General features: G+C 44.1%; 1 protein-coding gene across 1 annotated transcript; it reads right to left on the bottom strand.

Annotated features, from left to right (window-relative positions):
* Positions 1–28,929: 28,929 nt before the first annotated feature.
* On the bottom strand, positions 28,930–55,492 carry FGF5 (fibroblast growth factor 5). Its single transcript, XM_012789380.3, has 3 exons — positions 55,087–55,492; positions 46,618–46,721; positions 28,930–29,769 (listed from the first exon to the last, which is right to left on the bottom strand). The coding sequence occupies exons 1-3, from the start codon at positions 55,451–55,453 to the stop codon at positions 29,422–29,424; spliced, it is 819 nt and encodes a 272-aa protein (XP_012644834.2). The 5' UTR covers positions 55,454–55,492; the 3' UTR covers positions 28,930–29,421.
* Positions 55,493–72,089: the final 16,597 nt, after the last annotated feature.

The raw sequence follows: 72,089 nt of genomic DNA on the forward strand, positions 1-72,089 counted from the left end.
CCTAACCGCCCGGGGGCCTCGGCAAACTTTATTTCGCGGCACTGATTTTATATCGCGGCATCGAATGTTTTATCCAGACACAGTGGCCAGTTGAAGGAGAAAGAACTGGACTCGGTGAGTCGGTTTATTAACAGCTCATTGTTTTGCTTTTTTTAGATAATACATGTGCAGCATCTGCTGAAGAGCACGGAGTGGCTCCCTCTCCCGGCCGGTGCTCCAAGTGCAATCCCATCTGCCCGACGATGCTTTGACATTTGGGGTCCGGGAGAAGCAAAGCTCAGGCCGGAAGACGGCCAAGAGCGGGGACGTTTCAGTCTGGGAGCCTCGGCAGCTCGCTCAGAATGGAGCTTTATTGAGGGAGGCAGAATGCAAGACCACTGTGACTAATACATTTTTTTTTGTTTTTCAGATTTATTAAGTAGCAAGGCTCAGAGGCCAAAAAAAAAAAAAAAAAAAAAAAAAAAAAAGAAAGAGAGAGAGATAAGAGAGGAGAAGAGAGAACCAAGTCTCGAGCCAGCTCTTTGGGGTTCCCGTGAGCTGCCCTGCCGTGATCTTCGTGGCTGGGCAAGAACGATGGCTTGCACACTGCAGTTATTCGAACACCATAGTTTTGGGCCGTCAGCACCAATTTGATGGCGAGTAGAAAATAAATTAATAAATAAAAGCATCAGTGCAGCAAAGTGGTGCAATTTTAAGATTTTTTAAATTAAAATTTATAGCAATGCTTATTTCATTTAAATTTTATTCCTTTATTTCTTTTTTTTTTTCCATTTTCAGTTGGCCAATTAACTTTTTTTTTTTTTTATTTTTAGTAGAGACGGGGTCTCGCTCTTGCTCAGGCTGGTCTTGAACTCCTGAGCTCAATCGATCCACCCGCCTCGGCCTCCCAGAGAGCTAGGATTACAGGCGTGAGCCACCGAGCCCGGCCTAATTTATTTAAAATTAAAAAAAAAAAAGAATTTAAATTTAAATTTAAAAAAAAAAAGAATTTTCTATCCCTGGGGGGGAAAAGAAAAAAGAATGATGGGTTGGAAATGTACAACGCCTCGGCAAAATGACACTCTCTGAAAATAGTGTTTTCTACTGAGATATCAGCAACCACAAAAAAAAAAAAAAAATTGGGTATAAAGGTCACACCAACTGTTTCTCCTAAGGGTGCATGTGTCTGAAAATGAAAAAAAAAAAAAAAGAGTCTGAAGAATTATTCCTTCTCCTATTTCGCATCTCTTGACCTTTCAGCCCTTCACAAGGCTGATGCAAAGCAAACCAACTTTAAATGAATCTGGATTTTTGTGCAAGTGTTGATTGGACATCTCTTCATTCATCCAGACCTTCAGAAAAAAAAGAAAAAAGAAAAAGAAAAAAAAACAGTCAAAAATTTTACTTACTTTTTGCAGAGGTGTAACAAGAAGACATGTGAAAAGGGCTGGGTATACTGAAATACCTAAAAATGCGTAGCTGTTGTTTCAGAAATAACACTTTTTTTGGTAGCAGCTTTATGGAAATATAATTCACATGCCACGTAACTCAGAGATTCAGAGCGAAAGGATTCGATGGTTTTGAGTACATTCACAGAGCTGTGCAAACAACCCACATAATCGGTTTGAGAACATTTTTTCATCCTCCCCCAAATAAATTGTTTTCTCTTTAGATATCACTTCCCCCAATGCACCCAGACTCCAGTCGCCGGCCCGGGGCAACTGCAAATCTATCATACTTTCCGTCCCTTGCAGGTTTGCTTATTCTGGGCGTTTCCTATAAACAGAATTGCATGTGATTCTTGCGACTGAATTCTTTCCCTTAGCATAATATTTTTAAGATTCATCACGTTGCAGCCTGTGTCAGTACTTCGTACCTGCTTTTGGTTGAATGATGATATTCCTTGTTGTCTAGATATGCCACCTTTTGTGAATCCACTCATCCGTTTGTTGATGGTTATTTGGGTTGTTTTCACCCATTGGTTTTATGAATGATGCTGCTATGAACATCGGTGTACAAGTTTTTTTTTTTGTTTTTTTTTTGTCTTGTTTTGTTTTGTGGACATATCTTTCGTTTCTCCAGGAGCGGAAATGCTTGGCCAAATAGTAGCTTCGTGTTTAACTTTTGGAGAAACCACCACGCTGCTTTGCAAAGTAGCTGCACTATTTTGCATTCCTGCCAACAGGATGTCAGGGTTTCAGTTTAAGTCACATCTTGTCAAATGCTTGTCGCCATCTGACCTTCCGATTACAGCCAAGCTACTGAATGTCAAGTGACGTCTCCTTGTGGTTTGATTTGTCTTTTCCCGATGACTAAAAATATTAAAATCTTTTCACATGCCCCGTTGGCCATTTACGGTATCCCCTTTGAAGAAATGTCTTTTTCATATCCTTTGCCCATTTTTTCCACTGGGTTATTTGTCTTTCTTATGACTGAATTGTAGAAGTTCTTTCTATATTCTACTTTTCCTTTTCTTTTCTTTTCTTTTTTTTTTTTTGCACACTCTTCTTTCTATATTCTAGATATGGTCTCCTTAGCAGACCTGGTTTGCAAATAATTTCTCCCATTCTGAGGATTGTTTCTTCGCTCTTTTGATAGTACTTAATTTTTTTTTAATTTTTTGTTTTATTCCTTTTTTTTTTTTTTCCATTTTCAGTTGGCCAATTAACTTTTTTTTTTTTTTTTTTTTTTTAGTAGAGACGGGGTCTCGCTCTTGCTCAGGCTGGTCTTGAACTTCTGAGCTGCAACGACCACCCGCCTCGGCCTCCCAGAGAGCTAGGATTACAGGCGTGAGCCACCGCGCCCGGCCAATAGTACTTAATTTTGAGTACAAAAGTTTTCCATCTCTTGATAAAATCCAATTGATCTCTCTTTTTATCATTTGATGCTCATGCTTTCGGTAAGATATATAAGAAACCATTGCCAAATCCAAAGTCGTAAGGATTTATCCTGAGAGTTTAATAGTCTTTAGCTTTGACATTTAATTCTTTGATACATTTCAAGTTAATTTTCATATGGGATCTGCAGCATCCAACATTATTCTTTTTCAGATATCTTTCTGGTTGTCCTAGCACTATTTATTGAAAAGATTCTTTTCTCCTCATTGAATGGTCTTAGCACCTTTATTAAAAATCAGTTGAACCACAGACCTATGGATTTATTTCTGGATTCTCAGAGGCGCTCTATATGGGTCTATATGTCTATCCTTATACCAGTATTATACTGTCTTGATTACCATTGCTTTGCAGTAAGTTTTGAAATTGGGAAGTGCCCGTCCTACAATTTTTTTTTTTTTTAAATTGCTTTAGCTATCCTGGAACCTTTGAGTTTCTATATGCATTTTAGGATGAGTTTCTACAAAAAAGCCAGCTGGGCTGATAGGGGTTGTGTTAAATCTACAAATGAATTTGGAGAATATTGCCGTCTAAAAAATGTTAAGTCTTCCAATCCATCAAAACAGGATGTATTTCCAAGTATTTATTTATTTTATTTTACTTTTATTTATTTATTTATTTTTTGAGACGGAGTCTCACTCTGTCGCCCAGGCTAGAGTGCCATGGCGTCAGCCTCGCTCACAGCAACCTCCAACTCCTGGGCTCAAGCGGTCCTCCTGCCTCAGCCTCCTCCTGAGTAGCTGGGACGACAGGCATGCCCCACCACGCCCGGCTAATTTTTATATATATATATATATATATATATATATATATATATATATTATTAGTTGGCCAATTAATTTCTTTCTTATTTTTTATAGTAGAGACGGGGGTGGGGGGGGTCTTGCTCTTGCTCTTAGGCTGGTTTCGAACTCCTGAATTCAAACGATCCTCCCGCCTCGGCCTCCCAGAGTGCTGGGATGACAGGCGTGAGCCACCTCGCCCGGCCCAGTTAAATTCTTAACGTAGCTGTCCCCTACATCATAAAACGGAAACGCTTGCCACCTGTGGCTACTTTTTCTCTCTACGTGGAAAACAGCTCAATACATTGGATTGAAAAAAACCCAAAAATACTGCCTGCATCTGGCACCAGTCTAATACCAAAGTAATAAAAATTAATCAAGAATTATATAACTACTCATTCTGGGAACACTGTGAAGCTCGCAACATGTCGCTCTGTTTCTGTCCAAGATCCCTGTGTCCTTCACATATGGTTGCTTAAGTTAGAGTCACGTTTCGGAGATAGTCACTCAGGAGCTCAGCCGACGGGTGAATTTGCCTTGCCACGGAGGTGACTCAGTTTGGGGGCAACCTCTTGCCCCCCAGGCCAGGCCCCCTGGAATGCTATAGGAGTATGGCCGTGAAGTTTCACCACAAATACATTGTCTCATTTAAGGGATTTACGAAGTTTAGGAGGCATCATCCCAGCACTCTGGGAGGCCGAGGCGGGAGGATCGTTCGAGGTCAGGAGTTCGAGACCAGCCTGAGCAAGATCGTGTGACTTAAACACTTTGTGGAGGCTACTAAAACATGTGCTCAAAAATGCTTTTAGGGCCGGGCACGGTGGCTCACGCCTGTCATCCCAGCACTCTGGGAGGCCGAGGCGGGAGGATCGTTCGAGCTGGGGAGTTCGAAACCAGCCTGAGCGAGAGCGAGACCCCGTCTCTACTATAAAAAATAGAAAGAAATTAATTGGCCAACTAAAAATACATAGAAAAAAAAATTAGCCGGGCGTGGTGGTGCATGCCTGTAGTCCCAGCTACTTGGGAGGGAGGCTGAGGCAGGAGGATCGCTTGAGGCCAGGAGTTGGAGGTTGCTGTGAGGGAGGCTGATGCCACGGCACTCTAGCCCGGGCAACAGGGTGTGACTCTGTCTCAAAATAAAATAAAATAAAAATAATAGCTGACTATTGCAAGGAAAATGCCCCATTGGCTAATGCTATAAGCCAATACAAAATATTCTGTGTTGCTCTAATATGTACTGCAGATAATTATATATTGGTACAATGGCACTTATATGTAACTGAAAAATAAATATACAACATTGGGGTTGTGTGATCAAATATCTTTTTATTGATAGGGTTGATTTAAAAAGGTATGGAGACTCAGGGTGGAGGTAGGTGTGCTAAAATAGTCCTTACCGGCCAGGCGTGGTGGCTCACACCTGTCATCCCGGCACTCTGGGAGGCCGAGGTGGGCGGATTGCTCAAGGTCAGGAGTTCAAAACCAGCCTGAGCAAGAGCGAGACCCCATCTCTACTATAAATAGAAAGAAATTAATTGGCCAACTAACATATATAGAAAAAAATTAGCCGGGCGTGGTGGTGCATGCCTGTAGTCCCAGCTACTTGGGAGGCTGAGGCAGGAGGATCGCCTGAGCCCAGGAGTTGGAGGTTGCTGTGAGCGAGGCTGACGCCACGGCACTCACTCTAGCCTGGGCAACAAAGCGAGACTCTGTCTCAAAAAATAAAAATAAAAATAAAATAAAAATAAAAAAAATAAAATAGTCCTCACCCATCTAGTTATCCATCTATCTACCTATTCATCCATCCATCTTTTTTTTTTTTAGCTTGAATTTCCCTCACCCCAAATTTTTGTTGTCTGCATCCAGATATGGATGGAAGAAAGTCACACAGGAAGTGGGACTGAATATCAGGGAACATAAAATAGATTTCTAGAAGTCTCTTAAGCAATCCAATTTCCCAAGCCTCTTAGATACCCCATAAATTATATCAGCAAAGTAACTCTACTTATCAAACTTTCACTATATATTTGAAATGCTTCACAACTCACAGCTGGAGAACTTGTCTGGATTTGGATCTCTCTTGCTGAATTTAAAAAAAAAAAAATCACTTTCTCATGAAGCCCTCGTCCAGATTTGTGGGGATTTTTGCTTGTTAGTTTTTGGCTTGGTTGGTTAGTTTCCAGAAAGGACTATAATTGCCTTTGCTTGTGAATGGCCTCACTACCTTCATTCATCCACTTAGGGTCTTTCTTTGTTACTAATTTCCTATCATAGATTATTCCCTAGAAGGTGGTCCCCCTTTATAAACATGAAATGTCGATACATTATATATGTAATATGTATTATATATAACACACGTTTTATAAGTATGCATGAGATAAAAATTGACAGAGATGAGATACAATGTAATTTGCAATGTTTTAAATAATTACCAATAGAAATAAACTTTTATCAATTCCATTTTATCAATTTATCAAATAACTTTGCTTTCTAATGTTAATAATATTTTTATTGAGAGCACTACGATTGAATGCTTTAATATTTAAAAACAAAACAGAAAAACTTTGGGTTAGCCACTTGCGGTACAACAATTGAAAGCTACTTCTCTAAATTCAGTGTATTTCGGTATGTGGTTTTAAATGATTGTTTTAACCAAAAAACATTCTTCACAAGTTACATGATCCAGCTGAGAGAGGATACTGTAGGCTCTACTAAATCACAATTCCAATTTTTCTGTCCCATCTACCAATTACATAAAGGATTTCTGTTGAAACCTGGCAAATAAATTTCTATCTTCCCCGATAACAAGCAGTGATTCTCTCACTCATTAGAAGGTACTGCAGGCCGGGCGCGGTGGCTTACGCCTGTGATCCTAAGCACTCTGGGAGGCCGAGGCGGGAGGATCGCTCAAGGTCAGGAGTTCGAAACCAGCCTGAGCAAGAGCAAAACCCCGTCTCTACTAAAAAAAAAAAAAAAAAAAAAAAATAGAAAGAAATTAATTGGCCAACTAAAAATATATATATAGAAAAAATTGGCCGGGCATGGTGGCGCATGCCTGTAGTCCCAGCTACTCGGGAGGGAGGCTGAGGCAGGAGGATCGCTTGAACCCAGGAGTTGGAGGTTGCTCTGAGCGAGGCTGACGCCACGGCACTCACTCTAGCCCGGGTGACAGAGCAAGACTCTGTCTCAAAAAATAATAATAATAATAAATAAATAAACAAATAAAAAATATACAAATGAAAGTAAACAAATGAAAAAAAAATTGCTTAATACTGAGAATTTTGATATTATATGTTAATTTTCACTAAAAAGAAAAAAATCAGGTGAATGAAAATTGCCATTGATTGATTGATTGATGTGTGCTTCGACAAAAGTAAAAGTTAGCAGGAAAACCCTGAAATGATCTCTTCTGGGGTAACAGTTGGAAATACATTAGAGGGAGAGAGAAGGAGGAAAGAAAGGAGGGAGGGAGAGAGAGAGATGGGAAAGAGACATTTTTTATGTTACGGCAGAAGGAATGTTTACAACATCCAATGGAAGAGGGATGAAGTATAAGGGTCATAAAGGCAGACACCATATATGTGTCCTTCCTAAGTGCTCCTTTTAGAATCTGATCTTTGCCTGGTTCCCAAACCCAGCAGGTGCGACCAACCATGATGAATGGGGCATAATAATCGTGTGACACGCTTAGTATGGTACCTTTCAGAATCGCACGCTGTCCGGAGCATCATTCATGGGAGGAAAGGAATGTGCCCCAGTCTTAGCTTATAAATTGGCTTTATAATAATAATAATAATAATAATAATAATAAAAAGAATCATGAAATCAAACGCAAGCCCATGTAACAGCACTCTAAAAAAGAACAAAAGTCAAGCCGGGCGCGGTGGCTCACGCCTGTCATCCTAGCAACCTGGGAGGCCGAGGGGGGAGGATAGCTCGAGGTCAGGAGTTCGAGACCAGCCTGAGCAAGAGCGAGACCCCGTCTTTCTACTATAAATAGAAAGAAATTAATTGGCCAACTAAAAATATATAGTAAAAAAAAAAAAAATGAGCCGGGCGTGGTGGCGCATGCCTGTAGTCCCAGCTACTCCGGAGGGAGGCTGAGGCAGGAGGATCGCTTGAACCCAGGAGTTGGGGGTTGCTGTGAGCGAGGCTGACGCCACGGCACTCACTCTAGCCCGGGTGACAGAGTGAGACTCTGTCTCAAAAAAAAAAAGAAGTGAGGTTGGGGGCAGGGGAAGGAGAGGGAATGAATGCTCCGTGAGTCAGGCACATTCAGGGTTCATCTCGTGATAGTCACTTCCTAGTTGGTGATCTCAGGCAAATTACTTAATCTAACTCGGGGTTTTGTGCCTTATCTACCAAAAGGGGGTAATCATACCTACCTCAGAGAATTGTTGTGAGGATTAAAAGAGATAATGACATGCTTGGCACGCCAGCTCTCCCTGGGGCTAATGGAAGTCTTCCCGCAGTACCTTTTTGTTTTTTTTTTTTTTCCTAAGTGGAAGCTTTTTCTCCCTGGGTTTTTGCTTTTCATTATCTGCCTTGCCTTGTGTGCATAGAAATGACCAGAGAGGAAGAAGCGTGTTGCTCTTCTTGGACCGGTTACACGGCAGCCCTGTTTTCTCTCCTCCTGCTCCCCCCCCCCCCCAATAAAAAAAAAAAAAACTTGCAGCATCTTCCCTGGAGCTGGTGTGGGCGCTGGGGCGGGGGCGTGGGGGCCGCCCCGGGCGTGTTTACCTGGCTCCTCCAAAACCCCTTCCAGAACCAGCCTTAATTAGTCACTTGCCTAGCATAACTCAGCAAATCTCTGTTTGCAAAGCAGAATGATCCCAGTCGTGCAGAATTTAATTTCCCTGCTTTCCGTTTCACCTAAGCAAGGCCAAGATAGAGGCCGGCCTCTGCTTCAGATCTCATTTTTCTTGCATGTCTGGGGGGTCTCGTTTTTGTTTTTTTTTTCTCTTCTTCAAGCTGCACGTTGCCGCAGTTTGGAAAGCAAATACCTCTTGGACACAGATGGATTCTCCTTGTGCACGCCCGGCTACCTCTCCAGGTGCAGCTGAGGGCTCAAAGCCGGCTACTCCTGCATTAGGTTTTGGTTTGAAAGCCACTCTCAACGAGTTGGTGTTCTTAAATTGTTTGCACGGCATTCTTCCTCCCTTGCAAAAAACGCAGAAGCAATGTCAGGAACAGCAAGGTTGTGAATGGCACTGCAAATACATCAGGGTAATTAGACGCTGCAAGTTGCAACTACTGACAAATTCTCCACCAGCCCCGGCCCCCCAGTGCACCCCCGATGATAATAAAATTTGCATGATCTCCTGACATTATATTCGGCTGCATACTTTCGCTGCACGCCCACTGTGATGACTGCGGGCATAGTCTCGCGCTGAGAGCGAGCAGGACTCTCACTGAACCCAGCCTCGACTTTTACAGATGCTTAGCAAAGAAGAGGAGGGAATTAAGGGGAGAGCTCCTTCCCGACATAGCTTTAGGGATCTGTGATGCATCAAGTGCATCTGGACAGCGAAGATAAAAAGGGAAATATTCTCAAGCGCTCCTAAACGACAGGTCAGATTATATAGAGACGCGAAGGTATCCCAAAGACAGGATCTGGGGCCTCAGTTTGGAGGCAACTGGTTCCTGCCATTTGTTTTCTAGTTCTTTTTCTGAGACAGAGTCTCGAGCTCTGTCGCCCGGGCTAGAGTGAGTGCCGTGGCGTCAGCCTCGCTCACAGCAACCTCCAACTCCTGGGCTCAAGCGATCCTCCTGCCTCAGCCTCCCCCCGAGTAGCTGGGACTACAGGCATGCGCCGCCATGCCCGGCTCATTTTTTTCTATATGTTTTTAGCTGTCCAATTAATTTCTTTCTATTTTTTAGTAGCGACTGGGTCTTGCTCTTGCTCTGGCTGGTCTCTTAACTCCTGGGCTCAAGAGATCCTCCTGCCTCAGCCTCCTCCCGAGTAACTGGGACTATAGGCATGCGCCACCATGCCCAGCTAATTATATATATATATATATAATATATAATATATATATTATATATATAAAATAAATATATAAAAATATATATAAATATATAAAAATTATATAAATATATATAATATATGTAAATATATATATTTTCTTTTTTAGTTGGCCAATTAATTTCTTTGTATTTATAGTAGAGATGGGCTCTCGCTCTTGCTCAGGCTGGTCTCGAACTCCTGACCTTGAGCGATCCTCCCGCCTCGGCCTCCCAGAGTGCTGGGATGACAGTCGTGAGCCACCTCGCCCGGCCTTGTTTTCTAGTTATTTGATATTAAAAATACACACACACACATATATATATATAAGGTATTTGAGTCCCTAATAGGGAAGTACAGTTAGGCATAACTCTAGAAAAAAAAAAAAAGAAAAATCCTGTTGTTACTTTTGTGACGATCAGAATGGACAAAGCGAATTTAATATAGCAAAAGATCAGTGGGCACCTCTAGCACTGTGGGGTGACTAAAGCGGGTCACCCTCAATGTCTGTCATCTTCGACCTCTCGTTGGCTCAAGTTATTCGTTAGTGCTTGGAGCGCCTCTCTTGTTTATCAGCACGTGAATCCATGCACTCCCCACGTTCTGGCGTCCAGATAAACCAAACCTGCATCTGACCCATTTGTTCTCCTTTTCTAAACCTAGAGCCCCTCCTTAGCCTGTCTCCCTAGGGGAGGGAAAACTTGGGTTTTGGACTACGCAAGTAATATATTAGGAACATATATCAAAGATAAACACACCGTATAAACTAAAACTTACTTACAGATGAATAACCTTTCTTCTGGCATTGAGCTGGAAGGCAGGCAAGGGGGGAAAAAAATGACAACTGGATTCTCGGCTCTGCCTCGTGATGCCGGGAGATTTATAGAATTCACTCAGCCTGAGTTTCTTCCCTAAAAAGGAGGGAATTACTCATACGCGGGCCATTGTTGGGAGGATTGAAGAGGCAAAGGCATTCAGCACAGGGTACCTACTGTGTAAGAAGTACTGGTTACGGCCAGGCGCGGTGGCTCTCCCCTGTCATCCTAGCACTCTGGGAGGCCGAGGCGGGAGGATCGCTCTGGAGGTCAGGAGTTCGAGACCAGCCTGAGCAAGAGTGAGACCCCCATCTCCTCTAAAAATAGAAAAAAAATTAATTGGCCAACTAAAAGTACATAGAAAAAAAATTAGCTGGGCGCGGTGGCTCACACCTGTCATCCTAGCACTCTGGGAGGCCGAGGCGGGAGGATCACTCAAGGTCAGGAGTTGGAATTTAGCCTGAGCAAGAGTGAGACCCCATCTCCTCTAAAAATAGAAAAAAATTAATTGGCCAACTAAAAGTATATAGAAAAAAATTAGCTGGGCACGGTGGCTCACGCCTGTGATCCTAGCACGCTGGGAGGCCAAGGCGGGAGGATCGCTCTCAAGGTCAGGAGTTCGAGACCAGCCTGAGCAAGAGCGAGATCCCCCATCTCCTCTAAAAATGGAAAAAAATTAATTGGCCAACTAAAATATATATATATATATATATATATATATATATATATATATATATATAGAAAAAAATCAGCCGGGCGTGGTGGTGCATGCCTGTAGTCCCAGCTACTCGGGAGGAGGCTGAGGCAGGAGGTTCGCTTGAGCCCAGGAGTTGGAGGTTGCTGTGAGGGAGGCTGACGCCACGGCACTCCAACCCGGGTGAAAGAGCAAGACTCTGTCTCAAAGAAAAAAAAAACAAAACATAGATTTGTATAACTGGTTATAAGGATATATTTAAATCCTAAGAAAATTCCTTCACTGTCTCAAAACCAAACAAGACTTGCTGGTGTTGCAATTTGTGTTCATTAGTCTGTTAAAGGCCAGGGCTGGAGATAAGTTAGTAATGTCTACTTTATAATTTTGGTCTTGACTATGCCAATCTAATTATTAAATAGAATTCCCTGTATCTAAAATGCCTAAAAGGCATTTTATTGTGGTTTCTCTGTAATATCAAATAAAGAATATCGGACACTTTTCACTTTTTACGGATGATCTATATAAATGGAGATGCTTTTGAAAAGTCAGTGCAACGAGAAAGAATAACAAGCTAAACTTTGGAATCAGTGACTGAGTCAGCCTGTGATTCATATTAACATAACTTAGGATTGTCCTTAAACGGCTATTCAAAATCTCATAGAACTGTGGAACGACCGTGTATGTGTGATTGGTGATGGTTCTTTGCCTATCTCATTGGAAGGGTTAAAGTAGAGGAGATATACTCGAATTTAAAAATTACGTGTGGGCCGGGCGCGGTGGCTCACGCCTGTCATCCTAGCACTCTGGGAGGCCGAGGCGACGGATTGCTCAAGGTCAGGAGTTCAAAACCAGCCTGAGCGAGACCCCGTCTCTACCATAAAAATAGAAAGAAATTAATTGGCCAACTAATATATATATATATAAATCAGCCGAGCATGGTGGCTTGTGCCTGTAGTCCCAGCTACTCAGGAGGAGGCTGAGGCAGGAGGATCGCTTGAGCCCAGGAGTTTGAGGTTGCTGTGAGCTAGGCTGATGCCACGGCACTCACTCTAGCCTAGGCAAGAAAGCGAGACTCTGTCTCAAAAAAAAAAAAATTACATGTGATCCTAAGGCTTAAGATAATTATAAACGAAATTGCAGGTCATTAAAAAAAAAAAAAAAAAGAAAGCCTCAGTATAGAAAGTTCGTTTCTGAGTTTTAAGCCAGGTAGGAGACAGCAAGAAAAGGAGCCTCATTTTCTAGCACTTAATAACTAACACTCTATCAGAACCTGAAATAAAAAAAAAAAAGGATTTTAGGAGTGAACCACCTCTCCAACCACCGTGAAAAACAGCTGGGAACATAGCAATGAAAACAGCCGGGTTGAGGCGATCAGACCTTAGACACTGGAAGTCATTGCTCCGAAACACAGTGCTCCTAAGGCTGGAGGTATCTACCGGTGAATCCTTAAAATAATGGAATCCACCAAATGATTCCTAGATTTTAGGTTGGCTCTGGTCAAAGTCAACAGCCGCAATGACTGAATCCACCTTCTTTCCCTAGACCTGTTGTCACAATGCAGACATCTCCTGTCTTTTTCTGAGTATGTCGGGGTCGCTTTTGAGATAGAAAAGTCTGCGAACTTGTAGTAACATATTTGCAATCTTCAGAAAAGCAGGAGAGGTCAAAAAAAAAAAAAAAGAAAAAAAAAGAAAAGAAAAGAAAGTCTGCCGTAAATAGTTTGTGTTAATTAGCCCACAGATTACATCAAGCTCTGCGGTAGGTTCGCTCATCTTTAATTATATCCATTTTTAGACCAGCAGTAACTCAACTGAGGTTTCTGGAATGTGTTTAGTAATCCGCGGAGGAGACTGACTCAGAGTGACAGAAGAAAGATAGGCAGTGTGCACGGTTGGCCGCGGATGCCTGTCACTTGCTAGCCACGGCTTCAACATGAATAGGGAACGCGTGCGTCAGAGACCCATAGGTCACTTAAGCACAAATAGGACACATGTTATGTTGAATCATAGCAGTGGTCATAACTTCTGCTAAAAACAAGCGTGCCTTTTTTTTTTTTTTTTTTTTTTTTTTGCAAAGTGCCCTTTCCAACTGTGTTTTGAAGACAAAACAAATCGTCCTTTGTAGCACCGGCGGTTGGCTCGTTCCTTTGCGGGCAGTAACAGTGTTCTCATTTCTGAGATTCGTGGAAAATTCGTCTCATCAACCCTCTTACAGACAAGGTGACAAGCTTTTTCCGGATGGCCGCCTTACTCTCGAACGTGTGGCTTTTCGCTGAAATGAGGAACCCCGTCCTAAAGTCAGTTCTTCTAAGGGATGTTACCACGGCTGTCCAATTTAGTGAGATTTCCATCAAATGATTCCAAAGATCCTGAATGCAGCAGGCTGGTCGATCGACACGTTTAGGACCAGTTGTAAGTTTTGTGGATTTTACAAAAACTTTACATTTGGGAGAGGACCTTAGCCTTAGCAGCAATTTAGTTCAATGTCCCGTGCCTTTTTTTTTTTTTTTTTTTTTTTGCAGAATGAGCTATACTGCACTTTTATTTTATTTTATTTTATTTTTTTGAGACAGAGTCTCGCTTGTTGCCCAGGCTAGAGTGAGTGCCGTGGCGTCAGCCTAGCTCACAGCAACCTCAGACTCCTGGGCTCAAGCGATCCTCCTGCCTCAGCCTCCCGAGTAGCTGGGACTACAGGCACGCACCACCACACCCGGCTCATTTTATATATATATACATTAGTTGGCCAATTAATTTCTTTCTATTTATAGTAGAGACGGGGTCTTGCTCTTGCTCAGGCTGGTTTCGAACTCCTGACCTCGAGCAATCCTCCCGCCTCAGCCTCCCAGAGTGCTAGGATTACAGGCATGAGCCACCGCGCCCGGCTTGCACTTTTATTTTTATTTTTATCTTTTTTATTTTTTTTTTGCACAATGAGCTATATTGCATCTTATGTCTTTGTGTATCCATGTATATCTTAACTTTGATTATTTTTTTTGCCATGTTTGCGTTCATAACCGCTGGATTTTTTTTTAATCCTCTCTCTCTTTTCACGTGCAAAGAATTCACTCCGAGAAACGATACGAGAGTCTTAAAAGAGGAATGCGCTTCTGCATCCGAGATTAATGGCAGCCGTGTCCGGAAAGGTGTCCTGTCTTGGGAGAGTCAAGTTGAAGACAAGAGTCACATCTACCAGGAGAGTTTAGTGTGTTTTGTTGCGTCTAAGGCGGGAATCAGCTAGCTGCAGCCTAACCCAGGGTGGAATGATGTCAAAAGACCTTTTGAGAGTTCAACTCCACCAGTAAAGGAGGTGAAGAAATGTTTGTTAAATTTTTTTTATCCATTTAATTAACTGTACTAATTAAACTAACCATGTTCTTATTGGCATCCTCCCCTCTCTCTCTCTTTTTTTTAAATTTTTTTTTTTTTTTTTTTTTTTGAGACAGAGTCTCACTTTGTTGCCCAGGCTAGAGTGAGTGCCGTGGCGTCAGCCTCGCTCACAGCAACCTCCAACTCCTGGGCTCAAGGGATCCTCCTGCCTCAGCCTCCTCCTGAGTTGCTGTGAGCGAGGCTGACGCCACGGCATTCACTCTAGCCCGGGCCACAGAGTGAGACTCTTGTCTCAAAAACAATATATATATATATATATATATATATATATATATATATATATAAAACAGTGGATTAATAAAACGTGGTCTGTGTACACCACGGAGCACTACTCAGCTCTGAGAAACACGGTGACCCGGCACCTCTTGTGTTTTCCTGGCTGGAGCTGGAGCCCATCCTACTAAGGGAAGCGTCCCAAGAATGGAAACACAAGCACCACGTGCGCTCACCAGCAAACTGGTGTTGACGGATCAGCACCTAAGTGGACACACAGGAGTGACATCTGTCGGGTGTCGGGCAGGTGGGAGGGGAGGAGGGGACGGGTGTAGACAGACACGACGAGTGAGACGTGCACCGTCTGGGGGATGGGCACGCTTGAGGCTCTGACTCGAAGGGGGGAGGGGGGCAAGGGCATTATTCAAAACCTTAAAATGTGTGCCCCAATAATATGCCGAAATAAAAAATAAATTAATTAAATAAAAATAAGGCCGGGCGCCGTGGCTCACGCCTGTAATCCTAGCTCTCTGGGAGGCCGAGGCGGGCGGATTGCTCAAGGTCAGGAGTTCGAAACCAGCCTGAGCAAGAGCGAGACCTCGTCTCTACTATAAATAGAAATAAATTAATTGGCCAACTAATATATATAGAAAAAATTAGCCGGGCATGGTGGCGCATGCCTGTAGTCCCAGCTACTCGGGAGGCTGAGGCAGGAGGATCGCTTGAGCCCAGGAGTCTGAGGTTGCTGTGAGCCAGGCTGACGCCACGGCACTCACTCTAGCCTGGGCAACAAAGTGAGACTCTGTCTCAAAAAAAAAATAAAATAAAATAAAATAAAAAATAAAAACAAGAAGTGCAAAAAATGCTCTGACTAAATTCGAAACCTTAAAATGTGTACTCCCATAATATGCTGAAATAAAATAAATAAATTAATTAATTAAATAAAATAAATAAATAAAAACAAGAAGTGCAAAAAAATGCTCTAACTAAACTAAGAAGAGGCTGAGCAGGAGTAAGCAGGCGAAGACAGACAGACCGAGCTAAAAATGAGGTGTGGTGTAGAAGACAGAGGTAAGTGCTGAGAGTCAGGATTCATTCTGAAGGTTTAGCCAACAAAGGAAGTTTGCTGGCAGATTGCGCGAGGGTTTTGGGAGAAAGAAGAGGCGCAGGAGCGAGTCCTGGATTTTTGGCTCCGGTTGCTGGATACATCATCACGCTGTTTATGAAACAGCATGGAAGCCTGGAAGCTTACCCGGTTTGGGAGCAGGAGTCGGAATTTGGACGGGCTTAGGTTCCAGATCTCTGTTCCATCTCCACGTGGCAACACGGAGCAGGCAGCTGATGACCCGAACCTGGGGTTCTGGGAGAGGTTGAGGCAGGAGATTGAAACCTGGCGGCCATTAGCACACGGGTGGTATAGTAAAAGCGAGAGGCGGCCGGGCGCGGCGGCTCACGCCTGTGATCCCAGCACTCTGGGAGGCCGAGGCAGGAGGATCGCTCTCGAGGTCAAGAGTTCGAGACCAGCCTGAGCAAGAGCGAGACCCCATCTCTACTATAAATAGAAAGAAATTAATTGACCAACTAAAAATATATAGAAAAAATCAGCCGGGCGTGGTGGCGCGTGCCTGTAGTCCCAGCTACTCGGAAGGCTGAGGCAGGAGGATCGCTTGAGCCCGGGAGTTGGAGGTTGCTGTGAGCGAGGCTGATGCCACGGCACTCACTCTAGCCTGGGTAACAGAGTGAGACTCTGTCTCAAAAAAAAAAAAAAAATTCAGGATTGCTCATGCAATATTTGGAATATAGTTTTGCTAAAAAAAAAAAAAAATCATTAGTTGTCTCTCTGGAATTCAAATTTAACTGGGAGTGCTGTGTCTTATCTGTGTCACTACTTATAAAGAAGTGAAAAGGCAGGGTAGAGGCAGGTGATTTTCTTTCTTTTTTTTTTTTTTGAGGCAGAGTCTCACTCTGTTCCCCAGGCTAGAGTGAGTGCCGTGGCGTCAGCCTCACTCACAGCAACCTCAGACTCCTGGGCTCAAGCGATCCTCCTGCCTCAGCTTCCTGAGTAGCTGGGACTACAGGCATGCGCCACTACGCCTGGCTACATTTTTTCTACATATGTTAGTTGGCCAATTAATTTCTTTCTATTTTTAATAGAGACGGGGTCTCGCTCTTGCTCAGGCTGAGTTTTGAACTCCTGACCTCGAGCGATCCTCCCGCCTGGGCCTCCCAGAGTGCTGGGATGACAGGCGTGAGAGAAGGCGATTTTCTATATGGTTGTAGCTGAGGCCTCAGCTGATCCTGAGTGGTGCTTGGGGGCCTTCGGATTTATTGAAAATTGAGGCAAAGAGGCAGGCCATTAGCCAGTCATTGGCCCCAGGTACCCCAAGAATGGGGCTAATCTTGGCAGTTCTTTAGGGTGACGGAGAACAGCCTTGAGCAGCTACATTTCCAACAGCTGGGGAAGGAATGTCCCAGGACTGAAGAGGGAACCCAGAAAGCACCCAAGGTTTAAATTGTCAACACCTTGGAAGCCATTCATTTCCTTGTGGGTGGTTAACCTCTATATCTATCAGATACGGTAGCTACATATACCCTGGAATTTAAAAGTGATAAACTAAAAAGTGTGCTAGCCCTAAAATTATAGCTGTTCAAAGGTGAGGGAGTAGCAATAATTATCGTAGTCAAGTTGCTAATACCGCATTTCCCCCAAAATAAGACGGGGCCTTCTATTTATTTTTTCCTCCAGAAGACACCCCAGGGCTTATTTTCAGGGGATGTGTTATTTTTTTTTAAGTGTGGTACAACCATCTGCATCGATTCAAATAGAGTGAAGGCGTCTTCTTCTGGAACATCATCCTCACTCTCCAGACCCCGAATCCCATCCTGAATGTCTTGCGACTCTGTTTCCTTTAGAGCCACGGGCCCCGATCTCTCCTGTCGAGCACTAGAGCTCTCACGGGGCGGATGAGAAGGGCTGCTCCTGTTCTTTCCCGCTCCTCGACGACACGCTTGGGTTGTGCAGATGCGCTGCACAGCCACGCCTGTCAGTAGGGCTGATTTTCATAGCCACGCCCAACACCAGGGTTGATTTTCATAGCCACGCCCATCACTAGGGCTGATTTTCATAGCCACGCCCATCACTAGGGCTGATTTTCATAGCCACGCCCACCACTAGGGCTGATTGTCATAGCCACGCCCATCACCAGGGCTGATTTTCATAGCCACGCCCACCACTGGGGCTGATTTTCACAACCACGCCCACCAACAGGGCTGAATTTCATAGCCACGCCCACCACTAGGGCTGAATTTCATAGCCACGCCCACCACCAGGGCTGATTTTCACAACCACGCCCACCACCAGGGCTGATTTTCATAGCCACGCCCATCACTAGGGCTGATTTTCATAGCCACGCCCACCACTAGGGCTGATTTTCACAGCCACGCCCACCACTGGGGCTGATTTTCATAGCCACGCCCACCACTAGGGCTGATTTTCATAGCCACGCCCATCACCAGGGCTGATTTTCATATCCACGCCCATCACCAGGGCTGATTTTCGGGGTAGGGCTTCTATTGTGCACGTGCTTAGACATCCTGCTGGGGCTTATTTTATGAGTAGGGCTTATTTTCGGGGAAATAAGATTGCCTATAGAGAGCCCAGCCCTCCTTTATGACCCATAGCACCTTTGTTTAATTGTTCATATTCCCATCTAGACTATAAGCTTTTCGAGGGAAGAAACCATATCTTATTTATCTCTGTGTACTCAACACTTAGCACTATATTTGTTCTCTAGCAGGGACTCAACCAATGTCTATGGAAAACAAAGTGGGAGTCATTAAGAAAGCCATGCAAACTATAATGTACAAAAGCTAGAGTCCCCCCCCATCTATTGGGTGGAGGAAAACTGATATGAAGCCCCACAAAGTCAATATCACATAATCATTTTCATTTTTCCTCTCATTTTCTTTTGTTTTCTTTCTTTTTTTTTTTCTTTTTCTTTTTTTTTTTTTGAGACAGAGTCTCACTCCATTGCCCAGGCTAGAGTGAGTGCCGTGGCGTCAGCCTCGCTCACAGCAACCTCCAACTCCTGGGCTCAAGTGATCCTCCTGCCTCAGCCTCCTCTCGAGTAGCTGGGACTACAGGCATTCGCCACCACGCCTGGCTCATTTTTTTTCTATATATATTTTTAGTTGGGCAATTCATTTCTTTCTAATTTTTTAGTGGAGATGGGGGGGTCTCCCTCTTCCTCAGGCTGTTCTCAAACTCCTGACCTTGAGCCATCCTCTCGTCTTGGCCTCCCAGAGTGCCAGGATGACAGGCATGAGCTACCGCGCCTCAGCCATCTGGCTCATTTTCTTAAGCAATACCAAATAGGTGCTATTCTTCCTGGCCTTTGAGTCTCTTTAGTAAGCCATCAATAAATCTCGACTAATCACTGAATCATTCAGTCCACTAAACAGTCACTGAGTGCATTATTGTTTCGATGTATGATTCGTGACATGTTGCAAAGAGTTTTGTGAAAAGAAAGAAAGAAAGAAAGAAAGAAAGAAAGAAAGAAGAGAAAGAAAGGAAAGAAAGAAGGAAGGAAGGAGGAAGGAAGGAAGGAAAGAAAGGAAAGAAAGAAAGAAAAGAAAAAAAGAAAGAAAAGAAAGAAGGAAGGAAGGAAGTAGGAAGGAAGGAAGGAAAGAAAGGAAAGAGAAAGAAAGAAAGAAAGAAAGAAAGAAAGAAAGAAAGAAAGAAAGAAAGAAAGAAAGAAAGAAAGAAAGAAAGAAAAGAAAGAAAAGAAGGAAGGAAGGAAGGAAGGAGAAAGGAAGGAAGGAAGGAAGAAGGAAGGAAGGAGGGAAGGAAGAAGGAAGGAAGAAAGAGAAAGAAAGAAAGAAAGAAAAGAAAGAGGAAGGAAGGAAGGAAGGAAGGAAGGAAGGAAGGAAGGGAAAGAAAGAAAGAAAGAAAAGAAAAAAAGAAAGAAAAGAAAGAAGGAAGGAAGGAAGGAAGAGAAAGAAAGAAAGAAAGAAAGAAAGAAAGAAAGAAAGAAAGAAAGAAAGAAAAGAAAGAAGAAAAGAAAGAGAAGAAGGAAGGAAGGAAGAGAAAGAAAGAAAGAAAGAAAGAAAGAAAGAAAGAAAAGAAAGAAGGAAGGAAGGAAAGAAGGAAGAAGGAAGGAAGGAAGGAAGGAAGGAAGGAAAGAAGGAAGAAGGAAGGAAGGAAGGAAGGAAAAAAGAAAGAAAGAAAGAAAGAAAGAAAGAAAGAAAGAAAGAAAGAAAGAAAGAAAGAAAGAAAGAAAGAAAAGAAAGCAAGCCAGCCCTTTCCCATTGGGGTCCCTCTTGGAACCTTCTGGAAACGTCAGACCTAGTCTTTGTCTTAATAGGAAAGAAGGGGGGAGGGGGGAGGGGGGCGGGTATATACATACACAATGAGTGAGATGTGCACCATCTGGGGGATGGTCATGATGGAGACTCAGACTTTTGGGGGGAGGGGGGGAAATGGGCATTTATTGAAACCTTAAAATCTGTACCCCCATAATATGCCAAAATAAAAAAAAAAAAAAAAAAAAAAGAAGGCATCTGACATTGCCCGGTGAGAAGGTACAGGAAGCTTCTCTCCTTCTCTCTCTCTGGCAACCTGCAACCTCTCCTCTTGCGCACGCTTTCCTCCGCGCACCCCTGGCGTGAGCCACCCCTGATGCCGGTGGATAACCCTCTCTGTGGACAGGGCCTCTCCTCCCAGAATGAGTGTTGTCGACCCGAAAAGCCGTCTCCCGAGCCCCCAGAGCCGGGCCAGCGATCCCAAGTTCTGACCGCACCTGTGGGTCCTGCCTGTCTCTGGCTCGCAACCCACCTGTCCGCCCACGGGGTGTGGACCTGTGGCCACGGCCAGGCAGACAGCTTCAGGGTGGTCCTCCGAGTCAGCACGCCCTCGGGGTGCAAAGAGACAGGAACTCTGCGCTGTCGGCAGGCCAAGCTCGCAGCAACGCCGGCTCCGGGTGCGTGTCTTACACCCGAGGTAGAAAATACCAGCCCCCTCAAATGCCCTGGGGGCTGCTTTCTTTGCACCCGTCCCAGGCAGTATGAAAAGCAAAAAGCAAAAAAAAAAAAAAACTATTCTCCCAGGAAGAGTCTCGCTCCATAATCCCTTTATTCCAGACCAGCGGTGGGGAGGTGTTATGTTTTGCTAAAGACATGCTCAAGTCGCTAACCATTTTCTTGCTCCCCGCAAACAGGTAGAAAAAAAAAAAAAAAAAATTCAGTCCAGAGGTCACATTTAAAAAAAAAAAAAAAAAAAAACAGCAGAAAAGTTAAGCAACATTTGGGATGGCCACGTTCGTATCTTGATTTTTTTTTTTCTTTTTTCTTTTTTCTTTTTTTTTTTTTTGAGACACAGTCTCGCTTTGTTGCCCAGGCTAGAGTGAGTGCCGTGGCGTCAGCCTCGCTCACAGCAACCTCCAACTCCTGGGCTCAAGCGATCCTCCTGCCTCAGCCTCCTCCCGAGTAGCTGGGACTACAGGCATGCGCCACCATGCCCGGCTAATTTTTTCTCTGTATATATATTAGTTGGCCAATTAATTTCTTTCTATTTATAGTAGAGGCGGGGTCTCGCTCTTGCTCAGGCTGGTCTCGAACTGCTGACCTTAAGCGATCCTCCCGCCTCGGCCTCCCAGAGTGCTGGGATGACAGGCGTGAGCCACGGCGCCCGGCCTCTTTTTTTTTCTTTTTTTAATGTGCGCTATGGTCTCTGTGCTTATGGTCACATCCTTGTCCTGGGAAATGAGTCAGACTCTGGGAAGACAGGATGCTTTTTTCTCACTTCTGGGCAATCCTGCAATCAGATGGTGCCGGTTTTTGCAATCCCAACTATCAAGTCGATTGGTTGGTTATAACACATGGAAGTTGAGGTCTCTCTGGAAAAGCCCACATAGCATTTTCCTATGTTCTACCAGAGACCTTTATTTTTTATTTTTATTTTTATTTTTTTGAGACAGAGTCTCACTCTGTCGCCCAGGCTAGAGTGAGTGCCGTGGTGTCAGCCTCGCTCACAGCAACCTCAGACTCCTGGGCTCAAGCGATCCTCCTGCCTCAGCCTCCTCCCGAGTAGCTGGGACTACAGGCATGCGCCACCACGCCCGGCTAATTTTTTCTATATATTTTTAGTTGGCCGATTAATTTCTTTCTATTTTTAGTAGAGACGGGGGTCTCGCTCTTGCTCAGGCTGGTCTCGAACTGCTGACCTTGAGCGATCCTCCCGCCTCGGCCTCCCAGAGTGCTAGGATGACAGGCGTGAGCCACCGCGCCCGGCCTCAGTGCCCTTTTTAAGCATAGAAAAATCTTGCACCTTTGACAACATCAGTAGATCAACCACCAGTGAAAACATCCTATAAATTCCCAAAAGGAGCCTCAAGGGAACTTGTGAATTACCCCCGAAATATATAACGTAACCTACAGCTTAAGTTTCTGGGTCCTTTGTGAGAAACAGTATCCCAACATATTAAATTCCCCTGGCAAGAATAAATATCATTTCTGGCCGGGCGCGGTGGCTCACGCCTGTCATCCCAGCTCTCTGGGAGGCCGAGGCGGGAGGATCGCTCGAGGTCAGGAGTTCCAAACCAGCCTGAGCAAGAGCAAGACCTCGTCTCTACTATAAATAGAAAGAAATTAATTGGCCAACTAATATATATATATACAAAAAATTAGCCGGGCGTGGTGGTGCATGCCTGTAGTCCCAGCTACTCAGGAGGAGGCTGAGGCAGGAGGATCGCTTGAGCCCAGGAGTTGGAGGTTGCTGTGAGCGAGGCTGACGCCACGGCACTCATTCTAGCCCGGGCAACAGAGTGAGACTCTGTCTCAAAAAAAAAAAAAAAAGAATAAATATGTATAAAGAATAAATAAATATTTATAAATAAATATTTATAAAGAATAAATTTGAAAAAGAAGGAATAAAAATTTTAAACCACTGAGAACTAGATATAATATTCAAAAGATATGATTCACTGCCCCGATACTATAAGCAAGAAAATGTCAGTTTCCCTCAAAACAGATATATTTAATTCTATCCTCAAAACCCCAGCATAACGCCATTAGGTCTCTTATAAGGAGCTAAATGAATATTGGATGCTGCTTTTATTTATTTAGAATATTGGATGCTATTATTTATTTAGAAATGGATGCATGGTTTCTGTCATACATTATCAGCGACTAAGAAATCATCATTCTTTTCGTTTAACTTGGCTCCTTGGGTCCTGGGAGTTTTGTTAGAGGGAGTTGATTTTGCACCGTTAAACATTAAACTCCCTTGATCGGCAGAGAGATCTTGGGGTCTGTTCCCTGCACCCACACGCTGGGAACAGGTGTACGTTTCTCACATTTGCTCGCTAGCTCTCTAGTCGCTAAAGGCTGAGAATCTTAGGCGACAGGATTTCTAACTCGAAAACAAAACTGTCTCTCAGAGCCTACCTACTTTTTAAAAGGGGGGATACAACTTCCTAGCCTTCCGGGAGGCCGAGGCGGGAGGATGGCTCAAGATCAGGAGTTCAAAACTCCAGCCTGAGCAAGATCGAGACCCTGTCTATACTAAAAATAGAAAGAAATGAACTGGCCAACTAAAAAGATATATAGAAAAAAATTAGCAGGGTGTGGTGGTGCATGCCTGTAGTCCCAGCTACTCGGGAGGCTGAGGCAGGAGGATCGCTTGAGGTCAGGAGTCGGAGGTTGCTGTGAGCAAGGCTGATGCCATGGCACTCTAACTCGGGCAAAGAGCGAGCCTCTGTCTCAAAATAAAATAAAATAAAATAAAAAGTGATACGACTAATGTGGCAACACAAATGGGCATAACTTTGCCTCCTAATCACAATTGACAGAAAGTCCAGGCTTCAGTTGTAAACTACAGTAGTTATTGTGATGTGTGTTATTCTCTCATTTCTTTCTTTCTTTTCTTTTTTTTTTGAGACAGAGTCTCACTCTGTTGCCCAGGCTAGAGTGAGTGCTGTGGCGTCAGCCTCGCTCACAGCAACCTCAGACTCCTGGGCTCAAGCGATCCTCCTGCCTCAGCCTCCCGAGTAGCTGGGACTACAGGCATGTGCCACCATGCCCGGCTAATTTTTTTCTATATATATTAGTTGGCCAATTAATGGCCAACTATTTGGCCATTAATTTCTTTCTATTTATAGTAGAGACGGGGGTCTCGCTCTTGCTCTGGCTGGTTTCGAACTCCTGACCTCGAGCGATCCTCCCGCCTCGGCCTCCCAGAGTGCTGGGATTACAGGCGTGAGCCACCGCAACCGGCCTATTCTCTCATTTCTTAAACAGAAAACATGTTTTCACTCCTTGGCAATGCAGCTTTTATGCAAACACACACAAAAGAATTGACTGAGAACGTGCAACTCTTTAGGCCACTTTTTGGTGTGTTTTTTTATCAGCAACAACAACAACAAAAATAAACCGATGGGATCTGATCAAATGAAAAAGCTTCTGCTCAGCCCGAGAAACTATCATCAGTGCGAAGAGACAGCCTACAGGTTGGGAGACGATATTTGCTCTCTCTACACTTCCGATAAAGGTCTGATAACGAGAATCTACCTAGCACACGAAAGAATTAACAAGGTAAAATGTAAACGCATTCTGTCGCTCGCCCCACTATTTTTGATGGCGGACGGTTCTAAAAGTCCTTGCAGATTCTCCTTGTGCATTCAATATTCCGATCTACAGGTGTGCTTGCTCTGAGGGGCTCCTTAAGGAGGCTACTTTGTAGGACAATGTAGCAAAGTGTTACAAAAATGTAAATGCACATCCCTCGTCACAGTGTGGAAACAAGTTATCCAATGCACACATGCTACAAAAAGAAACCCACACGTAATTGCACTCCTGAGAGTCACAGTGTGGAAACAAGTTATCCAATGCACACATGCTACAAAGAGAAGCCCACACATAATTGCACTCCTGAGAGTAAAAGACATGCCTTCGCCTCCTCAGCAGAAATTCACCTCCCTGCATGGAAATCTGATCAATTTCCCAGTTTCCCCCACAGAGAGGACAGCAGAGAATTTAATGAGAAACACGCTGGAACCGGACCTGTCGCTGTGAGATTATGCATTCACTAATCTCTCTGTAGGCTACAGGGAAAAAAAAAAAAAAAAAAAAGTCGGTCTGCTCCGAGAGAGAGTTTATCTTAGGGAAGGGGAAAACACATCTAGAAATAAATTACCAAGAAAGAAATGTCTTCACTCTCCCCACTGGCATGCACCGGGCCGGCTGCTCGTTTGGCCGGCAAAGACGGTGGGATTTGCACGGGAACCTATTTTTAGGGTGGCCAATGGAATTGAAGTGTCGCACGATGACGAATTGATCGATGCTTAAATGCAGCTGCAAGTACCTGATATTTCTGGCTTGGCCTCAAAATGTGAGTCTGAGAAGTTCAAGTGCAGGGAGGGGCTGGCGGGTGGTCTTGCTCTTAGTGTAAGAACTCTTTCCTACCCAACATGAAATTCTCTTCCATCATCATCATCATGTTCGGCAAATTCATCTCAGGCAGCACACATATCCACCCTAAAAGCATTTTTTTTTTTTTTTTTTTGAGACAGAGTCTCCCTCTGTTGCCCAGGCTAGAGTGAGTGCCGTGGCGTCAGCCTCGCTCACAGCAACCTCAGACTCCTGGGCTCAAGCCATCCTGCTGCCTCAGCCTCCCGAGAAGCTGGGACTACAGGCATGCGCCACCATGCCCGGCTAATTTTTTCTATATATATTAGTTGGCCAATTAATTTCTTTGTATTTATAGTAGAGACGGGGTCTCGCTCTTGCTCAGGCTGGTTTCGAACTCCTGACCTTGAGCGATCCTCCCTCCTCGGCCTCCCAGAGTGCTGGGATGACAGGCGTGAGCCATGACGCCCGGCTCCCATCAGTATTTTTTAAAGCATGAATTAAGTAAAGCACCTGTACCATTTCATTTTGTATTCATCTTGTATTTCATTTCCAGGTGAATGCATGAAGACCGTGAAATTTTAATCACAAAAGAGGCACTAAAAATTACACATTTAAGGACCTAGAGCTATGTATTATCGACAGATTAATTCGCAATTTTTGCCAGCCCTTGTAAAATGCTAAGCCCAGATGGATTCCCCATTCTGTAACTCTCTTGATCCAATCTCACTCCGTTGTTGGTTTTTTTTTTTTTCAAACTAAGATAAGCTCTTTTAAAAATATCCATGTTTATTATTATAGCATTGATATCATTTTTTTTTTCATGCGGTTGCCCAGTTTAATCTGCATATAGGTTTTTAGCTCCATCTGGGCATAGATGTAGTTTCATGGAAGGAGCAACCATGCCCTCTTTTGGGATCTCATAGAACATTTAACGTTTCAAAACTCATAAAAGTCATCGGTGATAAAAGCTGGAAATAATGTTCGAGATCAAATCACGGGGGAAAGAGGCAGTCGTGGTCTTTGTGGCATGATCAAGACAAAAATAAACAATTTAAAAATAGGAGAAATAAAATTCTTAGATGCTATATATATATATGTGTATGTAATTTTAATAATATATATCAAGATTTGGAAATAACTTTTCTCAGTATTCCTTATTATTGTCACATGGTTTTGAACTGCTGGACCAAAGTGCCTCAACTAAAAGAACCGAGGTAATTTATATACACCCATACTTTCAAATTAGTTTTCTCAGAAGGAAGTAGGTTTCTTAGAAGGTTGTTTTCTCAGAGGAAGGAATTAGTTTTCTCAGAAGGTAGGTTTTGTAAAGTAAACACCACCATGCCATTACATCTTTTTGGGGAACCTCTAATTTTTCTCCATAGATGTCCCAAATAAAGAATATCTTAAATTAAATATAATTAATGAAACTGACATGTCAGTCTCGAGATGTTTGTCATCTATAATCTAGGCAAATTAGGTTCCTAAATACTAACGTGAAATTTACTGACATTTTTAGATTTAGATGGACATAATCGTAACCCATAACTTTCTTTAATGTTAACTGTGTCTAATTAAACATGATCGAAAACTACATAAGCAAGAACCCTCTTACAAAGCTCTATAAGTAAGGTGTTATATTTACACATATTTTCTGTGCAGGAATTCATTTAATTAATTCAGGTAATGTTATGTTTCCCTGAGCATTCATGAAATGTAACCGTGTATGGCCAATAAACTAAAGGAAAGTGTAATTTACATTTTTTTAAAATTTTCACTTGGCTTTACGTTCTGAAATGAATAATTCCTGACTTGCATAGTGCATATTTGGTAACTTTCCTATTTTAACTTTCATATACTAATCAAATCAAACTAGCAGTACAAAATGTGCTACTACTTTTTAGTTTAATGTAAACTATGAGAAACATTTAGCCTGCATGACATATGCATTAATTTAGTTTGTTGTTAATCATAATTATCATCTTTTCCTTTTGTCCATTTAGGGACATACGTTTATTAGTTTCCTGTTTTAAAACTTAAAACCATTCATGTGTTCAAAGAACTTGATCCACACAGTGCACAATTCTAAATAATAGATTAGAATAAACTAGAGGAATATTTTCAGCTTTGCACTGTGCAGATAAGATGGTATGCCAATTGGATAAGAACTGGACATATATCTTTGTTCGCAAAATGTCATTGTTTCATTTAACCCAGTAGTAGTATTTTAAAGCACGAATTAATAAAACCATTTGGAGCATTTCATTTTGTACTTTTAGAAAATCATGCATCAGATGCAAATGATGCTTAACCAGATTATTGGCTTTATAATAAAATACTATACTAGATTATACACACTATGTTTAGTTGAGCAATGGGTTTTTATATACTATATATAATATGTTTGTATAGTTTTTCCCATTAGGACAAAGCAATCTGTCTAAGGGGTAGTGAGTTCAATTTTGATATGTTTTCATTTTGCACTTGTGCACCAAAATAAACCATACTTTGTTTTAATGGGGGGGGGGACAAAAAAAAGTTTATACATATCCTTTAAACATGCTTAAATGCAAACCACGATCTTTCTGCCAACTCTTTTACTTCTCACTATGAAAAATCATACTTCTAAAACTATTCCCTATACCTCTTTTGGCCACATTTCTGCAGATAAGATAAACACTTGTATGTCGCAGAACTTTGTAAAAAACAAACAAACAAAAAAAACGATTACCCGAGAAAATAAATAAATTTTGTACATTTCCTGTGATTTACAAAGGCCAGCATTTCGGTATTTTGGATGGAGGATGAAGTGGCATTTTCCAACTCATCCAAATCCCCAAATTAAGGCTCCCCTCCGGCAAGGCCGGCTTTTTGAAATGTACATCAGAAGAAGTTTCATGAGAAAAAAAGGCAGATCTGTTCGCTGGAATGGTTACTTTGGGAGAGTTAGGAAGCTCAGAAGGCACACTGGAGCGACAGGAATATATTTTTTTTGACAATGGGCTTGGCATGGATCCCTGTTAGGCGATTCATCATCATCTTCGGTTCTCCATGGCTCCCCTCTGAGTACTCGGTCCCTCCCTGTGGACCTATAGATCGGGACAGCACGGTGTCACAAAAGTATTTTTAAGCACTCCAATTGCATAGTGTATGCAGGAGGAGCACAATAAAGAGTATTCCCCACCCAGCTGGGCCAGATTGAGGGCAAGGGTTAGATAAAAAGAGAAGTGAAGCCCAGACAGATCTTAGATCTCTATCAATGCTGCAGACTGAGTGGACTATTTTTTTTTTAACCTCTGCACCGTTTTCCTCACCTCCAAGCTTTTAAAGTTCCACCAAAAGTCCTTCTGTTTTTCTCTCTACTTCTAACCCACCACACGGCCCACCTACCAAAGGGTTAAAGACCCCACATAATGTCAGGATTTTACACAAACTCACAGGCCCATCCTCGCTGAGCCTTTGGGGCTGCAGAATGAGAATTTAGACACTTTAAAATGCTAGACCCAAACTTACATTATCTGAGGTATGGCTACAAAAAAAAAAAAGGAAAAAAAAGAAAGTGCAGTGAATAGGGGAAAAAAAATGCAAATGAATTCCACATGTCACAAACTTGGGCTAGAAACACATTTATAGTTCATTAACAGCATGAAGACGATTGCTTATGTCGTATCCATTAAAAGTTAAGAAAATATGCTCAACGCAGAGGTACTTTTAAAAAACAAACAAACGGACGAACAAAAAAACAACCCCCTGAAAAAACGAAAGTTAATAAAATAGTTTATCTGCATCAAAATATTCTTTGGAAACCAAAAAAAATAAAAAAATAATAAAAAAAATGTCTCGTGAATGTTCTTTCAGGTTGATCTGTAAAAAGCCAGAAAAATAATAATACATGGTCCGGGTTAATTCGCTTCCTGAAAAAAAAAAACGAAGAGAGTTCCAAATAATCCCCTTCGGCAAAAGCATAAAATGCAAAAAAGGCTTTAAAAATTGAAGTCTGCCCGAAGTGAAGCAATGTACTTACTCCCTGCCACGGATACAAAGAATTCCAGTTCGGTTGCAATCAAAAAAACATTTTTTTTTGTTTGTTTGTTTCAGCCAAACTGAAACAAATGACCTGACTTCGAAACAGTGTAAGGATGTAGCTCAAGCTGTGCCTTCTGGAAATTTCGCCTCCGGACGCCAGTTCGAAACTTCTCCTGAGGGGCAAGAGCCAGCGGCTTTCCTGCAAGGCCAAGATCGGCGCATTCTCACCCAAAGCGAAACTTGAGCCTGTATTTCACCGTGTTGGGGTTTTTCCGAGGCACAGACAGGGGGGCCTTTGGCTTGATGGGGTTAGGTGGCATCTTCTTTTCGGGGACGGTCACCGTGAAGGAAAGTTCCGGCTGCTCCGACCGCTTGAATCTTGGGAGGAAGTGGGTAGACACGTGCTGGGGTTTCACCCGGGGGCTGCACCCCCTCTTTGCTTTCCCCCTTTTGTTCAAGGCCACGTACCACTCCCGCCCCGTCTCCTCGCTCCTGTGGATGGCCGAGGCGTACGTGTTGTAGCTGTTCTCCTGAAACCGCTCCCTGAACTTGCAGTCGTCGGTGAACTTGGCCTGCAGGGGAGGGGGGGAAAAAAAAAAGAAAGAGAGACAGAAAATTTAAATTGTGCTAATATGTTCAGCATCATGAAAGGAAACAGGAGTCTGACACCAAAAAGAAAAACCAAGAATTCTACTGATCCCTGTCCACGCGGCGACTTCATTCCCTTTTATAAAGATATATAAATCCATATGTCTTTATACATCTTTACATCTTTATCTATATAAATCTATATATCTAGATTATAGATTATAGATATATAGATTTATATATATAGATATATTATAGACATATATCTAGACTATAGATATATAGATTTATATAGATATATATTTATAGATATAGAGATATCTATATAGATATCTTCATAGATATATAAATATATATTTATAGATATATAGATATCTATATAGATATATTTATAGATATAGAGATACATATATATAGATCTCTATATAAATATCTTTATAGATATATAGATATATATTTATAGCTATATAGATAACTATATAGATATCTTTATAGATATATAGATTTATAGATATATAGATATCTATATATCTATATAGATATCTTTATAGATACATATATATATTTATAGATATATAGATATCTATATAGATATCTTTATAGATATAGAGATACATATATATAGATCTCTATATAAATATCTTTATAGATATATAGATATATATTTATAGCTATATAGATAACTATATAGATATCTTTATAGATATATAGATTTATAGATATATAGATATCTATATAGATATCTTTATAGATATATAGATTTATAGATATATAGATATCTATATAGATATCTTTATAGATATATAGATTTATAGCTATATAGATAACTATATAGATATCTTTATAGATATATAGATTTATAGCTATATAGATAACTATATAGATATCTTTATAGATATAGCTATATAGATATCTATATAGATATCTTTATAGATATATAGATTTATAGATATATAGATATCTATATAGATATCTTTGTAGATATATAGATTTATAGATATATAGATATCTATATAGATATCTTTATAGATATATAGATATCTATATAGATATCTTTATAGATATATAGATTTATAGCTATATAGATATCTATATAGATATCTTTATAGATATATAGATTTATAGCTATATAGATATCTATATAGATATCTTTATAGATATATAGATTTATAGCTATATAGATATCTATATAGATATCTTTATAGATATATAGATTTATAGCTATATAGATATCTATATAGATGTCTTTATAGATATATAGATTTATAGCTATATAGATATCTATATAGATATCTTTATAGATATATAGATTTATAGCTATATAGATATCTATATAGATATCTTTATAGATATATATAGATTTATAGATATATAGATTTTTATAGATATCTATATAGATAGATATCTTTATAGATATATAGATTTATACATATATAGATATATAGATTTATATAGATATCTTTATAGATATATAGACTTATATAGATATATAGATTTATATGGATAAAGATATATATTTATATATCTTTATATCTATCTATATATAGATTTATATATATAAAGATGTAAAGATTTATATATCTTAGCCAGGCACGATGGCTCATGCCTGTAATCCTAACATTCTCTTGGGAGGCCAAGACGGGAGGATCGCTCAAGGTAGGGGTTCGAAACCAGCCTGAGAAAGAGCAAGACCCTATCTCTACTAAAAATAGAAAGAAATTAATTGGCCAACTAAAAAGATATATGGAAATAATCAGCCAGGCATGGCGGTGCATGCCTGTAGTCCCAGCTACTCGGGAGGCTGAGGCAGGAGGATCGTTTGAGCTCAGGAGTTTGAGACCAGCTTGAACAAGAGCGAGACCCCGTTTCTACCAAAAATGGAAAAAATTAGCTGGACAACTAGAAATACATAGAAAAAATGAGCCGGGCATGGTGGTGCATGCCTGTAGTCCCAGCTACTCGGGAGGAGGCTGAGGCAGGAGGATCGTTTGAGCCCAGGAGCTGGAGGTTGCTGTGAGTGAGGCTGATGCTACGGCACTCTAGCCTGGGCAACAGAGTGAGACTCCGTCTCAAATATATATATATATATATATATATTTTTTTTTTCTGGAGGAGGGATCTGTAGCTTTCATCAAACTGAAAATAATTAAGAATGTCTACGCTAGCCCCAACTACCAAGTTTCACAATTTTAGAGAGCATCATCTGCACAGAATTCCTGGTATTCCTGAGAATACCAAATACTTTGTCTCCGATATATAAAAAAACGCTAACAGCTGTATGCTTCTATATCAGAATGAGGGGTTCTATAGCAGAATAAAAGGGCCTTTTCTCCCACCTCCTTGCTTTTTCTAGGAATGTCAAACTTTAGTCCAGAATACAAATTGCAACATGAATCTCAAAGTCCAAATCCTGCCTAGATCTACGTGGAATGTTGTTCTGGTTTTTTGTTTTGTTTTGTTTTGTTTTTTTGAGACAGAGTCTCACTCAGTCGCCCGGGCTAGAGTAAGTGCCGTGATATCAGCCCTGCTCACAGCAACCTCCAACTCCTGGGCTCCAGCGATCCTCCTGCCTCAGCCTCCTCCCGAGTAGCTGGGACGACAGGCACGCGCCACCATGCCCTGCTGATTTTTTCTATATATATTTTTAGTTGGCCAATTAATTTCTTTCTATTTTTTGGTAGAGACGGGGGGGTCTCGCTGTTGCTCAGGCTGGTCTCGAACTCCTGACCTCCAGCGATCCTCCCGCCTCGGCCTCCCGGAGTGCTGGGATGACAGGCGTGAACCTCATGGAATTTTTGATTCGTGCAAAGAATTGACGGTATCAGGAGGACAACCGAACTCAGAGCATTTCCAACCGCACGTTAATCTTAGGTACATCAGTTTACTCGTGCACATTTAAGTGTGGTTCCATCAATAAAGCTCTTTATTTGGGGCGATAAAGCTATAGGTGTAGACCTTCCACAAGTCTACCCGTGAATCTGTGGGTTCGGTCCTGAGTGGGCTGAAGGCAGGTGTTTCAAAGAAAAACCACCAGTGCCTGGCAGCCCCTCTTCTTGTCTTGCACCCTGCCGGCCTATGTTTAGGGCGAGGCTGCCGTATAGACAACAGTTTAGTAGAAGATCACACATTGATTGTTCCTACTTCTCACCAAAAAGACTTTCTTAGTTAAATGCAGATTTGTCTAAGGCCACTTAGCTCTTAAAAGGGCTTTCCTATTTCATTAGATAATCCCGGAGTTATATTTTAAAATAAAAGCTGTAGCCACCTGGAATGTCTCTGGGACAACTCCATGACAGGATAATAAGCATTTTAGAAAGGTGTGGGGCATTTCCTCAAAAGAGAGTAGCAGGGGCCGGGCGCGGCGGCTCACGCCTGTCATCCCAGCACTCTGGGAGGCCGAGGCGGGAGGATCAGCTCGAGGTCAGGAGTTTGAAACCAGCCTGAACAAGAGGGAGACCCCCGCCTCTATTCTAAATAGAAAGAAATTAGCCAAAGAGCTAAAAACATACGTTAGCCGGGCACGGTGACGCATGCCTGTAGTCCCAGCTACTTGGGAGGAGGCCGAGGCGGGAGGATTGCTTGAGGTCAGGAGTTCGAAACCAGCCTGAGCAAGAGCGAGACCCCCATCTCTACTATAAAAAATAGAAATTAATTGGCCAACTGAGATATATATAGAAAAAATGAGCCGGGCATGGTGGCGCATGCCTGTAGTCCCAGCTACTCGGGAGGCTGAGGCAGGAGGATCGCTTGAGCCCAGGAGTTGGAGGTTGCTGTGAGCGAGGCTGACGCCACAGCACTCACTCTAGCCTGGGCGACAGAGTGAGACTCTGTCTCAAAAAATAATAATAATAATAATAATAATAAATTAATAAATAAAGTTTTTAGCAAAGAGGGGTCTTTTAAGGAGATAGATTTTTTTTTCCCCAAGCATCACGCAAGTGCAATGCAGGGTAGAAACGTGCAGAGTTCTGAAAACCACGCACAACCTGCAGCCCTTTTCAGCTGTTCCAAATCCTACATGGCAAGAGGAGTAGAGGCGATCAGAATGTTTTGGCTTTCCTAATGGACTTCCAATCTCATGTTTTGTCTGGAAAATGTTCCGGGCTCCAACAGAACACAACCATTTGAAGCAAACATTTCTGCAGGTGTTTTGTTTTTTTTTTCATCAGGGAGATCTTGTTTCTTCCTGCAGGATCGGCTGTCGGCATTCCCAGCCTTCCTCAGGCATGACGGTGACCCTAAGTGGTACAAGTCACCCCATGCATGGGCCGTCTTTACAGCAAAAAGCCACCAAGCGGGACAGGTCTTAGCTACGGGGGCTAAAACATACACATTTACCATTAGACGACTTCAGATGATAAATGCTCCAGGCTAATTTTTTATTTTTAAAATGTCCTTGACACTATACGAAGCCCTTTAATAAAATATAGACTTTAAAAAAAAAAAAAAAGAGAGAGGCCGGCCGCGGGGTGGCTCACGCCTGTCATCCTAGCACTCTGGGAGGCCGAGGCGGGAGGATCGCTCGAGGTCAGGAGTTTGAGACCAGCCTGAGCAAGAGTGAGATCCCGTCTCTACTATAAAAATGGAAAGAAATTAATTGGCCAACTAATATATATACAGAAAAGATGAGCCGGGCATGGTGGCGCATGCCTGTAGTCCCAGCTACTCGGGAGGCTGAGACAGGAGGATCGTTTGAGCTCAGGAGTTCGAGACCAGCCTGAGCAAGAGCGAGACCCTCGTGTCTACTAAAAAAATAGAAAGAAATTAGCTGGACAACTAAAAGTATATATATATATATATAAATTAGCCGGGCATGGTGGTGCACACCTGTAGTCCCAGCTACTCGGGAGGCTGAGGCAGGAGGATTGCTTGAGCCCAGGAGTTGGAGGTTGCTGTGAGCCAGGCTGACGCCACGGCACTCACTCTAGCCTGGGCAACAAAGCAAGACTCTCTCTCTCAAAAAAAAAAATTAATTAATTAATTAATTAATTAATTAAAGTAAATAAATAAATGCAATTAAAAAAAATAATAGAACTGCATTATTTCCCTAGGAGGGGAAAAAAAAGAAGTTGATGGACAGACCTTTTTTTTTGATAGTTAATGTGTAAAGCAGAAAGCTGAATCGGATTTCAAATAATCTATCAGGATTCGTTGCCCTACGACTGACCACCAAGCCACTGTGATGAAAGCAATCGTTAAGATGCATATATATATATATATATATATATATATATATATATATATATATATATATATCAATCCCCACCTTTGTTTCAAATTCCTTTTTTCACTAATGCATCCAACAGATGTTTACCGCATACCGCATGGCTGCATACCGCATGCTAACGACTGTGCTAGTTGCCACTTTCACAAGACAGGCGTGGTTTTGCCCGCGTCCTTTGTGGACTTGAATTATTCGCGTTTTACTCTTTAATTTCTCCTTGATCTTGCAAGTGTAAAAAAAAAAAAACAAGCTGCATCCGCCCAGCCACAATCACAAAATTACAGTGAAATGGCCAAACCACCTGATTCTATGTGGTTTAGTATACTCACAATTGACACACTAACACACACACACACACACACAAAACAAAAAACTTAAACTATTCTTGCTTGAACATCCAAATTATTTCAAGGAGGGGGAAACTGACTGCTATTCAGGGAAATAAGAGCTTTCTCATTAAAAGGGCACCGTCTTGGGTCTTCTCAATCTCTTCTCATGGCGAAGAATTCATATTAAACAATGGATGTTTCAAAGAGGGTCAAGTTCGGTTCAAAAAAAAAAAAAGCAAACTATTGATTGACTGGCATAGTCCGGAAAAAAAGACTAACTCTGCCAAAAGCATTATGCCAACGCTAGAACGTAATTTCAACTATGTGATTAAGTCTTCTATTTTTAAAAGGTGTTTGTCAATGGAATGCTTTCCACAAATTATACGGTTATAAATTTTAATTATTGCCACATCAATTTCTCTTAGACTTATGATAGAAATAAAATATAAATAAAATGAATAAGTCTTAAAAATATATTTTAAAACAGAAATTCAACAGAGACTCTATTAAACCAAAAAGAAAATTCTTCCTGAAATGATATTGTTTTTAAAGAAAAAAAAACTCTTCTAATAGTTTTTTTGTTAGTAAATATAACGTTCTGTTTTGACTGAGCATCTTGTAGTGAATGAAATGCCGATTCTCGAAATGCATGGTGTATGAAGTCTAGAGATGAGAGTGATTTTGAACTGAAGCTAGTGTAGACCTCGGAGTTTCTGGATATTTAATCGATTTTAATTCTTTATTTCACACTGTTTGCCTCTTCCTCCTGAAAAACCTTATAAAGTTTAAAAATAATTGACTCAATCTAAATAACTAAAATGTTATTGTAGACTTAGATGGTATTATTATTATTTTTTTAATTATTTTTTTGAGACAGAGTCTCACTCTGTCACCCCGGCTAGAGTGCCGTGGCGTCAGCCTCGCTCACAGCAACCTCCAACTCCTGGGCTCAAGCGATCCTCCTGCCTCAGCCTCCTCCCGAGTAGCTGGGACTACAGGCATGCGCCACCATGCCCGGCTAATTATATATATATATATGTGTGTGTGTGTATGTGTGTGTATATATATATATATATATACACACACATATGTGTGTATATATATATACACACACACATACACACATACACACACACACACACACACACTTTTAGTTGTCCAGCTAATTTCTTTCTATTTTTTTAATAAAGACGAGGGTCTCGCTGTTGCTCAAGCTGGTCTCAAACTCCTGAACTCAAACGATCCTCCTGCCTCAGCCTCCCAAGTAGCTGGGACTACAGGCATGCGCCACCATGCCCGGCTAAATTTTTCTATATATTTTTAGTTGGCCAATTAATTTCTTTCTATTTTTAGTGGAGACGGGGTCTTGCTCTTGCTCAGGCTGGTCTCGAACTTCTGAGGTCAAACGATCCTCCCATCTTGGCCTCCCAGAGTGCTGGGATTACAGGCATGAGCCACCGCGTCCGGACTTAAATGTTATTAAATAACTAACATGTTAGTATTGACTGCATAAATTGCAGATTAAATTGGGCTCTAAGTTTCCTTTTTTTTATTTTTTATTTTTTTGAGACAGACTCTCACTCTGTCGCCCGGGCTAGAGTGAGTGCCGTGGCGTCAGCCTCGCTCACAGCAACCTCCAACTCCTGGGCTCAAGCGATCCTCCCGCCTCAGCCTCCTCCCGAGTAGCTGGGACTACAGGAAATGCGCCACCACGCCCGGCTAATTTTTTTCTATATATTTTTAGTCGTCCAATTAATTTCTTTCTATTTTTAGTAGAGACGGGGTCTCGCTCAGGCTGGTCTAGAACTCCTGACCTTGAGCGATCCTTGCTGCATGCACCCACTTTGGTACCTTTCCTCCTCTCAGTGGGACTTGGTTCCCATCCCTACCCCGACCCTGGTCATTGTGTGTGGCCGTCCCATGACACAGGTCCACGTGTGCCCACCTGAGGACAGCTTTTGCTCTTTCCCCTGGAAGCCCCCCTGCGGGTCAGCGGCAGGGCCCCACCATGCTGTCTGCAAAAAAAAAAAAAAATAACTCAGCCACAGGCCTGCCCAGAGCTGGACTTTTATCTGTGCCAGGTCTCAGTTCTCCATACTGAGCAGCCACGGAAAAAACACACGCTGATTTTTAAAACAGCCAACCCAAAGTGACAGAGCAAGGAATATCAACCACGGGATCTTTCCGCCTAACTCCACGAGTTAAAGTCACTCAGACAACCTGCTCAAAACACAGATCCTGCCAGGCCCCATCTCTGGAGTTTTGTGTCTTAGTTAAGTCTGAGGTCAGACCCTGCACTTACAATCACTAGCCTGCAACCCGTGTGATTTTTTTTATTTTTTCCAGAATATTATGGGGATGCAAACGCTTTGGTTACATTGCCTTTGCAATGCCTGTGTGTGATTTTTTTTTTTAGTTTAGTTCAACTTTTATTAAAAAGTTTGTCCGTCTTGGCTGTGCGCAGTGGCTCATGCCTGTCATCCTGGCACTCTGGGAGGCCGAGGTGGGAGGATCGCTCGAAAGGTCGGGAGTTCGAGACCAGCCTGAGCAAGAGTGAGACCCCGTCTCTACCAAAAAAATAGAAATAAATTAATTGGCCAACTAAAGAAAATACATAGAAAAAATTAGCCGGGCATGGTGGCGCATGCCTGTAGTCCCAGCTACTCGGGAGGAGGCTGAGGCAGGAGGATCGCTTGAGCCCAGGAGTTTGAGGTTGCTGTGAGCGAGGCTGACGCCACGGCACTCACTCTAGCCCGGGCGACAGAGTGAGACTCTGCCTCAAAAAAAAAAAAAAAAAAAAGTTTGTCCGTCTCTTTTTTTTAATTTTTTTGTTTTATTTATTTTTATTTTATCTTTCAAGCATATGAAATGCTTGTCTGTCCCTTAGCATATATATTTTGCTGTATTACTCAAATAGTTTATTTCAACTTTTATTAAAAACAGACCAAACCCAGTAACTTTTCCAACGGTTGCCTCACAACTGAACCGTCATTTCTGGAAGGGCCGTGTGTGATTTTCATGCAGGTGAGACAGGCTACACCAGGAGAAACTCAGTAGAAGGCTGGAGCTTTTTCTCTGGGGCCCCTAATATAAACTCCATAAAAAGCTGGACTCTTGAAGGATCCTGTGAGTCAGGTGGTTTACGTATATTTAATTCTCACCCAGTCATTCCATGATTACTATTAGGATACCGTTATCTGGTTTTTTCAGCCAGAAAGGTAAAGAAAATGATCCATCTAATAATGCCAGGACAGCTCAGTGCCTTAAATCTCATCTTCTGATTCCTAGACTGGAGCTCTTTCCATAAAACCATACAAACCAAGGCTATTTCTTGGGTTTTCTTTTTCTTCTTCTTCTTCTTCTTTCTTCTTCTTCTTCTTCTTCTTTTTTTTTTTTGAGACAGAGTCTCCCTCTGTTGCCCAGGCTAGAGTGAGTGCCGTGGCGTCAGCCTCGCTCACAGCAACCTCCAACTCCTGGGCTCCAGCGATCCTCCTGCCTCAGCCTCTACCCAAGTAGCTGGGACTACAGGCATTCGCCACCATGCCTGGCTCATTTATATATATATATATATATATATATATATATTTTTAGTTGTCCAATTAATTTCTTTCTATTTTTAGTAGAGACAGGGTCTCGCTCTTGCTCAGGCTGGTCTCGAACTTTTGACCTGGAGTGATCCTCCCTCCTCGGCCTCCCAGAGTGCCAGGATGACAGGCGTGGGCCACCGCGCCCCTGGCCAAGTTAAGTTATTTTTTTTAAAGACGATGGTACGTATTACTCAAGCCTCCGTTTCCCCTTTGAGCAGACATGCCCAGTCTTAGGGGCTGTCACTCCTCCTCATTCCGCCCCCAGTGCAGGAAGTCCACTCCAGCCTCACATCCTAGCCAAGCCAGCTGGCACCAGCTCCAACCAGGAAAGGAGGAAGTTCTAGCCCTTGCTCAGGGCTGATCAAGCACACATTCCAGGCCTGTTTCGTAAAGTCTGCAATTAGCTTCCCTTCCAAACATGATCCCTTAAAACCCCGAGAAACAAAAATAATTCTTCCACATGCTTTTCTTCCTGGATCTTTAAAATAAGCTAGCATGTTTGCCTTGGTAGACAATGAGCTATCATGCATAACCTTATGAAAAGACTGAGGAATACACAATAAGCAACTTCCTTAGGATTAACATATTTTACGGTAAAAATAAGACGGAAGATAGGGCTTTGAAAAAAATTGTGAGATTCTTCCCGTAGGAAATCCTTGCCTTTTTAAGAGTTTGAGGCTAAGAATCTTGCTTTCCAATTAGGTTCCTTGGAGAAAGGAAAACCCATATGATAAGGGGCTATTACCATGTTTCCCTGAAAATAAGCTCTCCCCATACAATAAGCCCCAGCAGGATGTCTGATCACTGGTGTAATTGAAGGCCTACCCCGAAAATCAGCCCTAGTGGTGGGCGTGGTTATGAAAATCAACCCTAGTGGTGGGTGTGGTTATGAAAACCAGCCCTGGTGGTGGGCGTGGCTATGAAAATCAGCCCTAGTGACGGGCGTGGCTGCACAGCACATCTGCACAACCCATGCGTGTGGTCGCGGAGCGGGAAAGAACACGAGCAGCCCTTCTCATCCGCCCCGTGAGAGCTCTAGTGCTCGACAGGAGAGATCGGGGCCGGTGGCTCTAAAGGAAACAGAGTCGCAAGACATTCAGGATGGGATTCGGGGTCTGGAGAGTGGGGATGATGTTCCAGAAGAAGACGACTTCACTGTATTTGAATCAATGTAGATGGTTGTACCGCACTTAAAAAAAAATAACACACCCCCTGAAGATAAGCCCTAGGGTGTCTTCTGGAGGAAAAATAAATATGAGGCCCTGTCTTATTTTCGGGGAAACATGGTATATGCACAAAAATCTTTGTACCCATGGGAAAAGAGGTTGGTGATCAACAGAATATGGGGCTGGTCTAAATAAGTGCAGGGTCACAGCTGCTGACCCCCAAATCAGAAGGAGAGTGACTGAGGATCATGAAGCAGCTGCCAGAGAGCAAGTTCAGGAAGATTTATGCGAATAGCAAGTGCTGAATACTTTCCAGGCACTATGCTAAGTGTTTTTGCATGTGTTATCTTGTTTAAGACACGTAACCATCACAATAGATTGTTGCCTTAATTTTCCTCATTTTGCAGTGGATAAAACCAAGAATGGAAGGACAAAGGACAATGACCCTGAAAATAAGACAGGGTCTTCTATTTATTTTTCCTCCAGAAGACACCCTAGGGCTTATTTTCAGGGGATGTGTTATTTTTTTTTAAGTGCGGTACAACCATCTGCATTGATTCAAATACAGTGAAGGCGTCTTCTTCTGGAACATCATCCTCATTCTCCAGACCCCGAATCCCATCCTGAATGTCTTGCGACTCTGTTTCCTTTAGAGCCACCGGCCCCGATCTCTCCTGTCGAGCACTAGAGCTCTCACGGGGCGGATGAGAAGGGCTGCTCGTGTTCTTTCCCGCTCCGCGACGACACGCCTGGGTTGTGCAGATGCTCTGCGCAGCCACGCCCACCACCAGGGCCTATTTTCATAGCCACGCCCACCACTAGGGCTGATTTTCATAGCCACGCCCGTCACTAGGGCTGATTTTCATAACCACACCCATCACTAGGGCTGATTTTCATAGCCACGCCCATCACTAGGACTGATTTTCATAGCCACGCCCATCACTGGGGCTGATTTTCATAGCCACGCCCATCACTAGGGCTGATTTTCATAGCCACGCCTGTCACCGGGGCTGATTTTCAGGGTAGGGCTTCTATTGTGTACGTGCTTAGACATCCTGCTGGGGCTTACTGGATGGGAAGGTCTTATTTTGGGGGACACACAGTAATGAGGAAGTCAGGGAGTGGGATTCAGCCCCCCGGGTCAAATACACCTGCGTCTCGCCCATGGCAATCACTCCAGGTGTTTGATTTCTTATGTCTGGACTCATGGCAGGTAAATTCAGAAAGGTTCTCTCTGGGAGTTTCAAACAGATCGCCAAAGCTGAGGAGTGAGCAGGAACTGACAGAAAGATAAAGAAAGAGAAGGACACCCAGTCTCAAAAAGGACCTCAGCATGGGCACTAATAGAAGGCAGAAGAGACCACAGCCATGGTGGCTCCATATAACCCTCGTGGCTCTTCGGGGAACTGATTATCTATCTCCTCCTCCTCTCCACGATTCCTGACCAATTCTGACAAGGACAAGACCATACAGCTTCCTCCTTGGAAAAGAACGCTGAAAAATCCTGCATGGTCCTCCATCTGTGACTGCATTCATTGTCCATTTAGACCACGCTGGTGAAGGTTTCAAGGAGAGCTCTGTGTAGATCAGGGGTTTGAATGGGTGCAGGAACCCTGCACATTTGCACGATTGAAGTTTAAGTAAAATCTTTTCCAGGCCGGGCGCGGTGGCTCACGCCTGTCATCCCAGCACTCTGGGAGGCCGAGGCAGGACGATCGCTCGAGGTCAGGAGTTCGAGACCAGCCTGAGCAAGAGCGAGACCCTTGTCTCTCTACTATAAATAGAAAGAAATTAATTGGCCAACTAAAAATATATAGAAAAAAAAAATGAGCCGGGCATGGTGGCGCATGCCTGTAGTCCCAGCTACTCGGGAGGAGGCTGAGGCAGGAGGATCGCTGGAGCCCAGGAGATTGAGGTTGCTGTGAGCAAGGCTGACGCCACGGCACTCACTCTAGCCTGGGCAACAGAGTGAGACTCTGTCTCAAATAAATGAATGAATGAATGAATGAATGAATCTTTTCCTATGGCATTAACAAACATAGCACAAAAATGAAATCAGCATCAAGGGTGCCTATATCTAAGTGCCGTGGGGCTGCCGTCTCGGTTTGCCCTGACAGCGAACCATTTGCTAAACGAAGATTTTTGTGAACAGAACAGATCTCTTTTCCGTTTTGAAAGTTTTCGCCCTACGCAACTCTTCATCACGTTTCACATCATCATCTGTGACAATACAGTCCCTTCTCTCTAGCCTCTTAAAATGAAATATTTGAGGCACAGAAGTAGGTAGAGACAGAAGACAGTCAAAAGCAAAATGCTCCGAATCAGAGAGAAAGAGAGGCAACCAGAAAGAAAGCACAGGGGAAATTTGCAACTGTGCCCATCTAAAATAACCCTTCAATAAAGTGCTATAAATATTCTAAGAATGAGCCACAACATTTAATTTTTTTACATGTAATGTGAAAATATTAAGTGATGCACTGATTAATTCCTGTAAAATGATAGTTGAAAAACAATTTAATTGGTTCCAAACAAAATTTAATATCTTCTTTCAAGCTAACTTTTTACCTAACATAGCATTTAAGAGAGAGAGAGAGAGAGAGAGAGTGAGAAAATTCTAAGAGGACATAGTTCTGGTTTAATCGCTTTGAACTGAGTAACCTTGCGAAAATAATTTAACATCTCCGAGACTCTTTTCTCATCTCATTACCTAATGAGATAATGTGAGTGAAAGAGCTATTAAAAAAAAAAAAAAACTATGAAATTGCATTATCTCTGCTTAGGAACTAATTTTTAATATTCTGATTGTTAGTATAAAAGCCACGTTGAAAAATCTACAATCGCCCATGAATGTTTCTCAACGCAGTGGGGAATTTACTTTCTCTAGAATTATATGAATGTTTTACATTTTTAGTTTACATTTGCTTTGTACCTGGAAACCTAAAGGTATTCCATTTCTTTCTTTCTTTCTTTCTTTCTTTCTTTCTTTCTTTCTTTCTTTCTTTCTTTCTTTCTTTCTTTCTTTCTCTCTCTCTCTCTCTCTCTCTCTCTCTCTCTCTCTCTCTCTCTCTCTCTCTCTTTCTTTCTTACTTTCTTTCTTTCTTTTTTTTTGACAAGGATTTCACTCTGTCACCCAGGCTAGAGTGCAGTGGTATGACCATAGATCATAGCTCTTTACAATGTCCAACTCCTGGGCTCAAGTGATCCTCCTGGCTCAGCCTCCCAAGTAGCTAGCACTACAGGCATACACCTGGCCCACTGGTTAATTTTTAAATTTTTTTGTATAGATAGGGTCTCACTATGTTGCCCAGGCTGATTTTGAACTCCTGGCCTCCCAAACGTGCTCTTTTCTTAAATGCCTCTCCACAATTATTAATTTAAAGCAATTCACAAATTTACACATCTAATTCTAAAAGTGTAAACGTTTTTGGCCTTTTTCGTGATGATGTCAAGTCGTAAAATCAAAACCAAATAAGAAAAAAAATCACATTTATGAGCTACGAGAACAATTACGCAACATGTTTAACTAGAGACTGAAAAGAGGAAAGAAACCATCAGGACAAAACCGATGGCTGCTGGCATTAATACTATTTCTAAATTCAACTTCTTTAAAAAATAAATCAAATTCATAATTTAATTAGGTTTGCACCTAAAGAAAAAAAAAAGTGCTAATAAAAAAGCTCAGATAAGAGAAAGCGGACTTGGACAATTGGTTTAAAAGGAATCCGCATAATCGTAGGGCTTAATTTTTTTTATCTGCAATTCAGCTCAAAGTCATCCAGAATGACTTTTATATCAAAGAGCTTCCGGAGAGTGACAAGAGCAAGACTTGCTTTGTCCTGTTTGAAAGTCATTATTCCATGAAATAACTTCAGCCTGCCAAGATGAAAAAGAAGAACAGATGCTGTTTTTTGCATTATTTCAGACAGCCGTCCTTAGACATTTGGGTCAAATTTCTAGAAGTTTGTGACTTGCATTTGACAGAGGAATCATGTATCTTAACCTCTCGGTATGACCTTTCTAATAGGCATTCATTTGTAACACACCATTTTTCTGTGGTAATTATCTTTCAGCTGGTCCAAGTTTAGTCTATTTTTTTGCATGCATTAGGGCATAAATCAGACCATTTTAAATTGTTAAGATTTCTCACCCTCTGCACACATTTGTGTCTTGTTACGGTGGTGAGATTTGGAAGGCGTTTCAATCTTTTACACTTTGAAAGTGGCCTGAGGAAAAGTTGTTCTATTCTGATCTGTTTAATCATTGTTTTCTGTCTTTATAGGTGGATCTCTAAAAATGAAATGGTATTTTCTAATAAAATAAGACGTACTGCTTTTTCACAGAGATTTTTGTCCCTTAAAATAAATAAATAAAAAATCGCACAGCAATTATTTTTACGAATACTATCTTATAGCTTGCAAGAGTATAATGGCCAGCTCAGAAAATGAAATAAGTAAATCCTTTTATAGTTTTTGCAATGGGTGATTAAAGAGTTTAACAAAGGTTTTCTATTTGTCTGAATAAACTGATGTATTAGTAGTTTATTATATTTATATTATTACCATATGATAATAGGCAATATTAATGAGTATTTACAATGTACCAAACAAATATAATTCTGAATACTTTATGTGTCTTATCTCATTCAACCCTCAAAAAAATTATAGAAATTGCTCAAACTCTAGTGTCTCTTCCAAAACATATTAACAAATCACATGGATGCGGAGAGAGAGGAACACTCCTGCACTGCTGGTGGGACTGCAAACTAGTTCAACCTCTGTGGAAAGCAATATGGAGCTACCTTAAAGCAATACAAGTGAATCTACCATTTGATCCAGCAATCCCATTGCTGGGCATCTACCCAAAAGATCCAATGACACTCTACAAAAAAGACACCCGCACTCGAATGTTTATAGCAGCACAATTCATAATCGCAAGGCTGTGGAAACAGCCCAAGTGCCCATCAATCCAAGAATGGATTAATAAAATGTGGTATATGTACACCATGGAGTACTATTCAGCTCTAAGAAACAACGGTGATATAGCACATCTTGTATTTTCCTGGTTAGAGCTGGAACCCATACTATTAAGTGAAGTTTCCCAAGAATGGAAAAACAAGCACCACATATACTCACCAGCAAATTGGCATTAACTGAACAGCACCTAAGTGGTCACATAGGTACTACAGTAATAGGGTATTGGGCAGGTGGGAGGGGGGAGTGGGGCGGGTATATACATACATAATGAGTGAGATGTGCACCATCTGGGGGATGGTCATGATGGAGACTCAGACTTGTGGGGGGAGGGGGGGAAAGGGCATTTATTGAAACCTTAAAATCTGTGCCCCTATAATATGCCGAAATAAAAAAAAAACAACAAAAAAAAACCAAATCACCTTTAGTTGTTAAGGAAAGGAAAATCGTAATAGTCTTACACAGTGAACCAAGTGGAATTCTCATTGAATTTTGTAAAGGTCTATAAAATAAAAATCATAAATACTAAGTTTCAATTGATTGCACTCAATTAAAACTTGCTACATACATTGAAAATTGAAAAAGTGATATCTCAATAATTTACTTAGCAAGAACTAAAGGGAGTAAGGATTAAAGAACTAACTTTAAAGAATAATTACTGTTTTAAATGATATAATGTGAAGAAACTTAGTACAACACAGAAAAAGCACAAATCAGTTTTAAGTGCTGTACATACATACTAATAAATACAGACAAACACAATCTGTAAGTGGTAAAACTAAGCTAAATATATCTTATTATCTTAAAACATTTTAATATTTCCCAGGTAATGAGCATTTCCGTAAAAAAAATCTAAGACACAAGTAATTTGTAAATTGATTACAAAATGTTTAAGAAGTCTGAGGAAATTTTTACAAAGCACAAAATCAGTCTTCATAGCATGGACAAAGTCATTTTTTTTTGATGTGACGAAAAATACAACCTAAAAATTCTTCAAATTTATCAAATAAAAGTTGTCCACGAAGGTCAGAGTTTTCTAATTTAACTGGTTTCTTCCCTCCCTACTTTTTAAATATGAACATATGTTGTATTACCGAGATCCAATTTTTGACATCGCGAGTAGCTTGTAAAATTAAATTAGGGCCTCATCTACTAAATATACACACAATCGCCACAAACATGTAAATTCAAAATGGTATGTCATATATCATTGCCCTAATAACTTCATATTTGGGCAACTTCTAAGAAAGAAACCATGGCAACCACTTTGAGCACGCTATTTCCAAATACACCCTTAAAACTTTTTTGTAGACTCTATAATGTCTTCCCAAGCAAACAAACTATTTAAATGACAACTTACAGAAACACAGAAAAAAATTCTCTTGGTTAAATGTACATGGAACTTTATACAAAAAAAAAAAAAAAAAAAAAAAATTAACTTCTCTGGCAAATTGTCTAGTTGATCTACCAATTTGGAAAAAGCTCACTTCATAATGCTTTTACAAATGTAAAAATCTGCATAACACCTTTAGCAAACATAAAGTGGTTCTACTTACACTTGCATGGAGTTTTCCTTTTTTTGACATCGCTAAAAATTTGTTGCTGAAAACTCCTCGTATTCCTACGGTCCCCTGAGATACAGCAAATATCTCCAAAACACCTAGGATGACAGAAATCCCAAAATAAAACACAGACTCTTCTATATATCAGCGTGAAGAACTAAATTTCTACATAGATTCTTTCCATTATTTATTACTGCGATTTTTTTTTAAAAAAAAGAACTTAGTATTAACATCCTTATTTTTCATGACATTTACTATGTAAAAAAAAAAAACAAAAGGCTAACATTCAAGTGTTCGCTTAAAATTATTAATTTTCAGACTCAAAAATTTGAACCTGCTTAATCAAAATTTTTTATTTTTTGACAAGCAGCAAGTTGCTCTTAACAAACGATGGTCGACAATAGAATCTTTTCAAAGTCCTAAAGGAATTAAAAAGACATATTTTTTTTTCCTGAATGTTTTTAAAATAATTCCCATCCACTGTTTCTCCATACCACATAGCACAGTACTTTTAATATAAAAGCACATAAAGTCCGTACTCGAGACTAGTATAAACTATTTGAAAGCTTGGAAAATAATACCTATTTACATGAAATAAATCCTCTTCTCTAATCGTCATGATTAGAGTGGCAGTTATGAATAAATATATACACCACACTCATAATAAATATATACACCACTCTTCTAGTGAGTGGTTCATTTAAAAACTACATAGAATAAGATACTGAAAGCCCTATAAATAACTTAGGATTATTGGTTCAATGAAGTGTTTAATGGATCGTGCTTTGGGACATCTTGCATTTCGAACCATTTCCTGGAAGGACATTTAACGAGGTATTTTATTACATTATTGTTTATGGTTTGTATTTCATAGTTAGCATTGTCAAGTCCACGTCCGTCTGTCTCCTGCAGGAATTCAAAGTCCACCTCCTCTAGGTCGAGACAATCCCAGTTCGTAGAATATTTTAAGAAGGTAAAATCCATAGTCCGCCTATCCCTGGAAAGCCTGCTTATTTATCATAAATTCATACATGCTGTTATACGAACATGTCATCGTTATTTGACTACATAAAATTGCCAACAACAAAAAAAGAAAAGCCAAACAGTAGAGTTCACCAGAGCTAAAAAAAGGGACTTGTTCTAGGAAGAAACAAAGGAAGGAGAGAAGGGAAGCAGGAAGGAAAAGGGAAAATCTATCTCAACATTTAAATCTATAAATATTCTAACCATTAGTATTAGGATATCTCAATAGGACTCTCCGGAATACAGAAATCCACCACATTTTTCCTGAAATAGTAATTTCTCTCTGCAGGATTTGAAGTGCATATATTATTATTCGATTTACAAACGAAGAAATATTTTATAAGTACATATCTATGAGTAACATCTACAATTACATTAAATACTGCTGCTGGTTGATTCAATCTGGTTTCTTAAAAATACCTGATCAAAAAGTGTGTAAAAAAAAAAAAAAAAAAGGATAACTGAATCACTTTTTTAACGATTAATGTGCCCAGCTCAGAGTAAAGAAAACACATCTAAGGGGAACTCAAGCTACCCATTTATTGATTGAAAAACGAAAACAAAAAAAATTAAGAACTGTTAGAAAAAAAAGAACTTGTTATTTTAGAAGGAAACTGTTAAAACTGATGTCTCACAAATCCTTCCCCCTTCCAGATGTTTTCAAAATGCTGTTGGTGATAGATGTGACTATAAAAATGATTTGAATGTGATGCCCACCCAGAGGTTTAGAGGCATCATTATTTTATCAAATAGTACCAAAGTGCACTGAATGTTTTGTAAAGTTAAATACACTACCCGGGCGTAATAGGTTATAGTAACGTCACTAAACCATGAGTAGAACATCTGAGACAAAGTTATATTTCTATCGGAATCACAGAATGATACTGAGAACAGCATTAATGCTTTTAAATATTTGGGAGGCGGGGATCACGATTGTGAATAGCGAATAAAGTTGTGTGTTCGAAACCGAGAAAGGGAGAACGTGAGAAATTGTACAAGTGTGGAATGATTGACCCAAAAGAGACAATATTGATTTGGCAGAAGAAGAGACTTGCTTGTATCTTTCCCTTCCATTTACTCATGGTTCTAGATCTTTTATGCCGTCCTCTGGAAAACTATCCGGTTTTGTAAAACGCAAATCTACTGTATATTAATAAAAAAAATGCACGCATGGTAGCATAAAGATAAAATTCTCCTAACTGTATGGTTTTGCATGCTAACTTTAAAGATGTTAAGATGAAAAGGATTTATAAATATTTGTTTTGTGGAGATACTATTGCTTTGCCTAAATAAACCATGAGTTTCTGACACCCTCTATTTTTTAAAGAAAGACCCATTTTGACTCATTAAATTCCATCTCAACACATTGTCATTCTGTGTATGTATGCTACACACCACTTGCATGGCAATGAATTTTCAAAAGATGAAACAATATATGTGAGAGTGTCATTATTTTATTACACATTGCGTGGTTTATTTTCTTGTAAGTTCCAGGATAAAAAAAAAAAAAACATCATGCATTGTCTGAGGATGAAAGGATTTTATAACTTTGAGAAAATTATATTTAAGGGAAAGCTTAAAAAATACACACACATATATCTCATTCTATTTAACATGATAAGTGGAGGAGAGAGAAAAGGTGAAATTAGGTGAAAGAAATATTTTTCACATCGACAACTTTGGTATTGGTTTTCTGAATCGTAATTATAGCCTAATATTGGGGAACACTTTTAAGATCATAATTTTGAAAGTAATGTCAGCAGTGATCGTACAATGTCTTTTTTTCCAGATTATTGGGGCAGATTCAATGAGCCTCACAATACAACTTCCTGCACCCCACCCCCAAGAGACCTGTAGGTTTTACTATGACCAATCTCAGTAACCCATTCAGAAACTCTACATAATATATTTTTTTTTTCTTTTTTGAGACAGAGTCTCACTCTGTCGCCCCGGCTAGAGTGAGTGCCGTGGCGTCAGCCTCGCTCACAGCAACCTCCAACTCCTGGGCTCAAGCGATCCTCCTGCCTCAGCCTCCTCCCGAGTAGCTGGGACTACAGGCACGCGCCACCATGCCCGGCTCATTTTTTTCTATATATATATTTTTTTAGTTGTCCAGATCATTTCTTTCTATTTTTAGTAGAGACAGGGTCTTGCTCTTGCTTTGACATAATATGTTAAACCCATGTGCATTAAATCACACCTATATAAACCCTCAAGATTGTTGCTCTAACATTGATTTTTCTTTAATTTCAGTCATTTCCTGACCTTTTTTGCTAGGAATCGGTGATATTACATTTGATGGAAACTTACAATTCACTTTACAGCTCCCCAAGACAGTAAGCATCACTAAGCAAAATCGTGGAAGGCTAAGTTTCTCCCACAGATCACAGATACTTGATGATTGTTTGCGCAATTGGATTTTCTTCTTGGACTCTCTCACTATTTCTCTTTTCCCTTGTCAGAACACCTGTTGCACACACACGTATGGTTTACTTAGTTCTCTTTTGCTATTGTATTCCTCGCCTGATAGAGAAGGCTCGGTGTGAATTAATTCACACTAAAGTGCTAAGGTCAGTCAGCGTGCTATTTTTCTTAAAGTCTTCGCATTTAAGAGGATCAGAAGAAGAAGGCAATGCCTGACACGAGGAATTATTCTCTCTTGTTGGAATTACAGAGTTGACATAGAGCTTGAAGGAAGCAAGGATTTCTTGGTATCTCTCAGATTCTACACCCACACTACTTAATCCGCTTACCTACAAGGATAGCTATGCATTTTTATAGCATAAATTTGCTCCACTTAAGAAAACATAGAGGTAGATTTTTGACTTAGTCCTCTCCAGATTTTTCAATTAAGCTCCATTGATGGTGGTTGATACAAATCATACTAACGTCTCCCTTTTCTTAGTGGATAAAATATATATAGAAAAAAAAAAAACACAACCCATAGATAGCCCATGTATTCAGAAGCTTTCGACAATCCATCTGAAAATTCCCAAAGAAAAATATTTTACAAGTGGAATCTCTCTACTTGCACCCAAACAGTGGCAGATATGCTATGCCAAGTCATCAAATCTGAATCTTGAAATATCCAGTGTAGCAGTTTTCACTGATTAAATTAGTAACACTTTTTTTTTTTTTTTTTACACTTGACTTTTTTCTGCACGGTAGATAGATGTATATTCTAGTTGATCTAGGCTCGGGGCATTGTCTAATGGAGCTACAATCACACCAAAGTTGATAGCAAATTCAGATTTTTTTTTTTTTAAGAAAGCAGTTAAAACTGATAGTTCTGTTAGCCAAAACATGTGATTGGAATTTTCATGTTTTATCTGAAACCTTTGGTTTTACGTACGTAGCCTTCGTCTTGTACTTTTCTTCCCTAGACTGACAATTATCTGATTGCCTTTGCATGCTTTAGTGGGCCAAGATAAGTCAACAGAAGCATTATAATGAAACTGAACTTGAAAGCACATGAATTAAAGCAAACCCTTAGTTTCTATGCAATAGTTGTGGCTTATCACCTGTCTGGTCCCACTCATCTTTCTTCGTCTTCTCCCAATATTTTCTCACGATAAGGGGGTCAGATGCAATGAGCCTGATTCCATTTTCTGTCTTTAAAACTTGGAATAACTACAGTATCAAAGAAGCTAGGAATATATTCACGGGTGCACCTAAACTAAAACAGATTATGTTTCGAAATCTGTGGCCAGAGTGTCATGGGTGGAGAAACTAGAAAATATTCACAATGGGTAAATGGTAATTGAGAAACACACACACACACACACACACACACATATATATATTTATTCGTTCTATCGGACAAATGTTACACATTATTATTGGGCTTAAAAAGGATCTGCTCAAATGAAGTTTCACGGCAAAGCTTTGACTCTTTTCCGAAGTGGCAGGCTTGCAACAAAAAAGACTTGTTTCCTATCATTGCTAACTCACAGACAACAGAATTAGATGCTGACATAAAACTCAGGTATCCTCCCTGGTCTCTCTGATACAGCTCTCTCAGTCTCTCTCGTGAGACTCAGACAAATGCCTCCTCGAGAAAACTGTCAGCAGCACTTTAGTTTGCGTGCATGTCAGGGAAAAGGCCGGTGATATCTTCAAAGAGGTAAATGCAATTAGCGGGCTGGTTTCTCTCTCACAGCTACGTAAGGAGAGAGACCCATTTTAAATTTCCAAATCACATGGCATCCTGCTAAACACAAGACATTCCATAAATTCTTCGTTGAGCAACGGCAGCAAAACTTTATATAGTATTGGACACACTCCGGACATCACAAAGGTGTATATATATATTTAAATTATGCTTTCCTTTGTGGGAAAAAAATATCTATGGAAGGCAAAGCAAACAAACAAAACTAACCCAAAAGCAACCAAACTCTCATTTGTAAAAGTGAGGCAGGGATCCTATATGAGGTGCATGGATGAGTTTTTGGAGGAAAGCAAATCATGAGAAAGACACAGAGACTAAATTTCTGAAGGGCCGTTGTAAAAAAAAAAAAAAAAAAAAAAGGATGAATTAGGAAAAAGTTAGTTACATTAACTTTTAGTTAGGCCCACGATGATGAAGGAAACATCCCTGTTCTCTTATAGATGTCTTTCGGTGTGGATTTGAAAGTTTAAAATGTGCTTTGGAAGTAATGGATGGTGGGCAATGTCTTCTTTAATTGCATGCATTTTTAAAAAACTAATAATCTGTTCTCATTTTCCATCTTTTGCTTTCCTCCGACTTCCTCTCTCTGGCAAGGCCTAAGCTCCAAAAATATTTGTCTTTTTGCAGTATCATTGTAGAGAAGGGGGTGAATTATCTTGGGAATGACCCTCACCTCCAGAGATCTGTCTCACACCAAAACCCACTCCACTGCTTACTGCCTGATAATTTGGGGTCTTTTTTGGGGGCACACAGAAGTTGTCCTCTGTTGGTACTGATTTCCGGGACAGACTACATACAACAAGAGCAGAATAGAGAAAGCCTTCCTGTAAAGAGAAAGAAGGAAAGATTGCTGCAAGTCGGGGAATAAATAGGCTTTGATGTTTGATGGAATAAAGACCTCGGACTGGGACAAAAAAACGAGAAGGGCAAATAAACAGAAATGCCCACACAGACATACACACCGGCTACTCCGGAAATCTCGGAAAATCCCCCTTTGGCCCCAAAACAGACCTTGAACTTGGTCACCAAAAAGGTGGGCAAGTTATTTGATCAGATGCAGGGGTCCTCAAACTTTTTAAACTGGGGGCAGTTCACTGTCCCTCAGACCATTGGAGGGCCGGACTCTAGTTTAAAAAAAAAAATTATGCACAAATTCCTATGCACACTGCACATATCTTATTTTGAGGTTAAAAAAAAAAGAGCAAAAACACCTGGATGGGGCCCACGGGCCGTAGTTTGAGGACGCCTGGCAGAGTGACATGAACCCTGAACCGTGGCAATGGGTCCCTCTAACGAGCAGCGTGGCTAGGGACCTGGGAGTCGCCGGGGTGTGCGCAGCGTGTGCTTTCTCTCCAGCTGGGAGCTCCAAGCCACCTCGCCACGCCACGCCACGCCACGTGCGTGCGTGCATGCGCCAAAGCCAGCTGGAATGTCGTAGCCAGAGAGACCAGGACAGGCGCAGGGTTGGAGGGGGTGGGCATGCACCTACCTCCAGCCAGGCTCCTGGGGACCCTCACGGCCGGAGAGAGGTGACCAGCCTGGCGTCCAAGTGGCTAGTGGCTGGCATCCAAGAAGTCCCTGGTCCCCAACTGACTTGCTCCACTTGCCAAGCAAGTGAGGCACGATGGGAGAGCTGACGCCAGGCTGACACCAGGAGCAAAGTCTGCCTGCCCAATTCCTCCGCCCTCCCTGGACAATCTCAGAGGGATGGCTCTGGTCTGGTGGCCCAGGCCCGCTGCTGCTAGAGCCATCTGACCCTCAGGAGGGCAAGCCCCGGCAGTCCTGCTCACGGCCCAGAATCATCTTCACCCTCCACTGGCTGGCAGCCCCAGGGAAACCCAGAGGAGCTGGCTGTGACCATCTGGAAACGTACATGGTACATGGAAAGGAAGAGAAGACGAGAAAGGAGGAGGGGACAGAGCCAAAGAGAAAACTCAGGCAATTTAAAACTTGCTTGCTTTTTTTTTTTTTTTAAAAAAAGTCCTACAGAATTTTTGCGCCCATGCCCAACAGAACCTCCTCTGTCGTTCTCCTAAAGCAAGGGACGTTTCTCCTAATTGTCCTTGGGCACCAAAGGCTGGCCACTGTCCTAGTAAAAGTGGTGTCACGGTCTCAAAATACTTAAATGCTGCTAAATGCAGCCCCGGAGTTGAGGATTTCAATGTTCCTCACCTCTCCCTCCCTAAATGTGTCCGGTTTTGCAGATCACGGTCTTCTTCCCAGCAGAAATATGGGATTATCACTCTAATACACACACACATGCATGCACATGCACACACAGTCTATATGCATGTATGTGTGTGATGCATGCTTACACACACGTGTGTGTGCACTATATACATACATGCAAATACACATGTGACATTAATTCGAGTTTATGACAGGAGGCGGAAGGGGAGAAGTATCGGAGATTTAATTCTAGCATAAGAAAAAAGAACTTCAGTGGCTCACGCCTGTCATCCTAGCACTCTGGGAGGCCGAGGCGTGAGGATCAGATCGCTCGAGGTCAGGAGTTCGAGACCAGCCTGAGCAGGATCGAGACCCCTGTCTCTACTATAAACAGAAAGAAAATAATTGGCCAACTAATATACATACATATATATATAAATTAGCCGGGCGTGGTGGCGCATGCCTGTCGTCCCAGCTACTCCGGAGGAGGCTGAGGCAAGAGGATCGCTTGAGCCCAGGAGTCTGAGGTTGCTGTGAGCGAGGCTGACGCCACGGCACTCACTCCAGCCTGGGCAACAAAGCCAGACTCTGTCTCAAAAAAAAAAAAAAAAAAAAAAGAAAAGAAAAGAAAAGAACTTCAGCAGTGGAAGGAAGAAGACTTTGCAAAGGTTTGGTGTCTCGTGGAAAATGCCTGGCAGCCCAGTTCCTAAGCAGAAGGCAGAACAGAAATTGGACGAGAAGGAAGGAAGATTTTTTTTGTGTGTGTTTCTCCACGCGTGGCTGGGAGCTCGTCTTTGGGGGCCGGGACACGGTGGTGCTCAACCATCTGGGCACCCACGTCTGGGTCACCTTACACCCCAGGACTCTGCCCTTCCACCAGCCACCCCTGGAGAGGGGTCCATGCGACTGAGCGAGCCACGCAGATGGCATCTTCCTTCCCTTCCTTCCTTCCTCCCCAGCCAGCCCGCCCCGCGCCCGGCCGGCTGTGTCCGGGACCTGCCGGGTCTCCGGGAGGTGACCGGGGTTCAAGAAAGGAGACCCTCCCCAACCCCCCCGCTTCCCACCCCCCCGCAGCAGCCCTGCAGGGAAGGCGAGCAACTTACTCAGGACGTTGGCTTCGTGGGAGCCGTTGACTTTGCCATCCGGGTAGATCTGCAGGTGGAAGCCGATGCCCACCCTGCAGTAGAGACTGCCGGTCCTGCGCCCCGAGGGGCTCCGCTCCGAGAACCGGCCCTGCTCCGAGCCGCCTCCCGGGCCGCCCGCGGGGGACGCCGAGGCAGGGCTGGAAGAGGACGACCTCGCGCCGCCGCCGCCGCCGCTGTGACTGTCGCTGTCCCCTCCCCGGTTCCTGCCGGTCGCAGCAGCGGGTCCCGCCGGTCGCCCTCTGGGGTCCGCGCGCTTCTCCTCGCGAGCCCGGGCGCTGAGGATCAGGTGGCTGAAGAAGAGGAGGAGGAGGAAGGACAAGCTCATTCTTCCAGCCGCGGGGACCCGAAGCGCATCTTGCAGGACTGGTTCCGGGCTCCGTAGCCCCCGCGCGGCCGCGGCCGCCGCCGCCACCACCACCACCGCGAGCCTCCTCCTCCTCCTCTTCCTCCTCCTCCTCCTCCTCCGGCGCTGCCCGCCTCCCCGCGCTGGGCGGACATAGCCCCGGGGAACGGAGAGGGAGGTGGAGGCAGCGCGGCCGCGGGAGCGATGCCGGGGATATTTATAAGCGCGGGGAGAGCGCACTGCTTTGCGCGCTCTCCGGCGGCCGGCGGCGGCGCGGGGAGGGACCCAGGCGGGCCCGGGGGCGGGGGTGAGGGGTGGGGAGTTGGGGGTGCAGGGGGGAGGGGACGGGAGAGAGAGTGAGTGGGAGCACAAGCCGCCCCATCCACGGACGCTGCGCTCCTCCGCCGCGTGCGCCCAGCCCCGACCGTCCCCAAGCGCGCACGACCGCCCCTCCCCCGCGCCACCCTCCCCCCAGGAGCGCCACCACCCCAGCAGAATTCAGCCCCAGTCCACTCTAGGCAGCGGCCGGAGCAAAAAAGGGGTCGGAACGTGGGGTTCCCGGGACACGGGTTCGAGTCCCCCCCCCCTTCCACCGCCCCAGCGCGCGCACTTGCGCCCAGGTAACGCGCCCCTCCTGCGCACCTGGCGCCGGATGCCCAAGTCCCCTTCCTTAGCTGTGCCCGGGCAGACCGAGACCTAGCACACCTCCTGCCTCCGGGAGCCTTCCGGAACTGGGTCCAGCCAGGAGGACAATCCCAGCGCTGGCTAGCGCTTCCCTGGGCGGAAAAACCAAACGGGGATTGGATTCCCAGCCCAACTTGGGAAGCCCTGGCGTGCCCCCCTGGTGGGGGTGGGGGGGAAGGCTGGATTTTTGCTGTCGTTAACTGGTTTGATAAAGCGCTGAGGAGTGGGCTTGGAGTTTAGGAAGCCTCCCCAGTCACTAGGCTGAGGTCCCGGCTGCAACTCGGTTGCTCGCGCTGTGCATTTGTGCAGAATCGGTTTCTCCGTCCACGCGTGCAAGGCGCACAGGGGCTGGGGCTGGGCAAATGGGACTCACTGCCCAGTTGTCCAGGATCTATCTCCCCGGCAGGAAGGATTAGCGGACGCCTCGGCTCCTCCTCGCAGGAGCTGGCTCGGAGCTGCAACCCGCTGAAGGACCGACCCCCCCAGTGAATGATTAATGACGCGCGCGCCGGATTGCAACCTCGGGAAACCCGAGAGCCGAGAATGTCCCCGAGTGCATGCAATGCCTCCTGACTGTCATCTATCTGAGACACACACCTGACTTGCATTCTTGGAATATTTCTGTCCGGAAGCAATTTTATCTGAAGCTTTGCACTGAGCTCTCTCTTGGACGCCTTGTGCATTTATTTGTTTTTTTGTTTTTTTGTGGTTTTTTTTTTCATGAAAAGGCCGTGATCTTGCCCGGTAAGGTCGATTCGCATCAGCCAAAGAGGTTGATTCTAAGATACTGGCCCGATCCACCATTGAGTTCCCACTCCAGGTTTGCTATCTCCGTCACGCAAAGCATAGAAAACGGATGTGGATGTTTGCAGGATTGGAAATGCTTCTGTGGCCAGAGTGCTTAACATCAAGGCACTGCCTGTCAATCCTAGCACGCTGGGGAGGCCGAGGCGGGAGGATCGCGCGAGGTCAGGAGTTCGAGACCAGCCTGAGCAAGAGCGAGACCCCGGTCTCTACTAAAAAAAATAGAAAAAAATCAATTGGCCATCTAAAAATATCTATAGAAAAAATTAGCCGGGCGTGGTGGCGCATGCCTGTAGTCCCAGCTACTCGGGAGGCTGAGGCAGGAGGATCGCTTGAGCCCAGGAGTTGGAGGTTGCTGTGAGCGAGGCTGACGCCACGGCACTCACTCTAGCCCAGGCAGCAGAGTGAGACTCTGTTTCAAAACCAAACACAAACAAAAAACATCAAGGTAGCCAACACAGAAAGTCACCTGGATGTTGTTTTAAAAAAAAAAAAGCCACTGTGGCTGGGCGTGGTGGCTCACGCCTGTAATCCCAGCACTCTGGGAGGCTGAGGTGGGCAGATTGCTCGAGGTCAGGAGTTCGAGACCAGCCTGAGCAAGAGCGAGACCCGTCTCTACTATAAATAGAAAGAAAGTAATTGGCCAACTAATATATGTAGAAAAAATTAGCCGGGCGTGGTGGCGCATGCCTGTAGTCCCAGCTACTCGGGAGGAGGCTGAGGCAGGAGGATCGCTTGAGCCCAGGAGTTGGAGGTTGCTGTGAGTGAGGCTGACACCACGGCACTCACTCTAGCCCGGGCGACAGAGCGAGACTCTGTCTCAAAAATAAATAAATAAATAAAAATTTTAAAAAAAGATGTTCTTACCCATTTCTTCTGAAAATATTTTAATTCTTTGACCCATGGCAGGGTCAGTCGTTTTCCATTCAATCAAAGAACACAAATTTCTTTACAGGACGATTCTACACGACCATCAAAAATACAGAATAGGCCGGGCGCGGTGGCTCACGCCTGTAATCCTAGCTCTTGGGAGGCCGAGGCGGGCGGATTGCTCAAGGTCAGGAGTTCAAAACCAGCCTGAGCAAGAGCGAGACCCCGTCTCTACTATAAATAGAAAGAAATCAATTGGCCAACTGATATGTATATAAAAAATTAGCCGGGCATGGTGGCACATGCCTGTAGTCCCAGCTACTCGGGAGGCTGAGGCAGAAGGATCGCTCGAGCCCAGGAGTTTGAGGTTGCTGTGAGCTAGGCTGACGCCACGGCACTCACTCTAGCCTGGGCAACAAAGCGAGACTCTGTCTCAAAAAAAAAAAAAAAAATACAGAATAGCGTTGTCTCATCGTGGTGGTACCGAGTTTGTAGCACTATAAATAATACAATAGAGAGGGGAAAAAAGCCACTGTGTTTGGAAGCATCAGTCCTTATAAGAAAAAAATAAAAGAATAAAAAAAATAAATAAAAAGAAGAATAATAAAGAAAAAAAAAGTAAAAAAGAGGAAAAAAAAGTAAAAACAAGAAAAAGAAAATAAAAGAGCCACTGTGGGGAAGAAAGGGTACCTGGCACATGGGTGACATGACACATGGCCCAGTGGCCCTGACACTGGGTGTTAAGAGTCTCTCTCTCTGCTCCTGTAGTCTCGAGCTCTATTCTTCTGGCTTTGCTAGAGTGAGTGGGAAGGCAGGGCCCCACAAGGCAGACCTGAATGTGGACGTTGGGAACAGCCACAGGGTCCCCCGAAATGGCCCATTGGACTGAGGCCACCTTACTCCCGGGCGAGCAGTGGTAGGACGCTGAACCTGGGTGCTGGGCCACCTGCACGCGCCGCCCTGGAGTCTGAGACAGGAGCTGTCAGGGTTTCAGCCACGTTGGTGCCCCTGGGGCGCCACCCGCGAGTCCCCCCACTGCGCCACACGGTCTACAGCCCGGTGCCTACGGTGACAAAGATTTGGGCCGGGCCCGTGGTGGCGGCCCACACCTGTCATCCTGGCACACTCTGGGAGGCCGAGGCGGGAGGATGGCTTGAGGTCAGGAGTTCGAAACCAGCCTGAGTGAGAGTGAGACCCATCTCTACTATAAATAGAAATTAATTAATTAATAACTAATTATTAAAATTAATTTATTAATTATTAATTAATAAATAAATTGGTCCATTAAAATATATAATATATTATAAATTTATTATATATTATATATAATATTATAGCATATTATTATATATATAATAAATATATATATAATAAATGAGCCGGGCGTGGTAGCCCATGCCTGTAGTCCCAGCACTCTGGGAGGCCGAGGTGGGAGGATGGCTCGAGGTCAGGAGTTCGAAACCAGCCTGAGTGAGAGCGAGACCCCCATCTCTACTATAAATAGAAATAAATAAATAAATTATTAAAATTAATTTATTAATTATTAATAAATTAATAAATAAATTAATTGGTCGACTAAAATAAATATATAATATATTATAAATTTATTATATATTATATATAATAAATGAGCCGGGCGTGGTGGCGCATGCCTGTAGTCCCAGCTAGTCGGGAGGAGGCTGAGGCAGGAGGATCGCTTGAGCCCAGGAGTCTGAGGTTGCTGTGAGCGAGGCTGACACCACGGCTCTCACTCTAGCCCAGGCGACAGAGAGAGACTCTGTCTGAAAAAAAAAAAAAAAAAGTGACAAAGATTCCCCAAAGCAAGTCCCACGTGGTGCTCGCTGGTTTATCCCCTTCCTCTCCCCAGCGAGAGAGTGGTGGCTTCTGCCCCAAACGCACCTTACCAGCCTCTTCTCCAAACCTGGGAGGCCAAAAGGAGGCAAAAACTGAGGTTCAGTCTTTCCTCCTCTCTCTCTCTGTTTCTCAAGACCTCCCCCCTTCCCTGCGCCAAAGTGATCGTCCTTGTGCCCTTCAGATATGGGGTCACATATTTGCCCAGGGACGGTCCAGGAAGGCCGAGACACCTGTCCAAACCTTGGCCTCCCTCAACCTGCAGGAAGGCCAGCCTCACCCTTCTGGATGCCAAGGGTTTAGGGAGAGCCAGGGGGGCCTTTGCTAAAAGGAGACGAGCCACCAGCTGTCGTGCAAAGCTGAACTCAATCAACCAACCCCCCCCCCCAACTCTCTCCCTCTCCCGTTTCCCCAGCCGGGGAGGGGGTGGGGACGCGGATCAATGCGTGCACACCGGCGTGCGCGCGCGCGCTTGCAACTCAATCCGCATTGGTGCGCATAGACGCGCGGGGTGGAGGATTTCGCCCAACTTTTAAAATACACAACAAGAGTCTTGAACGCGTAAGTAGGGGGGGGGTGTCAGAAAAAGGCTGCAAAATGTGAATACGGTGCCTGCAACGCGGCGCCAGTTCTGAGAGCTGAGGGTCCCCCCACAAGCCCCGCAGGGACACAGATGAGGGGGCACCAGTCGCCCCGCGCGCTCAGGCTGCGCCCACCCACACCCCGTACCCCCCTCCTGCCCGCCCGCGTCCTGCTCCACCCCCCACCCCGAGTGGAGCAGCCCATCTCAAAAAATAAAAAAAATAAAAATAAAAAAATCTCATTCCACTATCTTGGCTAATCTGGGCTCTGTTCTGGTCCATCCCCCCAAAAAAGAGCGCAAGCCGGTGCCACGTTTTTTTTTTCTCCAGCAATTTTCCAAAAGCGGATCACCAAAGCCACCCTGTTGGGGACGTCTTGGGTGTCTGCGTTTGCGGCCCCGCAGAACGTTGGGCTCACTGAGGACCGCGCGCCCCAGCTGTGTGCGCGCAAAAATACGCACGCACGCGCGCCCCTCGGCTCGGTCCCCCGCGTCCTGCGACCTCCCAGGCTGGGGAGCAAGGTCTCGAGGAGGCGCGCGCGCCTGGCCACGTGGGGCGGAAAAGCAAACCCGCCTCCTCCTCCACCACGACCTCGAGTTTCCACTCCTCGCTCCACGTGACGCGGGGCTGCGTAACTAGACATCTGGTTAATCCAGGCCCCAGGAGTGAGCGGGCTCCCATCCCACACCCCCTAAGTCTTACCCTCTACAGCCCCCCCCCCAAAGCCTGGGTCACCCCTGACAGCCCCCCATGCCCTGGGCCTCACCGTTCTGTAGCCCCAGCGCCCGAGGCTTCCCTTCCCTAGACCTCCGCGCCTCAGTTTCCTATCATGGCCTCCCCTGCAGCTGGGATGGAATCCTGGCCATGAATTTCCCTGATTGATTGATTGATTGATTGATTGATTGGAGATAGAGTCTCACTCTGTTGGCCGGCCTAGAGTGAGTGCCGTGGCATGAGCCTAGCTCACAGCAACCTCCAACTCCTGGGCGCCAGCGATCCTCCTGCCTCAGCCTCCTCCCGAGTAGCTGGGACTGCAGGCATGCGCCACCACGCTCGGCTAATGTTTTTCTATATGTATTTTTAGTTGGCCAATTCCATCCTTCCTTCCTTCCTTCCTTCCTTCCTTCCTTCCTTCCTTCCTTCCTTCCTTCCTTCCTTCCTTCCTTCCTTCCTTCCCTTTCTTCCTTCCTTCCTTCCCTTTCTTCCTTCCTTCCTTCCTTCCCTTTCTTCCTTTCCTTCTTTCTTCTTTTAGACAGAGTCTCACTCTGTTGCCCAGGCTAGAGTGAGTGCCGTGGCGTCAGCCTCGCTCACAGCAACCTCCAACTCCTGGGCGCAAGCGATCCTCCTGCCTCAGCCTCCCCCCAAGTAGCTGGGACTACAGGCATGCGCCACCATGCCCGGCTGATTTATTTTCCTATATATATTTTTTCAGTTGGCCAATTAATTTCTTTCTATTTTAAGTAGAGATGGGGTCTTGCTCTTGCTCAGGCTGGTTTTGAACTCCTGACGTTGAGTGATCCTCCAGCCTCGGTCTCCCAGAGTGCTAGGATTACAGGCATGAGCCACCAAGCCCGGCCTACCTGATTTAGATCTGGTTACTAGAAATCAATTTGCAGGAGACATTATACAATTGCTTGCAGCCTCAGGCTGGAACCCCAAAACTTAAGGGGAGACGGGTCAAGGCAAAGTGGTCAGTGCCCAAAATTCTGTCCATGCAAGGGACACTTCACTATTGTACAGCTTTCCTCAGGTTTAAGTAAACTGAGGCTGGGCCTCCCTGGAGACAGGCCTCTGAAGGGGAGACAGGTGCCTAGAAATCCTGTAGTGCCTCCTACTGGCTCTGAAGGAAGAAAGGGTGAGAGGTACCCTGTTTCCCTGAAAACAAGCCCCAGCAGGATGCCTGAGCACGTGCCCAATAGAAGCCCTACCCTGAAAATCAGCCACAGTGATGGGCGTGGCTATGAAAATCAGCCCTGGTGATGGGCGTGGCTATGAAAATCAGCCCCAGTGATGGGTGTGGATATGGAAATCAGCCCTAGTGGTGGGTGTGGCTATGAAAATCAGCCCTAGTGATGGGCGTGGATATGGAAATCAGCCCCAGTGATGGCCGTGGCTATGAAAATCAGTCCTAGTGATGGGCGTGGCTATAAAATCAGCCCTAGTGATGGTCGTGGCTATGAAAATCAGCCCTAGTGACGGGCGTGGCTATGAAAATCAGCTCTAGTGATGGGTGTGGCTCTGAAAATCAGCCCTAGTGATGGGCGTGGCTATGAAAATCAGCCCTGGTGGCTGGCGTGGCTATGAAAATCAGCCCTAGTGGTGGGCGTGGCTATGAAAATCAGCCCTAGTGGTGGGCGTAGCTATGAAAATCAGCCCTAGTGGTGGGCGTGGCTATGAAAATCAGCCCCGGTGATGGGCGTGGCTATGAAAATCAGCCCTAGTGACGGGCGTGGCTGCACAGCGCATCTGCACAACCCATGCGTGTCGTCGCGGAGCGGGAAAGAACACGAGCAGCCCTTCTCATCCGCCCTGTGAGAGCTCTAGTGCTCGACAGGAGAGATCGGGGCCGGTGGCTCTAAAGGAAACAGAGTCACAAGACATTCGGGATGGGATTCGGGGTCTGGAGAGTGAGGATGATGTCCCAGAAGAAGACGACTTCACTGTATTTGAATCAATGCAGATGGTTGTACCATACTTAAAAAACAAATAGCACATCCCCTGAAAATAAGCCCTAGGGTGTCTTCTTGAGGAAAAATAAATAGAAGACCCTGGTCTTATTTTTGGGGAAACTCGGTAGCTAGCGGGCTGGGAGAGCAACTCTGGGCTTGGCTCCTAGACTCCCGGGAGGCTCTGTCACCTGCAAAACAGGCTCCCATCGAGTCAGGTGGGCCTTGTTACAGGCCTCCATTCCAATAGCCTCAGCTATACCCAATCTCTGCTCCTGCAGGTGCAAACACTGTGTGAAAGTCGCCTGTTCTAGGGTTTGATTATCTGGTATCCTTGGAGGGCCAGGTTAGAGTTTGATTCCAGCAGATAAAAGCCCGGAGCTTTCCAGAACGTTTTCCTGGGAGAGCAGTTTGAAGGCCTCTGTGGGCTTCCTCCTCTGTTCCTACTGCCCTTCCACGCTCTTGGAGGCTACATCCAGAGAGCAGGAGCACTTTTTTTGCTAACCAGGTCCCTGAAGAGCTGGCCTCTAATCTCATAGGATTTTTAATGGAGGCTGCTAGGGACTGACTGGCTTCCACCCCAAATTATTCCTGTGTTGAAACCCTAATCCCCAGCGTGATGGTATGTGTAGATGGGGCTTTGGGAGTTGATTGGGTCGTGGGGGTGGAGGCCTCATGATGGAGAATTAGTACCCCAATAAGAAGAGACAGGAGAGGCCGGGCGCGGGTGGTGGCTCACGCCTGTCATCCCAGCACTCTGGGAGGCCAAGACGGGAGGATTGCTCAAGGTCAGGTGTTCGAGACCCCGTCTCTACTAAAAAAATTAGAAAGAAATTAATTGGACAACTAAAAACATATAGAGAAAAAATTACTCAAGCATGCCTGTAGTCCCAGCTACTCGGGAGGGCTGAGGCAGGAGGATCGCTTGAGCCCAGGAGACAAGAGCCACCATAAAAGGGACTGTGACTCGCTCATGGCTTACCCGTTTTGCTTTTCCTACGGGTCTAGGTGGCCTCAAGTAAACCGTTAGCTGCTCAAAGGAAATCTCCTTTTCAGCACACGCTTGCCTGGCATACAATGCCCCCAAACGCACAGTAACGCAAACCCTAAAATCAGGACCCTTACAAACGGGAACGGCTGCGAAAAGTGGCTTAATTGTCGTTTGATTTTTCTCTCCCAAGAAAGTAACCACGTTAGCGTCTAAAAATGCATTGCAATTCCAGGTGGCTTGTCGCCTGCCATTTCTCCTACCAGGAGAGCTGAAGATTTCGGAGAGAGTGAATGTGCTTCTGGACTTGGGCTGCCGTCACTCGCGTTGGCCATGGCTCTTAATGACAGTCACCGTTTTTTGCAAACGGGCTTTGTTTTCTAGCCCCGGCTCCTGGCAGGCTGCGCCAGGCAGACACACCTGTTGTCTGGTTGTGCGAAGAAACACCTGTCTGCTCGTGGGGCCAGTAAGGACTGACTTAGGGGCTGTCACGGGGCGGGGCGGGGGTCTTGGGAACCTTTGCTATTGTCTTTTTTTTCAGCATATTATGGGGGTACAGATTTTAAGGTTTCAAATGATGCTCTTTCCCCCTCTCCCCCCTCGAGTCAGAGCCTCAAGCGTGCCCATCCCCCAGACGGTGCACATCTCACTCGTCGTGTCTGTCTACACCCGTCCCCTCCTCCCCTCCCACCTGCCCGACACCCGACAGATGTCACTCCTGTGTGTCCACTTAGGTGCTGATCCGTCAACACCAGTTTGCTGGTGAGCGCACGTGGTGCTTGTGTTTCCATTCTTGGGACGCTTCCCTTAGTAGGATGGGCTCCAGCTCCAGCCAGGAAAACACAAGAGGTGCTGGGTCACCGTGTTTCTCAGAGCTGAGTAGTGCTCCGTGGTGTGCACAGACCACGTTTTATTAATCCACTCGTGCATGGATGGGCACTTGGGTTGTTTCCACAGTTTTGCAATTGTGAGTTGTGCTGCTATACACATTCAAGTGCAGGTGGGTTTTTTTTTCTTTTTTTTTTTTGTAGAGTGTCATTGGATCTTTTGGGTAGATGCCCAGTAATGGGATTGCTGGATCGAATGGTAGAAGAGAGGAAGGAACACCTGCTTAGCACCCAGGAGGGCCAAATGGTGGCTTAATTGACTTTCGACAGAATATGTCAATGAATCCACCCTCCCCTTCCTCTGCCCAGTCCTGAGAAATGCAGCCTGGGCCCACAGCGTCTGTTGATGAGTGAGTGAATGTGGTCAGGTTGCAGCAAAATTCTTTTTTTAAAAAAAGACTATAAGGCCAGGTACGGTGGCTCACGCCTGTCATCCCAGCACTCTGGGAGGCCAAGGCGGGAGGATCACTCGAGGTCGGGAGTTCGAGACCAGCCTGAGCAAGAGTGAGACCCCATCTCTACTAAAAAAAAAAAAATAGAAAAAAATTAACTGGACAACTAAAAATACTTATAGAAAAAATCAGCTGGGTATGGTGGCACATGCCTGTAGTCCCAGCTACTCAGGAGGCCGAGGTGGGAGGATCACTCGAGGTCAGGAGTTCAAGACCAGCCCGAGCAAGAGCAAGACCCTGTCTCTACTAAAAAAAATAGAAAGAAATTAGCTGGACAATTAAAAGTATGTATAGAAAAAAAATTAGCCGGGCATGGTGGCACATGCCTGTAGTCCCAGCTACTCGGGAGGAGGCTGAGGCAGGAGGATCGTCAATTGAGCTCAGGAGTTCGAGACCAGCCTGAGCAAGAGCGAGACCCTGTCTCTACTAAAATTAGAAAGAAATTAATTGGCCAACTAAAATATATAGAGATAAAAAAACTAGCCGGGCATGGTGGCACATGCCTGTAGTCCCAGCTACTCGGGAGGAGGCCGAGGCAGGAGGATCGCTTGAGCCCAGGAGTTGGAGGTTGCTGTGAGCGAGGCTGACGCCACGGCACTCACTCTAGCCCGGGCGACAGAGCGAGACTCTGGCTCAAAAAAAAAAAAAAAATTTGTTAAAATCATTAGATGAGATGATCACTAAAGCACTTTTAAGAACTAGACAGATGTCGTCTCTATAGAATCACAAAGAAAGAAACTCACTTATGTCTAATGTTCGTCTCAGACTTTATAGACTATATCGCAGCCTGTTTCGGTTAGACTACATTCAAGGACGGAGAGAGGATGTTTCAGTCCTGGCGATTCTAGTTATTGGTTCGTGGCTTTGGACGCATCCCCTTAAAAACGGCATGCACCTTTTTTTTTTTTTATGTAAAATTTGTGAAAACTCTTGATCCGTGTCTTTTAAAAGGTCCAACGTCTAATGATCCTCTTTACCCCTTTGCACCCACTTGTTTTTTTTCTCAATTCCTTTATTCTACCTGGGATTTAAGTTTTTAAAAAATCCCCCAGATGTTACAAAGCACAGCAGTAGAATTTAAAAAAAAAAACAACTGGAGTTTCTTTTCATGCAAACTTATTTATTTGGATTTTTTTTTTTTAATATTTCAAATTATCGACCCATTCAAAGGGTCATTTTGATCTTCGCAATTTTTCACGGCGCGAGCTTTGACGGATGCTGACCGTGTTGAGTCACATTCGACATCCGGGTGCAAAGGGTTAAGCTTAGTAAGTCCTGTACGCTTTGCGAAGAGGATGAAATTCATGCAATGTTATTTCTGGGTGAAAAAAAAATTTAATAGAGAGTAGATATAAAACTGGGAGAAGCAAAGCTTGAGGGGAAGCGGAGAGGATACCCCAGGAGACAGAGATCATTTCTGCTTCCAGAAGGATTAGCGTAAGGAAACGCGATCACAGCATCTCTTGCTGGGATAAAAAAAAAAAAAAAAAAAAAAAAAAGGAGGAGGACTCTTAACTTGCAAGCGTGGATTAATCATTATTTCATCTTGCAAGCCCTTCGTTTCTGTTCTCTCGGAAACAACCATCTTGATGCAAGCAGAACAATCTTACTTCTCCCAGGACAGACTCAGCCTTCACTGAGGCACAGATTTATTTATTTATTTTTTTTAGCCTTTGGAAAAGTGCCAAAGAGCCAGGATTTCTGCAGATTTCCACCACATTTCTGACGCCGTGCATCCGATAAGATATGACACATGCACAGAATGGGTTTCCTAGAGGTATTTAAAAAAAAAAAGAAGAAGAAGAAGAAGAAGAAGAAGAAAAACAACCCACATCTTTTGTTGCAAGATGTAAAATCTTCCTTGGACTCACAAGACCAGCGGCGTCAAAATACTTCTTCATCATGTTCTAGCACATTCTATGTAAAGGATGCCGTTTTGCATCTGATGAGCCAAAAGTGCAGAGAAAGCAGGAAACGTAGCATTATTCAGAGCCATTGGGTTGAGGAAATAATTAGGGACAGCTCTGCGGCCATAAACTCAGGAGGGAGAGAGAATCCCTGGAAACAAACTAGAGCTGCAGAAAAGTCAGGAATGATTCCTCAGAGAAAGGAAAAGCTGAGGATTGTTTGAAACTATCTTTCTGTTCCAGGGAACTTTCTTAAGATCTCAGACTTTTTTTCTAAAAAAAAAAAAAAAAAAAATCAATAGAATAGGAGAAGGGACACAGTCACAATGACACATGTAAATGAGTGGCAGAAAGAACAGTTTTAGAAGTTGAAAAGCAGGAAGGATTAAGAAACAAAGAAAGGCTATTACGTTTAAGGCGACACTTAAATTAATTTTTAATTTTCCTTTTTTTTTTTTTTTTTTTTTTGAGACAGAGTCTCACTCTGTTGCCCGGGCTAGAGTGAGTGCCGTGGCGTCAGCCTCGCTCACAGCGACCTCCAACTCCTGGGCTCAAGCGATCCTCCTGCCTCAGCCTCCTCCCAAGTAGCTGGGACTACAGGCATGCGCCACCACGCCCGGCTCATTTTTTCTACATATTTTTAGTTGGCCAATTCCTTTCTATTTTTAGTAGAGATGGGTGGTCTCACTCTTGCTCAGGCTGGTCTCGAACTCCTGACCTTGAGCGATCCTCCCACCTTGGCCTCCCAGAGAGCTACAGTGACAGGCGTGAGCCGCCGAGCCCGGCGATTTTTAATTTTCTAATGCACATCTTCAACTGAATCCCCCAAAGGCTGCTAAAACTTTACACATCATTGACATCGTTCATTGTCCCTGTCTTATTTTTGACCAGAGCCTGAGACCAAAGATTGGGTTTCGACCGTTGATTTGGGAGACGTTTCTAAGAATAAGAAAAGAGGGAAGGCAGGGCGCGGTGGCTCACGCCTGTCATCCTAGCACTCTGGGAGGCCGAGGCAGGTGGATTGCTCCGGGTCAGGAGTTCGAGACCAGCCTGAGCGAGACCCCGTCTCTACTAAAAATAGAAAGAAATTGATGGACCAACTAAAAATATATATACAGAAAATGAGCCGGGCATGGTGGCGCATGCCTGTAGTCCCAGCTACTTGGGAGGAGGCTGAGGCAGGAGGATCGCTGGAGCCCAGGAGTTGGAGGTTGCTGTGAGCGAGGCTGACGCCACGGCACTCACTCTAGCCTGGGCAACAGAGTGAGACTCTGTCTCAAAAAAAAGAAAAGAAAAGAGGGAGTTGGGAGAAGGAAAGCAGGAATAGGAAGAACAACGAAGTAAAAGGGAGGGTTTCCTTATTGAGCTGGTTGCTGGCATTAGCAACTGAGACTCAAGACCCACTGGGGAAGCTTCTAGAAACTGTCTCAGAAGTGTCTCCCAGCAGGACAAGGAAGTAGAGACGAGGTCCATTAATTCCTCTCCTTCCCACTTCTTCCTGGCTGCCTCTGTGTGCTGATTTGAGACAGAGCTTGGAGGCTGAAAAGCAACAGAGGAACTGCGCCCATTGAGACAAGACCCTAGCGACAAGCGTGAAATGGCTGGGACAGAGAAGAGAGGGTACAGGGGACCACAGTGTCTATTACAATCTCCACCTCAAATCGCTCCCCTTTCATGTGTATATATTCACTTTCCCATCCATGCAATTACCACCTCCCAGGTTGCCCAAGTCAGAATGCTTTGGCTGGCCGGGCGCGGTGGCTCACGCCTGTCATCCCAGCACTCTGGGAGGCCGAGGCGGGAGGATCGCTCGATGTCAGGAGTTTCAAAACCAGCCTGAGCAAGAGCAAGACCCCCGTCTCTACCAAAAATAGAAAAAAGTTAATTGAACAACTAAAAACATATATACAAAAAATCAGCCAGGTGTGGTGGTATGTGTCTGTAGTCCCAGCTACTTGGGAAGAGGTTGAGGCAGGAGGATCGCCTGAGCCCAGGATTTGGAGGTTGCTGTGAGCTAGGCTGACGCCACGGCACTCACTCTAGCTCGGGCAACAGAGTGAGACTCTGTCTCAAAAAAAAAATGTATATATATATATATATATATATATATATATATATATATATAAAGAAATTAATTGGCCAACTAAAAATATATAGAAAAAATGAGCTGGGCATGGTGGCGCATGCCTGTAGTCCCAGCTACTCGGGAGGAGGCTGAGGCAGGAGGATCGCTTAAGCCCGGGAGTTGGAGGTTGCTGTGAGTGAGGCTGATGCCACAGCACTCTAGCCCCGGTGACAGAGTGGGACTCTGTCTCAAAAAAGAGGAAGGAAGGAAAGAAAGAGAAGAAGAAGGAAGGAAAGAAAGAAAGAAGAAGAAGGAAGGAAAGAAAGAAAGAAGAAGAAGGAAGGAAAGGAAAGGAAAAAGGAAAGGAGGAAAGGAAAGGAAAGGAAAGGAAAGGAAAGGAAAGGAAAGGAAAGGAAAGGAAAGGAAAGGAAAGGAAAGGAAAGGAAAAGAAAGGAAAAAGGAAAGGGGAAAGAAAAGGGGAAAGAAAAGGAAAAAGGAAAGGAAAGGAAAAGCAAGCAAGCTAAGAACAGCAAACACCGCAGCCCCCTCCAGGATCCTCCGGGTTAAAATACTTTGGCCGCCGTGGCAGCGGCACACCGTCCCCAAAAGGCAGGAGGCCTTGGTTTTTCCCAGATGTCACTGTCCAGCGTGTCACTGTGTCACTGGCAGCGGCCACCGGCCAGAAAAGAGCCCCGTCCTCCCCCCGTCCCCCCGTCCCCCGTCCTCCCGGAGCAGCCTGGCTGGCCCTGCAGGCAGAGGGGGACACGCTGGCAACGTGCGGGAGCAGGTGGCCGGGGCGGCAGGTGCCACCGGCCCCTGATGACAAGGCCGCACGGAGGGGCTGCAGGCACCTGTGGGCGGCCGGGGCTCAGGCGCTGCGGGTGTCGCGGGGCCGCGGAGGGTCGGGCAGGAGCAGATTGCCGTGGCAGCATGACAGGCGCCCCCTCTGCCCCCAGCAGCACAAACGGGGGCCAGATGACAGCGGGGGGAGGGGGCCCCAGACTGGCCTGGGGGGGTCACGCCAGGAGGACAGAGAAAACCCCGCGGTCTCCTCCGGCCGGCCAAGCTCAGGCAACAGAAGGCAGGTGACACGCTGTAGCAGCGGAGAGAGGGGACGAGGAATGCACCTGAGTGACATTCTGTTTTTCATTTGTTGCTGGTGCTCTTCTTTTTCTTTTTCTTTTTCTTTTTCTTTTTCTTTTTCTTTTTCTTTTTCTTTTTCTTTTTCTTTCCCTTCCCTTCCCTTCCCTTCCCTTCCCCTCCCCTCCCCTCCCCTCCCTTCCCCTTCCCTTCCCTTCCCTTCCCTTCCCTTCCCCTCCCCTCCCCTCCCCTCCCCTCCCTTCCCTTCCCTTCCCTTCCCTTCCCTTCCCTTCCCTTCCCCTCCCCTCCCCTCCCCTCCCCTCCCCTCCCTTCCCTTCCCTTCCCTTCCCTTCCCTTCCCCTCCCCTCCCCTGCCTTCCCTTCCCTTCCCCTCCCCTCCCTTCCCCTTCCCTTCCCTTCCCTTCCCTTCCCCTCCCCTCCCCTCCCTTCCCTTCCCTTCCCTTCCCCTCCCCTCCCTTCCCCTTCCCTTCCCTTCCCTTCCCTTCCCTTCCCTTCCCCTTCCCCTTCCCCTTCCCCTTCCCCTCCCCTCCCCTCCCCTCCCCTTCCCCTTCCCCTTCCCCTTCCCCTTCCCCTTCCCTTCCCTTCCTTTCCCTTCCTTTCCTTTTTTCCTGCTCAGGGAACAATGATCGGAGAGACGGGCACGTGGGCACCCTCAAATGGCTCGGAGAACCCCGAGTTCTGGGAGTCTGGGCATCAAGACATTTGAATGTCTCATTAGAACCACTGATTTATTTTTATTTTTTATTTTTATTTTTTTTTTTTGAGACAGAGTCTCGATTTGTTGCCCAGGCTAGAGTGAGTGCCGTGGCGTCAGCCTCGCTCACAGCAACCTCAGACTCCTGGGCTCAAGCCATCCTCCTGCCTCAGCCTCCTCCCGAGTAGCTGGGACTATAGGCATGTGCCACCATGCTGGTCTGATTCTCTTCTCTTTTATTTTCCCTTTTCTTTTCTTTTCTTTTCTTTTCTTTTCTTTTCTTTTCTTTTCTTTTCTTTTCTTTTCTTTTCTTTTCTTTTCTTCTCCTCTTCTCTTCTTCTCCTCTTCTCTTCCTTCTCTCTCTCTCTCTCTTTCTTTCTTTCATCAGAGTCTCACCCTGTTGCCCAGGCTAGAGTGAGTGCCGTGGCATCAGCCTCGCTCACAGCAACCTCCAACTCCTGGGCTCAAGCAATCCTCCTGCCTCAGCCTCCTCCCGAGTAGCTGGGACTGCAGGCATGTGTCACCACGCCCGGCTCATTTTTATTCTATCTATTTTCAGTTATCCAGCTAATTTCTTTCTATTTTTAGTAGAGACGGGGTCTCACTCTTGCTCAGGCTGGTCTCGAACTCCTGACCTCGAGCGATCCTCCCGCCTCGGCCTCCCAGAGTGCTGGGATGACAGGCGTGAGCCACCGCGCCCAGCCGATATTGTATTTTTCCTTTGCTGCTGATGCTTTCTTTCTTTTTCTTTCCTGCTCAGGGAACTATAATCTGAGAGAGGGGCGCTCGGGCACCCTCAAATGGCTCAAAGAACCCCGAGTTCTGGGACTCTGGGAATCAAGAGATTTAAACATCTTGTTAGAGCCTCCAATTCTATTTTTTTTTTTTTTTGAGACAGAGTCTCACTTTGTTGCCCAGGCTAGAGTGAGTGCCGTGGCGTCAGCCTCGCTCACAGCAACCTCCAACTCCTGGGCTCAAGCTATCCTCCTGCCTCAGCCTCCTCCCGGGTAGCTGGGACTACAGGCATGCGCCACCATGCCCTGCTCATTTTTTATATATGTTTTTAGTT

The sequence above is a fragment of the Microcebus murinus genome, chromosome 29, assembly GCF_040939455.1.
Source record: "Microcebus murinus isolate Inina chromosome 29, M.murinus_Inina_mat1.0, whole genome shotgun sequence".
Lineage (NCBI taxonomy): Eukaryota > Metazoa > Chordata > Mammalia > Primates > Cheirogaleidae > Microcebus > Microcebus murinus.

What these genes read in the sequence shown, in the direction of transcription:
- FGF5 (XM_012789380.3), bottom strand. Translation starts at nt 55,453, where the DNA reads ATGAGCTTGTCCTTCCTCCTCCTCCTCTTCTTCAGCCACCTGATCCTC. An exon ending in CCACGAAGCCAACGTCCTGA is followed by an intron (nt 46,722 to 55,086) that starts GTAAGTTGCTCG and finishes CTGTCATCCTAG; the next exon opens with GTGTTTTGGAGATATTTGCT. An exon ending in AAGGAAAACTCCATGCAAGT is followed by an intron (nt 29,770 to 46,617) that starts GTAAGTAGAACC and finishes CCTCCCCTGCAG; the next exon opens with GCCAAGTTCACCGACGACTG.